Source organism: Callorhinchus milii, unplaced genomic scaffold (assembly GCF_018977255.1).
Source record: "Callorhinchus milii isolate IMCB2004 unplaced genomic scaffold, IMCB_Cmil_1.0 Scaffold12, whole genome shotgun sequence".
In the NCBI taxonomy this organism is placed as follows: domain Eukaryota; kingdom Metazoa; phylum Chordata; class Chondrichthyes; order Chimaeriformes; family Callorhinchidae; genus Callorhinchus; species Callorhinchus milii.
The window spans coordinates 4,121,471-4,182,418 of record NW_024704753.1 but is presented as its reverse complement, the minus strand read 5'-3'; the positions used below and the strand labels follow the sequence as shown (position 1 = coordinate 4,182,418).

Sequence of the window (60,948 nt, the reverse complement as noted above, 5' to 3'; positions counted from 1 at the left end):
TTCTCACTGCCCCACCATTGGCGGGGAGGCCTTCAACCACTCTGCCCCCACCCTCTGGAACTCCATCCCGCAGTCCCTCCGACCCTTCCTTGCCTCCTTCAAGACCCGTCTCAAAACCCTCCTCTTCAACCTTGCCTTCGGTCACTCTCCACCCTCTCAGAGATTGGCCAGCGCCTTGGGACGTCCTCCTGACATGAAAGATGCAATACAAATGTAATTTTGTTGTTGTTGGAACAAGTTGTGGATTTCCACAAGTGGACGGGAAGTGTCAAAGACAAGAATTTTCCTATCCAAGCAATACTTGATGGGATGATATAAGTTGTGACATTTCTGTGGCCCGAAATTCCAGCTAGCCTTGTCCATTTTGTCCTAGCATTATAGATCGCACCGAATTGTGGAAAATTCAGTCCAAATTTGGAATCCGGGTTTCCGCAGTTCTTAAAAAAGAAGCGGCTTTCACATTTAGGGTCCAGTTAACAATTCTCTGCAGTGCTCCGGGCTTTTAGATTCTAAAGACAAAATGGACGTATTGGATAAGGCTGGATGGAATTTTAGGCCATCGGTGGACACATCGAATCTGTCATAAACTGCTGCAACATTTACTTAAAGGCGCATGTTAAATGGCAAAAACTGGTCCATAATATCACACTTTAATTAGCACACTGTAATGACAAAAAACAGTTTTAAAAATACGGTGAGGGCAAATATCTAGCACACAAGTGCCAGACAATAACGTATGTTGTTGTGAGTGTGTGGGCGTCAGGTGCCAGTGCAACAAAAAGTATCTGAGCTGCTATTATATTCAGAGGCACGTTTGTCATATAAGTAGATACTTGTTGATCCATGGGACACTTTTGGGCAATTTCTTTTAGAAAACCTTTTTCCCCACACAAATATTCTGCAACCCAATTTTTTTTAAAAAAAACCCCACAAAAATATAAAAACAGAGGATCTGAAATGGTATTGGAATGCAGTGTACCGGCATTTATCCCAGAAATAATACTCCTTGCATTTGATATTGCACCTTTCATTTCGGTAGGACATCACAAATGCTTCACAGGATTTAAAGTGTAGTGACTGCATTTTGTTGGCAAATGCAGCAGCCAATTTTGCGCACAGCAATGTCCCACAAACAGCCATGAAATGAATTACCAATTTAATTTGGGAGATTGTTGGCCAGGACACTGGGAGACACTCTTTTTTCGTATATGGCCATGAGATCTTTAATGTCCACCAGGCAGACGGGACCTTGGTTTAATGTCTCATCCACAGGACATCACCTCTGATGATGCAGCACTGCCCTGGAGTGTCCTGGGTGTGTATGAGCTCAAAGTTCCCATGGAGGGACTTGAACCCACGAACTTCTGCCTCTACCACCTGAGTCAGACTGACACCTCTAGGTGTATGAAAGAGGAGAAATTGGAAGGTGCGGATAACTGAAGCGTTCTTTAATTCCCATCACTTGTGGAATTCTGGGCTGAATGTCTAGGCTCACTCAAATAGTCTGTTAAAGTTCACAAGCATTCAGAAAGAGGTTGCAAATGCTTCAGTCGTTGTGCTTATTGTGACTACTGGTTTGCAAATGGCACATTTTCAAGTCAAATGTCACATTAAAAACTCAATTTATTTCATTCTGTGTTTGTGGGTGATGTGAGTGTGTGGGAAGAAATAGTGTAAGTAATTTAACCCTCCTTAAGGATGCAACACCTCACCTCTAATCGTGGATTGGGGCAGATTCCCTATTCCCGTAGAAAGATTTAATGTTGGACATGAGGTTACATGCCTGCAACACCGCCCCTCATCTTTGTTCGAGTGCATTGCTGTGTACAAATTGGCTGCTACGACACTTTACGGTAAATCCTGTGAAGTGCTTTGAGACGTTTCAATGATGCGATAAGCAAGGATTATTATTACTATGGATATCATAAATAATTGAACACTGGGGGGGTTTACAGTATTCACCAACCAATGGTGACAAGCACATCTTCCATTTGACCGTCTAAGAAAGATACTGTTTGTATTTGTCGAACCTCATAAGAGCGCTGTGTGTTCTTTTAAACTCACCATAGTTGCACTGATGGTGTGATGGGCTATTAATGGCGGGATGGCACATGGACACTCCCTGTAAATTCAAAGGAATGTAGAAGGACAGTAGGCAGTTACAGTGTTGTATAAAATATTTGCAGTTTATGAATGGCACCGTTGAAGGCAGGATAGTAAGTAATTCCATTGTTCTTTCAATGAATAATATACCATTAAGCAAGTGTTTAACAGTCCATGCTCCATGCAAATGGCAGAAATACATAATGCACACAAGTGAATGAGATTGAGCCACATGAAGCAGATTGGAACAAATCTCAACCCAAACAAGACAATGCTCACAGATCACAAACATTACCAAATGTTCCATCGCTCGTGAGGAAGAGCTTTATAGGTCTCCTGAAAGAACAATGGCAGCAGTGCGATGGTCCATCTGTCGCTTTGTACATTTATTTGATGTAGACCGCAACATTTTCTACACTCCACGTGGTAAGAGAATATATTACCCGACAGATGTGATGCCATTTAGCTGCAGTATTCGACTCATCGTTCATATTGTCGTGACAAATGATGCAGCTCCAAACCCAAGTTTCTTCTGTGTTTAGTGCTGAAGTCGAGCCGAATGACACAGTGTTTTATGAAATGTTATTCTACAGTCAGAGACTCAGAGAATTATAAAACTCCCAAGCTCTCCAGTATTGTGCAATAAAGCTCTTCATATTTTTACTTGCAGGGATTAATATTCTTCCCCCTTTAGTCTTTCTGTTGGGATACAGTTCCAAGGCCATTGGTGGCCCTCTGGCTCCTGATCCAAGTAACCAGGTGTATAGACTCATACACAAAACACAATTAATTCTAAACTCTCCTCCCCCTATACTCACTTGCACAAAACTCTGTACCCTATCACACAAGTCCTTGCCGGGCTCCACTGACTCCCAATTACCGAACGGATCGATTTCAACATCCTCTCACTCATTTTCAAATCCCTTCATGCCCTCGCACCTCCCTATCTATCCGACCTGTTTGCCCCTAACTCCACCAGCAGCTGCCTCTGCTCGGTTGGCTCCAGCCTCCTGTTTGTCCCTTGTCCCCTCCGCTCCACCATCAGTAGCTGTGCCTTCAGTCACTACACCCTGAAACACTGGAACTCTCTCCCTCAATCCCTCCATCCCCACTTTCAAATCCCACCTAAAGACCTTCCTTTTTGATCGTGTTTACGATCACGTCCCACCTCCCTCTCCCCCTGGCTCACAACCAACACAGCCGAAACCCTCGACAATGCCTTCGGCACTTCCCGGCTGGACTAGTCCAATGCCTCCCTCGCTGGTCTCCCCAGCTCCACCATACACAGGCTAGCAGTGGTTGCCAGATACTGATTAGGAATAGGAATCTTGTCTGATTATCCCATCCCCATCTAGGGCATCGAAAGCAATAGCATCCCGGCTAGCACCTCCATGGCAAGATTAACTAGTTCAGCAAAGACTGAGAATTTGACCTGAAAATCTTCTTTGTCTGCACGGCTCAGCTGTTCTCTGAAGTCAACTCGCTGAGCTGTCAGGTGAGCCCTGTCGTCTATTTTTAAATCGCGTCAGCATAACAAATGAGTACACTGTGCCAGATACTGATGTGCACTGTACCACCGTCGACAGGGAACAGATTGGCACCAATAATAATCATCAGGCTGCTCATAGGTATTCGTTCAAGAATTCCCATCAGAATAAGCATCAATGGAAAGTGTTTGAATACTGACAGGTGTTAGGCATAAGTGGCAAAGCAGGAGGAATATAACATTTATAGCAGCAGGCTACAAACTGTAACAGGCAAAAGAACAAGGACAAACACAGTGATGTTAACAACGGCTTATCAACTGGAGTTACAGGATCAGTAAACAGGTTTGGCACTCAAGTCATCACCAGCAGAGAAATTTTGATCGATACTGTTTCTGTGAGTAAGAACAATATAAGATAATTCATACAGAAAAGGGATACCCAAAACAAGATTCGCCCACACAATATACAGTCATTTCACTTTACAATATATTCTGTGAAGCGCTTTGAGACATCTCACTGATGTGATAAGGCGCTATATGTAAGGCAAGGATTATTATTATTAAGAACATATATATAATGGAAAAGGGAAAATATAACAGCTCAATTGGTCATTTTAAATTAATATATGAGCCTATCAGTTATGTGCAAATTCAAAACTGCAGCCAAAGAACGTGGGAAAAGAGCCCAAAAATACAAACACTTTTTAGAAAGGGCTCAGTTGAATGTTTTATTGGTGGTGTTACATTTTGGAAGAGAGCACATTATACAGACTGCCAGGAAAGCAAACTACTTTGTCCACAATTCATTTTCAGCATGAAAATAGCTTTGAGTATTTTTTTAAATCCTGAAAAAATGACAGTATGTTTAAAATTTTATGAAAAAACACAGCTTTGTCGACCAAAACAGCAAAAAAAGAAAACTGCATTCAATGAATACATTGTATGTTGGCAAAATTCTACCCATTGTGTTCCGTAGAAGCCAATAATAATCTTTAACGAAAATGCCTAATGTCTGAAATCAGCACAAGATGTGGAGATGAGGACAGGTCTTAGTGATAGCAGCAATAGACAGGAATACTCTATAGCTTGTCTTGACGAGGATCATTTCATATTGCTACAGAATACAACACGTAAGGACACCACGCTAAAGGTTTCATTGTCCGTATGGTTAAAATCCTGTACTTCTTACTACAGTACCAACGAACTGCCATGCATTCATGGGTCAGACTTAGGCTTTCATGTATCTTACCGCCATCTCTGAACAATGACTCGTTCAGAGCAACGAGGAGGCTAAGCAGCACGACTGCTACAATTATAATGACAAGTGATTTCAGTTCAGAGTATGTGCTGTAGGCATTGAAAGCTTGTGCATTCAGATGTGCCTCCCTTGTTATAATGCATTTAAGCATCAGTGTGGGGGAGAGCGAGCGCACGATAACATAACGTAGGTGCAACATGGATAATTATAATTCATTCAACAAAGAGGCACTGATTAATGCATATCCCAGCCTTTGATGTACTTCTGACATGTAACAGCGCCTAGCATGCACACAGCCTCCCTATCGACTGGTAGAATGCTCCTGCATTAAATGATCACAGATTATCAGGGCACCAAATGAGCAGAAATGCTTCCGTTTGGCATAACACACAGGACTAAGTTGTATCCCTGGAGCAACATCACTGAGCAGCATTAGCACTGTGATTTTGCAACACCAAGTACTCTAGTTTAATCTCCTCATTAGCAAGAGAGCAAGGTTTTTATCCCAAGTGTCTATGCAAAGGGCGGAGGCAGGAAGTACAAGTTCTCATTAAAGCAGTTCCAGCAAAACATTAAAATGTTTACAATTTTTGGCCGGCTTCTCCAACTTTGGAAGCTCAAAACTAGTGTAACAGTGGATGCCACATTCCCAATTATGGATTGATTTAGGTGCAGACTACTTTGAAGCAATTACAACGCCTTTAAAAGATCACAAAGGCCTTTTGGCTCATTTGATCGTAAACCTTGCAGAATCTCTGCCCTCTGTCCTCCCAATATTGAGCCTCAAATGACTCAAGCATCCTGGCTTCATCCACTCCTCCTGCTAACGTACTCCAGTAGTTAATTGCTCACTGGGTGAAGAAATTTTTCCTGGGGCGTGTCCTCAAATGACCTTTCACAAACCTGAATTTGTGTCGTTCTTGTCCTGCTGGTCTGTTGCATATATTTGACTCACAAATCAGGACGACTGCTTTTTCCAGCTAAAACAAGCGGAAATGCAGATTGAGCCTGATATCTATACCAATTTAATCTGTGACATTGAATACATTGTTATTGCCTTGGTACTAATCGAATTGACATATTCATCTACATGCTTTGTGGTGGGGAGGACAGGAGAGGGGGTGGGGAGGAGGTGGGGTAGAAGCAAAGCAGATGCCTGCAATAGCCCTTTAATATCATTTTTTTTGCTTTGAGACGTTGAGAAGATGTGAAAAGCGCTATATCAAATGCAAGGATTATTATTATTATTATTATTAATATTATTATTATTATTATTATTATTATTATAAATGCAACAAATTGAAGAATGTCACTTAACTGGAAATAAAGGATTGAGTCTTTTCTGTTACGGATTCAGTTGGTATTAAATATTTGTCCGGCCAATTTTAATATCCATTGAACGTTAATACTTCCGGGGCTTCGAAGGATAGAGCTCGGTTATTTTTTCATGAAGGTTTGAATCCATATCTGGAGATTTCAATCCGCACTCTCTCCCATTTTTGCCTCCTCACACAAGTCAAACACATCAACAGTGATAGAGAACACTGCCTGCTCACATTCCTCAGCCAATGATAGTCTTAGGCAGCCATTGGAACGTATCCAAACTATCACTTTCCCCCCCTATCAGCCCCCATCCCTCTGATGATTGCAACGCCAACTCCAATGAAGTAGGTAAGACCACGGTGGGCAAGGAAAAGAAGTTGAGGGCTTTATGAATACTATTCAAGGTTACCTGAGACCATCACTTTAGACTATATTCTGTGAACAGCTTTGAGACGTCTAATAATAATAATAATAATCCTTGCATTTGATATAGCGCTTTTCACGTCGGGAGGTCGTCCCAAAGCGCTTCACAGAACACACTGTAAAGTGAATTGACTGTATATTTGTGGGCGAACGCGGCAGCTAATTGCGCACAGCAATGTCCCACAAGCAGTCGTGGATTGAAAATGACCAATTTATTATTGTTTTGGGTTTTGGAGGGATTATTATTAGGTGTGTGGAGTAAGGAAACTTGCCCAAGGTTTCGCCCTCTGCCTGGAATTGAACTCAGGTCTCTCACTTGCAAAGCGAATGCTCTAACCACTGAGCTATAGGACTCTAGAAGACGTGAAAAGCGCTATATGAAACGCAAGGATTATTATTATTATTATTATTGTGCGCAATCACCTGCTGTGTTTCGCCCACAAAATATACAATCAATTCACTTTACAACATATTCTGTGAAGTGATTTGAAACTTCTTGAAGACGTGATAAGGCACTTTATCAAATGCAAGGCTTATTATTATTGCACTAATGCATTGCAACACTGCTGTTTAGCAAAACATCTAGATTTAATAAATTGAAGTAGCATTTCATTAAAATGAATTTCTAACGAGCACAACACAAATCAGAAACAATTTGGTGAAAAGATTACCTTTTAACCGTAAAAGGTTTTCTCACACAAACACTGGTTGACTGTTCAAAAACAGCAAAAGCCAATGTCACCATCGATGCACATGAAAAGCCTTTCCTTTCTTTAGAGGTAGTCACTCTGTGTGTGAATAACAGTCAAGGCAATGTACTTTGATGGAAATGGAAAAATAAAGAGAAAATGATATATGGCTGTGTCTCCACTAAAGTTGCTACAATCGGAGTAGTGTCACTTTTGTGCAAAATAAAAACTGCTCAAGGTTACAGGTTTTTCCACTAGTACAATTTCATTTCTGCAACCCAGCAATGAAAATAGTTTCATCAAATTGGCGAGTTCTGCAAGGGTTGCAGTGCCTTAAAGAGCTCGGAAACAAAATCTCACCTCAGGCATAGATTCATATGAATTACAGTGTAAGAAGGTTTAGGAGGAGACAATTCACCCAATATCGGTACCACCTGGAGCTATTCCACCTAATGTATGAGCTAATGTGTGTGTATTTTTTTCTTATTGCTAGTTCTTTGCATTTCTGAAATGCAAATTCCACTTTAAGAAATGCACAATTCTCAAAAGGGTGATCTGGCATATACTTGAGGACTAATAGACATTCAGTTATCTTAGACATTCATCTCTTCAATATTTGACACAGGCGAGTCTTTGTATGACTGACTGCTTGATAATGGTTACATTCTGAAACTGTGACTGATGGCTGCTTTGCTCGTTCCTCGCTGTTCTGTTGAAAAACACTGTAATCAAATGCATTGATCAATCTGACATTTACTGGAAAGGACTTGGAATGCTTAAAACGCATTTTCCACGTCTGAAACAATCTGGAGGTGTACTACATTACAGCTCTCAAAAGATGATAGGTTTTGTGGCATTTGGTAGCTGCATAACATTGATACTCAGCATGAACTGTGGAAGATATTTTTAAGCACAGGATGAAAGCTCATCTCCAGAGAGCAGTTGAGGTACATTCTTGGTACACAGTCCATTGGCTCTGCTTTAAATCACAAGGAGAACCAATCTGCTTCGTTTTCAGGAGATTCCAGACTCCAACTCCAAAAGTCTGCTTTCCACTTGACGAATCCTCAAACATTGATCCCTAACAAATTAGTGTTAACTACCTGGAATGAATCTTAACCAACCATGGTTTTCTTGGCAACCACTTTCAACCCAGAAGAAGTATAGGATTTAAAGAATCATGCAAACTTGTGAAAAGTATTTTTTTCAAAAGAAGAAAAGTAATACCAAAAGGCCATTAGCTAAATTTTCCAGATCTAAGAGTAATCAGAGAAGGGGTCCATTTTTCGTCTGTTGGAATTTCAACTTGGAGTCACCATAGCTATTCATTTGTGCATCAAGTTTGATTGTCCCAGGTTATCTATGAAGAGAATTTTTTCACTCCCCAGAACTACTTGGCTTTTTATTCTGCCACAAAATTCACTAATGCCAGATTAACCACCAGTAATTGTGTCGTGTCACATCAACAAAGTAGGCACTAAGATAATAATTGTTGCATTTGATATAGCACCTATAACGCTGATAACATCTCAAAGTGACTCACTAAGTTTTCTGTAAAGTGCAGTCTATATTTATAGATGAACACAGCAACCTAACAATGCCCCGCAAATACCATGAAATGACTTGACCAATTTTTATCTGTTGGGTTGTTGGCCAGAAACACCCTTGTCTTTTCGAATAGTGACACTTTTAGATGCCCAGTAAATAAATAAATAGCTGCAAAACTTTCTCTGTCAGCCCGTGAAACTGCATGAAAAAGACTTTCACGGGCAATCCTATCATCAGAGCTCGTTTCGGTTTTTTAAAAAATTCAAATTCCCCGAGACTTCATTTATAAATGATTGATTTGCATAATTAGCTTGACCTTGCATTCTGTTCCAGATTGATTTCTCACAGATCTCCATAAACCCTGCAAAGATTTGACAGGCCACACCACCCAGCTACACCTTCCATCATACCCCTCGACCTAATCGCCATGGTGGCAAGGTGGCTCTCATCTCCTGGTCCCCGCTCGGCCTATCCCCTTACTACTCTGGAACCTTCTCCTCCTTTGAGCAGCTTATCCTTTATCACCCCTCCAACCTTTCCCTCAAAATTCTCCTTATCTATCGCCCCCCCCCACCCCAAGCTCTCCCCCACCTTCATCCCCGACATCTCCACCCTTCTATTTTCCCTTTCTCTCTGCTCCGAATGCCTCCTCATCCTAGGCAACTTCAACCTTCACTTCACCCCCTCTTGCTCTACCTCTGCTGACTTCTCCTCCCTTATCTCCTCCCTCAACCTCTCCCTCCACATCCACTCCGCTACCCACCTCCGCGGTCATCCCCTCGACCTGGTGATCTCCCCTGCCTCTCAGCTAACTTGGAGTCATCTGAACTCCTTCCCCTCTGGGCTTCCTCCGGCAATGACCTATCCTCCTTGGTCACTCTTCTCCACAGCTCCCTCTCCACTCTCGATTCCCTTGCTCTTCTCTCTTCCTGAACCATCTCCTATTCATGTAAATCACCATGGTACACCAGTCACCTCCGTTCCCTTAAAGCACAGTTGCGTGCCGCTGAAGGCACCTGGCTTACTTTGAGCTTAATGTCCATCGGCAGATCTGGCTGGACCTTATCAAATCTTACCACTCCCCCCTTGCCTCTGCTAAACTGTCGTTCTACTCCAAGACAATCTTGGCGGCCAAGGACAACCCTCAATCTCCTCTTCTCCATCATCAACCGGCTCCTCCGACCACACTCTCACGCCTCGCCCATCCTCACCTCCAATGCCAACTGCGAGGCGATGCTGGATTTCCTCGAATCCAAAGTTGATGGGATCTGCTCGGCTGCCTCTGCCCTTCCGTCTACTACCCCCTCACCATCTCCCCTCCCAACCCGGCCCCTACCCATCACTGCCTCCACACCTTCGAACCTGTCTCCCAATTCTCTCTCACCACCACTGACCCGCATGAAACCGACCACCTGCTCCCTGGACTCCATCCCTATTCCTCTCCTTACCTCCCAGCTCCACCTTCTTGCCCCTCTACTCACAGACATCATAAACCTCTCCCTGCCCTCTGGTACTGTTCCCACTAAATTAAAAATGGCCACTATCTCTCCCATCCTTAAAAACCCCTTCCTGGACCCATCTCTACTCTCAAACTACTGCCCTATCTCCAACCTCCCTTTCCTCTCCAAGGTCCTGGAACAAGTTGTTGATTCCCAGCTTCACTCTTTCCTCTCCCACCACTCCCTTCACAAACCCCTCCATCAGGTTTCTGTGCCGCCCACAGCACAGAAACAGCCCTGGTCAATGTGATAAATGACATTGTGTCCATCTCCAAACAGGGCTCCCTCTGCCTCCTCATCCTCCTTGACCTCTCTGCTGCCTTCGACACTGTCGGCCACTCTATCCTTATCCATTGCCTCTCCTCTCAGGTGCTGCACACTCCACCTTACTAAGCCAGTCTGGAACTTTGGCGTCTTGTTTGACCCTCAACTATCATTTCTTCCCCACATCTGTGCCATGACCTGCTCTGCCTTCCCCCACCTCCGCAACGTCACCCGGCTCTACCACTGTCTCACACCGCAGGCCGCCTAAACCCTCATACACACTTTCATTACATCAAGGCTTGACTATGCAAACTCTTTGCTTGTTGGCCTCCCCAACTCATCCAGAACTCTGCAGCCCATTTCCTCTCCCACACCAGGCTCCGTGACCCTAACAAGATCTTGGTCCTCACCTTCAAAGCCCTCCATGGTCTTGCTCCCCGCTTACCTCTGCAATCTCCTAACTCCCTATCATCCTGGCCGATTCCTCCACTCAGCGGGCTCCGGCCGGCTCCCCATTCACCTGCCTCGCTCACCCCACCATTGGCGGTCAGGCCTTCTGCCACTCTGCACCCACCCTCTGGAACTCCATCCCGCAGTCCCTCCGCCTCAACCCCTCCCTTGTATCCTTCAAGACCCATTTCAAGACCTCCTCTTCGACCGTGTTTTCGATCACCCTGCTTCCTGCCCTGCCCTCCACCCTCCCCGACACCGACCCCCAGCTCGGGTCCGAAACACTGACTGTCCAGCGCCTTGGAATGTCCTTCCGACTTGAAAGGTGCTACACAAATGTAATTTTGTTGTTGTTGTTATTGGCAAACGATCGTGAGTAGAGTCACAACACAAAAGAGAATTTATTTAGTATGATTTGACAAATATCCTTTACCTTTTTATGCATTCACCTTTGAAAAGATTAATATTTGCTCTTCTACACAAACTCATAATGCCGCTCTCCTCAATTGAACTGTGATTGGGGTGGAGGTGTGTGGTGGTGGTGGGAGGGGGGGGAAAGGTTAGGGGTTGCATTTGATTAAATATATCTTTCCCCCTACATCAGAAATGAAGTTGCATGTGACCGGATTAGAAGAATCTTGGATTTTATTCAACCACATTATGTTGGACAATTGGACAATTAAGAAGTGTATTACTTAATTGCTGAGACTATTCACAGAAAGAACCTGCATGGTTAAAGCCCACATATAAAGAGCTCAAATCAACATAAGATTTGTCAGTCCATTATCCAATAATGATTACGATGGACGTCTTCAATTTTGATGCCTTCGTAATTGAACGCCGGTGAACATTTGTATTGTCCATTTGAAAGGTTGATACATGCAAGATTCGGCAAGCAAGGGCAGAGGTGATGTCTGCGCTCCCCAAAGTATGGGACCTAGGGTACAAATATAATGGAGTTAAAACACTATTCACTATTCATGTTGAAATAAGTCATTTTACAAACATGCGAATAAGGAATCCTCTTTAATGTCCAAGCTGTTTTTCTATGTGTACTCATTTGTGCATTGATTAAAGAGAAACATTGGTCTTTCATTTCTAAAGATGATTGCCTGCAAATATTTTGGCAAATTACTATGATCGTATGTGAGGAAGAAAAAATACGGGAAGAATTTCCCCCTAGGTCTAGATGTAAGTAGCGTTTACAGTGTCCATAATTTGGCAAATTGTTGAATTCAATCGTTAACACTGAAGTTGTTTTTCTGTAGCTCTTAAGAGAGTTAGCAGAAAACCTGCTTCAAAATTGAGGAGCGTGTATTTAAGAATTTGCCATATTCTGGATGGTATGGTCACAAAATAGACACAGATTGAATTTGTCCTCAATAATGCATTTATCATGAAGCTATCGATACACAGCTAAAGGAGTTAACTGCAGCTTTCTGTCTTGGTAAATATGAAACCAATTTTTTTTCTGTCTACTTAAATACATTGATAACACTGATTCTTGAAAAAAACTGTGAAACTGTTTTGTGAATGTCTAAGCCCTTGGCAGAGGGTATGTTTAAGGCGTGTAATATGTGTTTTACAAGCAAGGCTAATTCACTGGAGAGCTCTACTGATGAAGGAGCAATGAAGAGTACATGTTATAACAAGCGCTAACATTATAGAGTGAAACTGTGACAATTCATCACCCAAGGGAAAAAGCTCAAATAACTACTTATTAGAGTTGACCATCCAATGCATAGTGTCTCAAAAGTAAAAGTACTTGAATAACAATAATAATTGTGAAGCGCTTTGGGACGTCCTCCCGACGTGAAAAGCGCTATATCAAATGCAAGGATTATTATTATATTATTATTATTAATCCTTGCGCCTTATATAGCGCCTTATCGTATCTTCGAGACGTCTCAAAGGGCTTCACAGAATACACTGTAAAGTGAATTGACTGTTTAATTTGAATTAGAAACTGGGCAGCCAATTGTGCACAGCAATGTCCCACAAACAGTTGTGCATTGAATATTTATTTTTTGGAGGGATTATTACCCCCGGAAAAGCGATCCGCCAATCGACTAACAACCAGGTTCCTACTTCCTGCTAGGTAAACAAAGGCATGCGGATTAGGGAAACTTGCCCAACGTTTCATCCTGTCCGGGAATCGAACCCAGATTTCCAACTCCTGAGTAGCCTGGATATCGAGTGAGTGACTAGTTATGTTGGGTTGACGACTTAGCCCAGGAGTGAATTTTCAGAGTTTCACTGTATTGAAAAGCATTGATTTGCCATTTGTTTAGTTACTGAACTTAAGCCCCAATGAATGTCTGAGCCCAAACCTTTCAGTTGCATAAATGTAACATTTTAAAACCGGCGCTCGATTTTGTTTCCCCTGTTACAAAACGAATGTTCTCCCTTATTGACCAAGAGCTTTCATTTAGATTTCTAAGGAATATGCTTCAAATTACATGGAAGAGGATGCTAAGGGCACTACTTGAAGTTAATACTAATTGATAACAGCTTGTCTTTGTTAAAATCGTTCATATTCTGCTGCTTTGAGTACTTTCTTCTGCACCATTTCTATGATGCGCACTTCAAGATACAACGCTATTCATCATTAAAGTCACAGCCTGTGGATCTGTGGTCTAAATTACCCCTGTGTGAATAACAAACCATCTGACGAAGCTTCATACGCAATTTCAACCAAGAAAACTGTACTGCAGAGTGGAATATGATTAATATTTTCAACCCGATCTGATGTGTTTTATGTCTGTCCCCAACTGGCCTGGGGATCTTTAAGGTCATCCATGGCCTTGCCTCCTCCTACTTTTCTGACCTGCTGATTCCCTACCAACCTGCCCGCTCCCTCCGTTCATCGGGCTCTGGCCTGCTCCATGTCTCCCGCCCTACCATCGGTGGCCGGGCTTTCAGCCTCTCTGCCCCCACACTCTGGAACTCCATCCCACAGTCCCTTCACCTCGCTTCCTCCCTCGCCTCCTTCAAGGCCGGTCTCAAGACCCTTCTCTTCGACCGTGCCTTTGGTCTCCCTCCCACCTATCTGCCTTCCCTCACCCCTACCCCACCCCTCCCCCATGCTCGGGCCCTGACACCTAATTTTTCAGAGCTTTGGGACATAGAGCATAGATAGCCCCTTCTCCAATATGGTATTAAGCTTATTACGCTTTAGTACCCTGCTCGGGTCCAAATCCCTGACCGTCCAGCACCTTGGGACATCCTCCCGACGTGAAAGGCGCTACACAGATGTAATTCTATATTGCATTACGTTTAAATAATTGAATTATTTTGGTGGTGTCTGTACTGGGAAGAGGGCAGGTGAGTCCAGTGCACTTGTTTCCTTTCTGCATGTCACTGGTACTTTGCGATCTATGCAGCTGCACAACCCTTTGAAGGAGAGCGATATTTTCTGCTTTTTACATAGCTTCTTTCAATCAAAATCCTTGATGACTGTCCCCCCCACTCACCACCTCTTTCATGGTAATGATAAGCAAAAAAAATACTAACTTTGCGACTCAAAGGATGGCATTTATCGCCTTCTTCACCCATCGGTGTGCACACTCGGAGGCCCCTAAGCCACAGGCTAGCAGCACAGCAGTGTCCTTGCCTGCACTCCCGATCCCTGTTGCAAGCCTGTACATGAATAAGTAAAATTGGACAACGTGAAAACACTATCAATATTCAACAATCCAAGTCTGTTGGAACAAGAAGTGACGAATTAATCATAACTAGGTTAGACAAGATCAGGTATTTCAAAAGCATCTTGTTGGACACTGCCGAGTACATCTAGTGGCCTGGATGTATTTTGAATAATAACTGGATGGAAGAATCTCAAATTATAGTCACGACCCTTACGTTGGGTAATGAAATGAATTTGAATGTGGGATCTCAGTGAGAGAGAGGAAATCAATTTGAGTGGAGGGATGGCAATTCCGTGCATTACATTGTATGTCGTGAGTATTTTTGCTCAGACAACTTGTGGTTTGTGGCCTTTGTATGCTTTGGAGTTTTTTTTCTTTGATACACTATTCAATAGTACATCTGGTGACCTTTATCCTGACTGAGTTATACGTAGATGTATATGTATGTTTTCAGCTGCTCTATCAGTTGTTTACTCCATCCAAAGGCACAGAGTTTAGGATGCTAAATGGTAATGATTTGTTAAAGTCTGTGGAAAGTTGATTGATTGATTGATTGATTGAGAATTTACCAGTGATCCTGATCCTAAATCAAGTCTAATATAAAAAATCATTTTAACACTACGACTTTATCGAGCTAATGTTTCAGCAAATTTCAGCTTCAATACTATCAGAATTGACTTGAGTCTCAGACTTTCCGAGTCACCAGTTACTTGCATTATTTGGGCTATTTTGGGACGTTATAAGTCTGGTGTGAAAATTACAAAATAAATTGTTGGAAGTGATAATGCGGGAAAAATGTAACATTTTATGTTGCAGCTAGATGATCGTTTGAATGCAGTAAAATTAGGGCAAAAGACTGCATTTGTATATTTGCACATAGGTTATAGTACTTTGAGGTTTGCTGACCTTAGGCTATTGAAATCCACACTACAGAAGTGATTCTGAGCTTTCGAGAAAGCGGGTGCATTTAAACAAGTAAGTTAGCCATTCAACAATAGCAAAGATCATCTTGAGGACATAAACAATGCATTAAATTTATCACAATTAATTCTCAACAAACAATGGCATTTCCAAAACACATGTTCCAGGCCCCTCCATATTCTTGTCGATGAACAGTTCAATTGGGCAACATTTAACTCTTATGTTCTTATGGGGTACAATATATAGTTTGGGACACCTTGGTCTTCTTTCGCCTAGCATATTCTTATGTTCTTATGTATTACATGGGTTAGGAGAAGCTAACGTAAAATATAAAGGAGAGTGTACAAGATAAAAACATAAGATCTGCTCAGAGAAGACCTTCTCCTTTTCTGACATGGAGATACTGGACAGGACTAAGTCCTTCTGATAGGTAAGACAAGTGAAATTGTCAAATCGCGACCACAGAATATTGAACTTTATTGCTTTTTGTTGTGTACCCCGGTCTTTTCCAGGCCTGTACATACCTTTACTACACAGTCAATTAACTTTACAGTATATTTTGTGAAGTGCTTTGAGACGTCTTGAAGATGTGATAAGACGCTATAAGGATTATTAGTAATATTTATTATCTTCTCAGCATCTCTATTGATTCTATTTGGCTTTTGCTTGCCCTTAAGGACCATTTGCATGTCATCTTATGTCTTCAATGCCCTCAATGTCTTCGTTAGAAATTGTCTTTTCAATACAGAAGGCAACAGGTAGAAATGAAACATATAAAATGTGACCCCCTTTTAATTCACAGTAAGTAGGTTGGTGCCTTTCAATGAAGAATGAAAGTCTTTGTAGATAGTGTGATTTAATCATGATTGACAAAGACTGACCCTCCTAGACTAACTATCTGTTAAAAAAAAGTAAGAAATCGAATTAAATGTGCTGAGAAACTGAAAGAAGTCTTTCAGTGCTGGATCAAATCACAAAGTGTCTAATTTGCGTGTTGTGCTAACCATGTGTAAACACAGGTGCAAAGAGGAAATTTAAGTGCGTTAATTATCGAATTAACAACTAATGAAACTGTTAACGGATTATTCTTGTAATTTTTTTGTTAATTGTGTAATCAAGAGAATCTGTCAGTTTTTTGTTTACACGTGTGTTTACACATTCATTTCAACATGATTGGTACAACCCACATATTGTGCTCCAATGCCCACATAGACTCCACAGGAAGCATCAGTGGTACCCAAACATTTGTGCTTGTCATCAACAAATTTAATGGTGTTCTGAATCTACTCTAAAATATTCTAATTCAAAATCGAACAACAAGTTTCATTGATAGGATTCTGTGCGGAAGAGAATAAATATTGTTTTGCATTTCATTTTTGTACCTTCTCAATTTATCTATGATTTATGGCCATTTATCCACTACAATAATGTGTAAATTAATGTTAGAAATATCTACAGATTATATTCTCTTTCCACCACAGGTACATCTGTATATTTCACGACATAATTTCACAAAGATATTATCTTTCAGGGTCAGAGTAGTTTTATGGTAGACATGTTACTGTTCATTTCTTTGCCACTGCTACCAACTGAATTATCTTTAATGAGTGTTCCTCATTTACATTTTCATTAAATTCATTGCGTGGTGAATACAACTGCCAAGAAATGCACCAAAAATCTGCTCTGTGCAGTATAGCAAATCCTTCCTGTGGGGCAGTATCATTGAATGAGTTTACAACAGAAGGTGGAGGTCTTAAAATTACAATGCTCTGGGCTAGTATAAAACTACGAGAATCTCTTCAACCTTCTCACTCTTAAACTTTACAGATACTTGGGGAATGGCGGGATAGGAAAGCATAATGATTTTTCTCATTTAGGATAGAGATAAAATCTATCAATAGCAAGACTTCTGCCCTTAATGCTGTCCTTAGGTAAAATTGAAACTACCTGTTTGTTGGTACAGAATTTCCTTACGATACAGGATGTCTCATTTGCCTGCTAGCAACTGACTTGTCAGGAGCACTTATTTCATTAGACTCCGGATACCATAATGAATCCTGAATGTCATTCCCCTTCTCTTCTTTATGGCTATAGTGTCATAAGATGACAAGAGTAATTCAGATGAAGAAGGTCTTTTGGACCAAATTGATCTCATCCTTTCAGAATACCAACCCTTCCGTCCTGACTTCACATCATCATCTCATTACATGATTCCAGGATCCTGACCTCAAACACCTTTGCTGGTAACTTATTCCAGTTGTTAAATTCCCTCTGGGTGAAGAAACAAAATCTGTGATGTCCTCCCATAATGTGGCAGAATATTTCTATGCTTAGGATCAGGAATATTGCACCATCAGACAGTGTGGTCTGAGTTGTAGCCAGTCTGTTTGCCGTCTAATCTGGTTCTCCCCAAATGTATAGCATCTATAATGAGATTAATGGAAGGTGACGGTGGCTGCAAATGCGATGACATATTGCTTCCTTCAAGGCGTGTCTCAAAACCTTCCTCTTCGACCAAGCCTCTTCCAACCTCCTACCCTCCTTGCCCCTCACCCTCCCTAATCCCCAGTTTGGGTCCAAATCCCTGATTGTCCAGCGCCTTGGGACGTCCTCTCAATGTGAAAGCCTCTATACAAATGTAATTTTGTATGTTGTATTGAATGATATTGGCCCTGATGATCCACTATGAAGAGATTGCTGAGATTTGAGACTACAAAAATAGCATGGTTTTGAACCTTGTGTTAGTTAGAACTATCTTATGCTTAGGTCTATGAAAAAGCAAATCTTTTGTGAAAGCTACCTGAATATATACTTAACAGGCAATTCTGCTCAACTCCCCTTGAGGAGCATGTTTAAATGTTTTCAATGTAGGATTCAAATTAGCATTTGGTCACTGATAATGACGAGGAGACTAATGCAGCCTTTAATTAGCTGTAATTTGGGCTTCCAACCTTAGCCATCAAGTTATGTATAATCATGAACAGAGAGAACATCTTTTTCTCATTACTGAGGTGTTGCTTTCTTTCATTGCATTTGCTATCCCTACACTTCTCAGGTGCCTAAAATCTACACAATGGCCCACTTGGCTTTCAAAGGCACGCCATTCAATGGCAATCCACCATCCTCTTCGATCTTGCCTTTGCCCACCCTCCTACCCTCGCTGCCTCCACCCTCCCTGATCCCAACACCCCCCCTCCCCCACCCCCTGCTCGGGTCCAAATCCTTGAAAAATCCTCCTGACGTGTAAGGCGCTATACAACTGTAATTTTGTATTGTATTGTAACCTTGACTGCAATAGTAAAAAGTCAGTGAAGTTTTAATTGATCGCTGGCGATGGACAGACTCTTTGTACGATTGATTTTACTTGTATTCAAACAAATTGAACAAGAATTCTGTCATGTTTTTATTTTGTATAATGCAGTCCTCAAATCAAGAATAAATTGTCTCTTGGAGGTGCACCAGAATAATGTCCAGGTTGGGTATTTTCTCAGTTATTGCCTCTAAGTCAGTTCCCTTGTACGTGGAATACATTTATTTTCTAAATAAGCATTCCTTGTTTCAGGAATTTTTCTGTATCCACTGAATAGCAATAGTGTAATAGTTACAAGTATAAGTTAAGAAAACATGCCTTACTAAATGTGAGTTCCCCAAACACCTACACATAACTTTTCTTTCCATTTAACTTGCACTGTATAATTCTTCCACGTTACTCTTTTGGGTGGGTCATTTTTTTTTGTCCAACTGCAGGAAAAATATGTACTGTAGCAGACACACATCCCGTGTTTATAATCGACAGAAATACTCCCAATCACTTTGGGATAACCTGGCGTTTCACTCTCAGCTGCTGTCAAATTTACGAAGTACTCACTGTGAAACCAGAGGCCAAGTAACAAGCACAGTATATATATATTTTTTCGCCCACAAAATATAGTTAATTCACTTTACAGTGTATTCTGTGAAGCGCTTTGAGACGTCTTAACTATATAAGGCGCCAAATGAATGGCAAGGATTATTATTATTATTGGTTTTCCATGTGATGCTGAGCGCTGTTGTGTATTGCATTCTATAATTCTGTAAAGGTGATGTACGTGGCAAGCTTAAAGCACGGCTCATGGCTGATTCTGATGCCTAAGGTGTCTACTCCAGTGAACAAAGTTGTCTAGTGTCCCTTCTATTTATTTTGGCCAAGGTGGTAGACCCACATGTTATACTCACTTGTGGCATTCCTTAATCATGTATGAGACAGTTTCCCATTCTTGAACCTTCCAATGTATTTTCCTAGAGGTCAATAGATAGGCAATTGAAATCTGTCACTCATGAATTCCATGGGCCTCCTCATCCATAGGATCTCTCCTATGTATTGAATTTCTTATTGAGGTTTTCGCCCAATTCACTAGACATTACAAACTGGGAGGGATACCTAAGAGTGACTAAATTAAGGAAATGTATCCCTCTCAGTTACGTTCAGATAATTGTACAAACGTGGTAGACCACAGTTTGAGCACTTCATGACTATGATTGGAGGTAGAGAACCAGATTAGATGAGGGCGATTCAAACATTTTAAATAAGGCTTTATAATTTTTTAGGTGGAGTTTGAAATCAGTTTTGTCGATCACTAATGAGAAAACCATCAATCAGTATGAGTTGCAGTATGAATGAACATAGTCCCAGGTTCATTGCAATTGCATTCCAATTGATTATTGGTGAATCACAGCTCATTCCATTACTGTACAAAACTCTTGTCATTATCTTTCCTTGATGTATTATTTCAACCCGCTATTTGTGAAATTACCATATAGCCTCTTGGCACAGCAGTTACAGTAAAACACATCTATTTTGCAATTCCACTTCGAACACACTTTCACCACTACTTAAAATAGAAGATCCAGGAAAGGAGATGAGAAAACAAAGGGCTGGAACTGAGCTTTACTGCTCCCTCGGAAGGTGGAAAACCTTTTTGAGCTTTCGTTTTGTGGTTTGCCTTATCATCAAAACCTTTGAGATTGATCGAATGATAGTTGTAACTCTTCCCAATGCACCAATTACTCTGGATGGCTTTGCCGTGTAGGGGTAGCCACTTAACAGGATATTGCAAGTCTCCCACCCAACGCATGATGGGGATGTAGTGAGACATCATAAACCGCAAGGGAGAAATTCCAATGGCCCATCGATGTCATTGGAACCCACAGAGTTATTGCAGCCTTGAAATTACACTGTTGTGCGGATCAGATATATATATCACTGTGAAGGAAATGTTTTGAGACGTCTCAAAGTCGTGATAAGGCGCTATATCAAATGCAAGGATTATTATTATTATATTAAAATAAGGAAGGCATGGTGGGGGAGGTTAGTGAGTTGAGGAGGATATTTCAGATGTGCAAACAGATGTGTTTGGTGAGCACTGGAGATGGTGAAAGGAGATCGAAATCTTTGCAAAGATTTTTCAGATACCTGGCAGTGACTGTCTGACTGACTGATTTGTCAATTTAAATTATAATCTTAGACGACAAGGAATTTTGAGATTTTCTGACATCACAGGTAGCAGAAGTAACCTGCTGGCATTTGACTCATACCTTTTTTTGTTTGTTCAAAATTAGCCTTGTAAATATTATATATTATATTGTGACTATTAGAATTATTTGCAGCATTATCAGTGCAAAACCTCAATTCCAAATCTACCCTGTTCTAATCTAAATACTTTTGCAATCGACTCCTATCATTACTAGGGTGAGTTAAAGACTTTTTTTCCCCCCCAAAGAAAGTCTTAATTTTGAGCTCAGGGAGCGATTAAATCGCTTAAATACGAATACACATGCACATTGCATTAAGAAAAAACATAACATTAAATGTTTGCAACCCAGCCTTTTATCTGAATTTTTGCAACTTACAAACCAAAAGCAGCCAAAAGCAGAATAGATTTACAACCGAAATTTAATCCAAGTTCCAAGGAGTTTGCTTTCTGGAGATTATTCCTTTAACGTGGGCAAAAGAGATTTCACCAGGATAGAACAAATGCAGATTGCATTCTCCCATTTAACAGATGGAAAACTTTTACCTCCTGTCTTTAAACTCGCAGTGCAGAATTACCTATATATATATTTTTTTTCCCCCCCCAGTGCAAAATTTGCAATCATTCGCAGAAAAATAAAACGAAACAAAAAAAAACACACACACACTCACTCACTCACTCACTCATTCACTCACTCACTCTTATTTCATGACTCGAATTAATTACACAGGAATGCATTTGACATCAGCAGCAGCTTTCACAACATCTCAAAGCCATGGCAAACAAGTCCATTGATAATCTAGAAATCTATAATCTATAATCAGAGAAAGGGAGGAGAGAGAGAGAGGAGAGAGAGAAGAGAGTGAGAGAGGAGAGAGAGAGAGAGAGATAAAAGTATTTAACTCACCCCAGTAATGATAGCAGTGTAAACACAGCTTAGGATAGTCAAACTGATGAGGACCAAGGAGAGGATCTTCATGATGCAGGTTTGAGAAAAGTTTTCTCTCTCTCTCTCTCTGTGTGTCTTCTCTCTCTCTCTTTGCCCCTGATGAGCTGGAGTGGAGTTGGGTTGGGTTGAGTTGGTTGGGTTGAGTTGTTGAGCTGTGGTGTGTGCTTGACTGAGTCGACTTGGGAGATGGAGAGCGACTGTATTATAGAGGAGCTGCAGTGAGCTGTCACTCAGCTGTATATGACTCATCGTCAGAAGGTACAAACTGCAACCAGCAACAAGGCTTTTTTTTCTTTCTTTTTTTGCTTCCTCGTCCTCTGGATCCTCTGCATTCCCCCCAGAACTTAAGAAAGCATCCACTCCCCCCCCCCCCCCCCCACCAACCCCCACCAACCCCCAGCATCAGGTGCCACTCAACCCCTCCAACCCCAACCCCAACAGTTGCACACAGGTCTTCAAGGGATAGATGACAAGGAACTCTTGTTGTTGTTGTTGTTGTTTTAAAGACACCTTGAAAACGATGATCATTTCAAAGCCAAATAATAATAATAATAATAATAATCATCATCATCATACTAATAATAATTTGGTCATTCAATCCACCACTTTGTTTGTGCCCCACTGCTGTGCGCAGTTGGCTGCCGCGTTTCGCCCGGGGAATAGAATAATAATAAAAATCCTTGTAGTCCATTCACTTGACGGTATCTTCTGTGAAGCATTCTGTGACGTATCGACGACGTGATAAGGTGCTACATCAAACAAAATGATTATATATATACATACATTATATATTATGAACACGGTTTAACGTCCATCTTTGCTACTGATGTTCTGGTTTGAGGGGTTAAAAAAGTTCAAGACTGAGACATTTTATTACTTGGACTAAAGTTAATGGTCTTCATTCAGGACTGTTTGTGCTGGAATTCATGTAGTGCTTCTGATACTTGCCAAAATTCAATTCAGACTGAAAGAGACACGAACATTAATAATTTCTGCAGTCGGGATATTCATAACAGGAAGGCATTTTAAGGACTTAAAAATCTGATTACTGCCTGACCTTGCCCAAGATTTCGTCCTCAACATTTGTATTCATTTATTTGCAGTCAGTTCATGGATGGAGGCAGTTAGTTCACAAAGTCTGGCTTTTTATCCATGTTTGTGCTTATTTCTGGGCTGGAAGACTTTGCTCAAAATGCAGAAACTTAAGCATTATGACACCAAGCACCTCCAGGAGAAAAATCACGGCAAATGCATTATCCAATATTCCTCAACTTGCAGCTTACGGTCTAGGCTGACACTGCAATGAGGTGCTGGGATCCTGGAAGTGGGGAAAGAGAGCTGTGTGTTCGGAGGTGCTGTGCTTCAGATAAGATGCTAACCCCAAGTCCTATCCACTCGATCAAGTAGATGTTAAAGATTCTGTGACAATATTTGAAATTGCTAAGGAGTTTCTCTCGGTGTCGTGGCCAATGATCCTCCAGTTAAAATTCCAGTGGCTTTCGGTGGGACGTTGCTGTGCTCAAATTGGCTGCTGCGTTTGTCTGCAAACACCCCATCGCTATACTTTATGGTAAAATCCTGTAAAGAGCTTGAAGATGTTTAGGTGATGTAATAAAGCGCTTTAACCAAATGCAAGGATTATTATTATTTTCATTATGCTTTATCAGATCATTTTGTGAATGCAGAAATTACATTTGTGTAGTGCCTTTCATGTCAGGAGGACATCCTAAGGTGCTGAAACATGCAAGATAAATTACACATTTATTTTTACATGTTTTATTGTCTTAGAAAGCAGAACATAAGTTTGGGTCTTCTGTAAAAGACCGGAAAAGCAATACAAAAATCAAAATTCTCACAGCTCCTGTTTAGCAAATTTACTTTTAAACATTTATTTGGACAGCAACAGACTATTACAAAAGTATTTTTGCGTTTTGCATTTCACCCACAAAACATACAGTCAATTCACTCGACAGTATATTCTGTGAAGCGCTTTGAGACGTCTTGAAGACATGATAAGGTGCTATATCAAATGCAAGGATTATTATCTCCTAAAAGATCATGGGATACAAGCAGCGTGAGCTATTAAGTCTATTTCCACATTCTGATAATTATTTAAAATTTAAACAATAGAGTTCAATGCAGTTCTTCGTTATGAGATAATAATTCTTGCCCCTTCCCAATACAGGCTCACACGTGTTCATACCCAAAGGTTACTTTACCTCAGGAAATAATAGAATCTGAAGATGCTAAGTTATGTCAATGGTCATTTTCAATTTTATTTCTTCCCTGTCAAAGCTTTGGAGTTCAACAGTGGTTTGTGGGACCATACTGTTAAAACGAGTGAGGGAACACTAATATTTTATGTCCTGGTTAAGGATACTTTTTGCTATTTACCTCTTTGCAGCACTTTTATATCAGTTCTTTCACTCTTTCAAATACTATGTTTTTGGTACTGACTTGGTATTAAAGGACAGGACAGTTTTAATGAGCTTGGCAATCTGGAAGGAAATTGCTCTGGAGATTGCTTGACAGAATGTAAGACACACACTGATGCAGAATAAGTAATCCTTGCATTTGGTAATGAGGATGATGCAAATTCATTCAATCTCTGATCCATAATAGCCTTTAACTCTCTTGTAAGGTCCCGTAATTGGTTAACGTGCTCGCCTTGCCAGCAAGAGTGCCTGGGTTCGATTCCTGGGTGGGGCAAATTCTTAGGCAAGTATCTTTACTGCACACATCTCTGTTTACCTAGCAGTAAGTAGGAACCCGAATATTAGTCGATTGACGGATCGCTTTCCGAGGGTAATAATCCATTAAGAAAAAGTTTGTCATTCAATCCAAGAATATTTGTGTGACACTGCTGTGCACAATTATCTACTGCGTTTTGCCCACAAATACATTATCAATATAATCCTGTGAAGCGCTTTGAGATGTCTCAACGATGTGATAAGGCGCTATATCGAATACAAGGATTATTATTATTATTAAAAAGTTCTTGTCCGTGCCAATGGTTTGCTGTTAATTTTTTAAAAATTATGAAAAAAACAATGACATTATTGTGCAGAATATTGTCAAACTGGCTGGTCTACTCCAAAGATTTCTCTTTTCTGCGAATTTTATGTTTAGGTCACTGTAAAAGATCCTACAGTACTTTCAGAACAGATCAGGGAGTTTTGCTGAAGTCCTGGGTAACATTCAACTTCCACTCCGCCCCATTCATATTCACCCCCAAACATAGAATAATCGGTTATTCATTTCAATGTGGGACATTGTGGCACAGATGAGCAGCAGCATTTAATAATACAACAGTCACTACACTTCAACATAAGTCTTAAAAGATAAAGCACTAGATCAAATTCCAGTCTTTTTATAAGTACGTATGTAAATCTTCATCAGAATTTATAGCCGAGCATAATAAAATGAAAGACACCTTGCATTGCCAACTGGCACTTGAAAGAATAGCCGGTGAATGTTTAAATCATTCTTTGTTAGAAATTTCAAAGTCTTGCATTGACTCTCTCGGAGTATCTGGAACATTACTAATATATCCATTGTTGGCATTTCCGTGCTATATTTCTCCTGCAGTAAAATCATTTGAAGAACACTTTTTGTTAGTAACACCAGTGAATGGTGTTTGTAGGCTTCTCAGATATGTGTCTCAAAAAAGATATTGTTTGAATCAAAGTCCCTTAATATGGACTGAAAGCGTACAAGGTTGGAGAGTCGTGAATAGAGACGGAAACAGTAACATGCATCACACCGTCCTTGACTGCTCAGCGAGGTCGAATTATTGCAAAACAGAATCGAATAAAAACAGAAGGCAAATCCTCCTCCAAAACACAAAGTTTCAGTGAATTTTTCTAGTTTGTCTTAACAGGACAGATGAATTGCCGTGAAGCCTGCGGTGAAAACCCAATCCACAGAAAATTGGAACTTGCTACAGGCATTATTTGAAAAGGGGAGGGAGTTTCTTCTGGTGTCTTGACCAACATTTGCCCAGATAAAATTGATCATTCATTTCACATATGCATATAGGACATCAATGAACTCAAATGCAAGGATTATTTTTTTAGGATTATTATAGGACCTTGTTATAGTCAGCTCCTGGAACCTGGTCACCATAACATCAACATAAATTGACTTTTCACCTTTTCCCCTTCCAGTTGTTTGTGGGAGATTGCCGTGGAAAAAATTGGCTGCTCCAAGTCTAGTCCACAAATACATAGTCGCTACGTTTACCGAAAAACTTTGTCAAAGTAGTAAAGTGCTATATAAAATGCAAGGATTTTAATTAATTTTTTTATCGTGAGCCTGCTGGTAAATATTACCATTCCTGGTTACTGGTAACAGGAAAAATGAGTCAATTGAAATGAAAAATCATACTAGTCTAACTTTAACTAGCTTGAATCCTAATCACTTCAAATCTGTGAAAAATCTTAGTTTGATAAATATCAGCCCTAATTTGTGGTACTTCTGCCTTACACTGCTTGAAAAATTAATTAAAATACTTTAATATTTAATAGAAGTACATTATCCACATACTGTATGAAAATATGTTCTATATCCGGACAAGTGGGCTTTCATTTGCCTTTGTGTAAGAGACAAAATAAAAATTACAGTTTTCCCGAGAGCTTGAAATTAGCCACTTTAACAGGTCAAATGCTAAATGTCAGTGAGGTTTTCTAACTGAGACAAATTGAACTGTTCTGAAGAAGGTAGTAATAAAGCAGTTATATGATGTAATTTGCATTGATCCAAAGTGACTTTAATGCTGAACCAACACAAATCTTGCGGTACAGTTGTTTCAAGAGTATTATACTTAATGTAGTCAAGTAATATGAGAACCTTATCACAGAAGCATAACACTGTAAATCTGTTTGGTCCTGTAGCTCAGTGATGAGAGCACTCGTCTCACAAGCAAGAAACTTGGGTTCGATTCTCGGCAGGGCGAAACGTTGGGCAAGTTTCCTTACTCCACAATCGCCTACAAAATTCGCAGTCACTACACTTTACAGTAAATCCTCTGAACCACATTGAGATGTCTTCTGCACATGAAATCTATAATCTCAAATGCGCAATCAATGCTGGAAACCTCTGTGAATCATTTTGATGCGATAAGGACCTATATCAAATGCATTCAAGTATCAAAAACACCTTCCAACACCGCAAAACAACCATTCTTTTAGCAACAAAATACTTAGTAGGTTCAATTGTGCCTTCAGTATTTTCCTTGTGCTCAAATTGCGGCAAGATGTTTGCCTAATACAAAGTTTAGATTTATAATGCAATAAAGTAATTGAATTCACAATGTTTTATCCACTGAATAATACATATCTTTTGGCCACAAAATATACAGTCAATTCACTTTACAGTATATGCTGTGAAGTATTTTGAGACATCTTGAAGAGGTGAAAAGGTGTTATATTAAATGCAAGTATTATTATTATCATCACGGAACCATAACGCTGTAAAGCTATTTGGTCCTGTAGCTAAGTGAAAGGATTATTATTATTATTATTACCTTATTGAATGCAAGTATGTTAGGCAGTTCTCCCTTAATCATCATATGAGACAAAAGCACTCCTGGATCTTTTGCTTGCCATTAGGAATAGTAATAATAATAATAATAATCTTTGCATTTGATATAGCGCTTTTCACGTCGGGAGGACATCCCAAAGCGCTTCACAGAACACACTGTAAAGTGAATTGACTGTATATTTGTGGGCGAACGGCAGCCAATTGCGCACAGCAATGTCCCACAAACAGTCGTAGATTGAAAATGACCAATTTATTATTGTTTTTTGATTTGGAGGGATTATTATTAGGCTCTGTGTGGAGTAAGGAAACTTGCCCAAGGTTTCGCCCTGACCTGCCTGGAATTGAACCCAGGTCTCTCGCTTGCAAGTCGAGTGCTCCAACCACTGAGCTACAGGACTCCACGGAACTGAAAGCTTTCATCGAGTTTTGTTCATATCTTTCATCCAATTAACAGTTCAATTAAGAACGCAAGATTTCTGAAGTCATCAGAAATGTAGAAGATGGTGAATTTCACCGTAAAAAGATGAAAGAATTCATTTCTCTATGGAGGATCAATGCACAAATGGGCAAAATGCCTCTAATGCATATCGCTTTAGCCTCAATGGAACAATTCATTGAACAGCTGTCAGATACCTTATTTACACAACAGCTGTTGATTTGATTTGATACTGAATCAGCAGCTGTTATGCATTTATTTCCTCCTGCAATCCAGAATCCAGGTTGCCAATTTAATGAGCAAGGTGACTCAACTTCTTCCATAAGTCCTGTAGCTCAGTGGTTAGAGTGCTCACCTTCAAGCGAGAGACCTGGATTCGATTCCCGGGCAAGGCAAAGTATTGGGCAAGTTTCCTTACTCCATATGCCTCTGTTTACTTAGTAGTAAGTAGGAATCTGGTTGTTAGTCGAATGGTGAATCGCACAGCACAGGTCCAAAGGGCTGAATGGTCCGTTTCTACCCTGCACTATATTTAAAAGGCCTGGAGATCCGCTAAACACCAACATTGCTTGCCAAGCTCGCCAGTGTCCTGACTGCGAGTTCCAGCAGGTCACCACCACACAAAAAAAAGTTATAATTCTTATGTAACAGCATTGAGTACCTGCTTGCCTTTTGTATCTCACAAGATGGGAGGACCTGGGACCAAGTCAAGTTCAAGGTTATGAATTTGCTTCAGATTTCTCGGGCATCAATCAAGAAATATTCAATCAAGCAAATTTATTTTCTTGGCCGACCAAAAAGGCTGTCCACCTGTTACTATTAATGGTAACAGCGAAAAGTTGCTAGTCTGCCAATCTCACCAACTGGAAGAGCTTGTACTTGATGCCATCTGGTCTTGAGAACAGACACTTCTGGAAGCTGCTTCAATGCATTTATTACTCACCTTGACTAAGCATCACTTCCTATCTTCTAATGTCCACTCTTTACCAGAACGTATATTTTCCAAATTTAAAGCTGAGAGGTGTCTGAAGTCTGTCTCAATGCAATCAATCAAAATCGCTTTATGTCCAATTGTCCTCTCCATTACAAATCACTGTGGATATATTTGTCTCCAGTTGGGCATTACTAAACATGACGCAGTACTCTGTGGTTTTAACAATCGATGGCCATGAAATGGAGTCCTGTAGCTCAGCGGTTAGAGCACTCGTCTGGCAAGCGAGAGACCTGGGTTCGATTCCCGGCAGGGCGAAACCGTGGGCAAGTTTCCTTGTTCCACAATCCTGATAATAATCCCTCAAGAAAGAAGAATAATAAGTTGGCCATTTCAATCCACGACTGCTTGTGGGACTCTGCTGTTCGCAATTGGCTGCCGTGTTTCGCCCACAAATATACGGTCAATTCACTTTACAGTATATTCTGTGAAGACTTTTGAGACGTCGAGAAGATGTGAAAAGCGCTATATCAAATGCAAGGATTATTATTATTATTAAATAAATAAATGGACCTTTATACAGGAGTTTGGGATTCCTAAGATGCTGACTTCACAAGACCATTTCTATGTCTGTAAAATGCCTCCAAGGCCAATGAAAAAGAGAAGATTACATTTGAAAAGAAGTGCTTGGGGAAACTTTGAGAGTGGAAAAAAATGCAACATTTGACGTGATAATTACAGGTGCTGTCACATTTTTTGCCCAAACCCTGCAGCAAAGTCATCGTAGAGTAAATAAGATTAATTGGGGACAACTGTTTATTAATAAGATGTTGCAGAAGTAATGGTATTTGAACAGACATGGACAAGAAAATGAAATCTCATCCCTTATTTGATCAACAAAAATAATAATAATAATTTGTAATAGAGCCTTTCGGCTGAGGAAAATATCTCAAATTGCTTCACAGAATTTTTTCTAAGTGTAATCAATATGTAATTTGTGTAGGTGAATGTGGCAGCCAAATTCTTCACAGCAATGACCCACAAACAGCCGTGAAGTGAGTGAACAATTTTACCTGGGGGATTGTTGGCCAAGACACGAGGACAAACTGCCTTCGGGAAGCTCAATTTAGCATCTCATTTAATGAATCGGCAACGTCCGGGAAATGGAAAGGAAGGTTGAAAGTTTCCTGAAGGAAAATTGTAAAGAGGAATTAATGGGAATCGCACGCAAAGGTTATAATTCTTATGTACAGCATTGAGTACTCACTTGGCTTTTTGTATCTCACAAGATGGGAAGTTCAAGGTTATGAATTTGCATCGGATTTTTCTCCCAGAAAACAATTAGATAGCAAGCATTCATAGAAGCCTGGAAATAGGCTGCTTTGCTTCAGTCAGAATCGGGAAGGGAGGAGCTCATTTGATTAAGAAAATATTTAATTTTAAATAAGAACTACAAATATATATTTTTAAAGAAAAACTGATCAAGGGAATTTTGCTTTGCTTTGCAACTAAAACACCAGCAAAAGATTCTGACGGCGGAGATGATGTTGAGAGGCTACAGGATTATAATAAACCACTTTCGGTTTGACTGCATGACTCAGACGCTTTGCTCAGTGTCTTGAGTATTGCACGCTGTTTGATGCTGATGAGCCAGAAAGAAACAACAACAACAAATTACATTTGTAAAACGCCTTTCAAGTCCGGAGGACGTCCTGAGGCGCTGGACAGTCAGGGATTTGAACCCGAGCAGGGGGGTGGGATCAGGGAGGGAGGGAAGCCAGGGAGGGTAGGGATAGGAGGGTGGGAATGTCAGGTCTTGAGACGTGTTCTGAAGGAGGCAAAGGAGGGAGCGAGACAAAGGGACCGTGGGATGGGGTTCCAAAGGGTGGAGGTAGAGAAGCTAAAGGCCCAACCGCTGAGACGCAGTAAAGTGGCAAAAATTGGACAGGCTTCGTAGAAAACATTTGTGGAGACGTGAAATATTTTAAATCAATTGCAGTATTGAAGTCAATAGAGTGCACTCTTATCACAGACGATAAGCAAATTATATTGTGTAGTAGTATTACATAGCACCTTAAATGTGAAATGCAACCCACAGCTTTGGACACTAAGACACTCTTCCAAATCCTCTTCACCTCACCTCCTCTCCTCCAACCTTCATAACCTTTGTGGAGTGCTGTAGCTCAGTGGTTAGAGCACTCACCTCACAAGCGAGAGCACCTACTTTTGATTCCTTACTCCACATGCCTCTGTTTGCCTTGCAGTAAATAGGAACCCGGTTGTGAGTCGATTGGCGGATCGCTTTTCCGGGGGCAATAATCCCTTCAAAAAAAAACAAAAAAAAAATTTGGTTATTCAATCCATGACTGTTTGTAGGGACGCTGCTGTGTGCAATTGGCTGCCGCGTTTCGTCCACAAATATACAGTCAATTCACCTTACAGTATATCTGTGAAGCTCTTTGAGACATCACAAAGCCGTGATCAGGCGCTATGTCAAATGCAAGGATTATTATTATTATAACGTCCTAAAACCATATCCTCTTGACTTTGCTTTTGATCAAGTTCCTTACTTCTCCCTTCTCTCTCCATGCTCAGTGCTTCCTATCACACTTGTTAAGCTCTTCGAGATTTTGATTCCAAATGAAAGGCACTGTATAAGTGCAGGTCGTTGTAAGGTTGTGTACAAACACTGTTCAGTAGATGTCAGAGGAAAGAAAGTCAAATTATTCAAAATCATAAAACCAAGCTGCTACTTATATTTATTCTCCAATAAAAAAATACAGTTGAAATGTAATGTTGCACTTGACTGTTGTGCAGGGAGTCTAATCTCTCAGCATCAGTATATTTTCAATGCAGCCATGATTGCACATGTCAAATCCTTGCTGTTTCATCAAAGTTCCAAGCACTAACTACATGATTTCTATGAATCTACAGTGAGTCCTGTAGCTTAGTGGTCAGAGCACTCGCCTTGTAAGCGAGTGGACCTGGGTTAGATTCCTGGCAGGGCAAAATGTTGGGTAAGTTTTGTTACTCCGTACGCCTCTGTTTACCTAAAAGGAAACATGAACCTCGTTGTTGGTCGATTGGCGAATCGTGTTTCCAGGGATAATAATTCCTTCAAAAAAAAATAATTTGGTCACTCAATCCACAACTGTTTGTGAGACGCTGCTGTGGCTGCTGCATTTCACCTACAAAAATACAGTACATTCTGTCAAGCGCTTTGAGACGTCTTGTGATAAGAAGAAGTGATAAAGCGTTATATCAAATTCTAGGATTATTATTATTATTATTACTTTTTCAACACTTAATACAAATTCTGTCTTTGTCCTTAACATTTAACAAAATGGCATATTGTGGATCATCATAATAATAATAATCCTTGCATTTGATATAGCGCTTTTCACGTCGGGAGAACGTCCCAAAGCGCTTCACAGAACACACTGTAAAGTGAATTGACTGTATATTTGTGGGCGAACGCGGCAGCCAATTGCGCACAACAGTGTCCCCACAAACAGTCGTGGATTGAAAATGACCAATTTATTATTGTTTTTGGAGGGATTATTATTAGGTCTGTGTGTGGAGTAAGGAAATTTGCCCAAGGTTTCGCCCTCTGCTGGAATTGAACTCAGGTCTCTCGCTTGCAAAGCGAGTGCTCTAACCACTGAGCTACAGGACTCCATGAGTCATAATATAACATGCAATAGCATTGTCGCTTTCCAATTTTACAGAGAATTTACAGGTATGGCTTTATGAAAAGTCATATGGCTAGATCTATCTGTTTTCTGTTATTGCTATTGAAGTTCTAGAAAACGCTTAGGATAATAGGGCTTTGTTTTGTTTCTCTACTTCCTCCCCATCACTTCAGTTTTCAATGAATTTTATTACAGGTTTATTAAAGTGTGTGCTTATGATGGCATTTCCCTCATGGAAACTACCACACAAACCCACAGTCAGTAACGGTTCCTTCTTTAATTGCACTACATGTGACAAGTGAAATTGAATGAGAGGGAGTGGGAGAGAGAAATGAATGAGAGAGTCATGAAGGAAGAGAGAGTGAGAGAAAAATACAGGATTAGAGAACAAGGCCGAAAGAAAGAAAGAAAGAAAAGAAAGGAGTAGAAAAAAATGCAAGGAAAGAAGGAAGGAAGGACACAAGGATGCTGAGAAAAGAGACAGATTAAGCCATATTTCCAGTTATATTCAATCATAGACCATCATTGCTAATGTATTTGGAAGAGTCTACTCTCCCCTTCCCTCCTTACAGTTCACACAAGTTCAGAGTGTGATGACAGTCGATGAGTCCTCCCAAAGATCCGATCTAACTACAGAAGATCGACTGTCGACCCCCAACAGAAATTGGAGCATTATAACAGACACTTGATTAAAACACTGAGTGTCAAAGCTGATTACTTTTCCCCAACCTCTCATTCCTAAACAGCACTTTGCCCTTTTTAAAACGTATACTTTGAATATTGTTATGGCACTCAGTCGCTTACATTATTGTCAGTTTTTCAAAAGCAACTTTCATGCAGATGTAGAAACAAATGCCAGCTTGCAATATTAACAACATGTGCTTGACAGCAAATAATTACGTGACGACATTTATATAAATATTTACACACATTCAAATAGTTGTTGAAAAAATTAAAAAGCTTTTAAATATTAACACATTCTGGCGACGGATTTGGAACGAACATTGACTCGATATTCCTCGATATACGAAATCAAGTTATGACTTTATTGTTTGCTAATTGCCTCTGACGGCTGTGTAGAGCGAACATACTCCAATACACACAGCAGCCAGTTCAAAAAACTGGCTACACCATATTTTGTAATTTTACTTTTGGACCTAACACTAGGTTTAATCACAAACGACATCTTATTACAAGATGCCTAAAGGCGATGGATAAAAAAACAAGCCGAGAATGCAAGAGGAGAGAAAACCTTACCATTAAACTGATTCGTCCTTTAAAGTGAGCACAGTCTAAGGCACAGAGAATTGTTCACCTTTTCATTATGGATGATTGTTTCCTTCCCTGCTTACCCTAACGGGAGAGCAACTGGCAGCAAAGCAAACTGATGTATTGTACGCAACTTGAAAGTGTCACAAAGTACAATATTTTTTACGGAGAAGACAATTATGCACAAAGCCCATTGATGACCAATTTGACTCCCTTTACTTAAGCTGGATTGAGCATGCCATAGACCCATAATTGGTAATGATTATCTTGGCTGTAGGAAGGTATATATATGTGGGGTATAGGAGGGTGGGGTGGAAGCTTATAATTCATGTGGAGTAATTTACACAGGGCACAGACTAGTTGAGCCAAATGGCCTGTTTGTTCAATGTAATTCAACGGAAAACATATTCCATTTTATGTTGAGCTATATGCATAATGACTGCAGATGTAGGAATTTGCAAGGCCTATAGGAATTCGATCCAAACTGGAACACACTTGCTCTTCTGCCTGGTAGAATTTGAACAGTTCTCTGGGGAATGTTGGACAATATATTTGTGCTGTAACCAAATGTTGATTTCCATCTGATGCCGTTTGTTTAATCGTTATAATTCTGAACCTCTTTAAAATTCCATCAAATGGCAAATATATTCTTGTCACCATCCAGCTTTTCCAAGTCACACGTATGTAGAGTGTTCTTTTCAGAATTTTTCTACCATCTATTATTTACACGAATACAGGCTCCTCAAAGGGTAACTAAAAACGGTCTGATATACCCTACAACCTTGACTGAACATCCGTTACAATGAAACATTAAACCAAGGTCCTATCTGCCCTACCCGTGGACTTTAAAGATCCCATGGCACTAATCAAAAAGAGAAGGGAGTTCCTCTTACAACAAAAACAGAGAGAGCTGGGAAAACTCAGCAGGTCAGGCAGCATCTATAGAGAAAGGAAAGTGAGTCAACCTTTCGGGTCCGTGACCTTTCGTCAGAACTGGGACACGTTGGGAGGGAGGCAATGAGTCAAACATGAATAAAACACAAAATGCTGCAGCTGCTGGAAATCTGAAACAAAAACAGAGAGAGTTGGGAAAACATGACTCACTTTCTTTTCTCCATAGATGCTGCCTGACTTGCTGAGTCTTCCCAGCTCTCTCTGTTTTTGTTTCAGATTTCCAGCAGCTGCAGTATTTTGTGTTTTGTTGAGCGAGTTTCTCTTGGTGTCCTGGCTACCACATGGCTGTTTGTGGACATTGATGTGTGCGCATTGGCTGCTGTGTTTCGCCCACAAAATACACAGGCAATCTACTTTACCACTAATCTTGTGAAGTGCTTTGAGATGTCTTGACGACATGATAAGGTGCTATGTCAAATGCCAGGATATACTGTATATTATTATTATCATGAAAAACTGTTAAGCGCTTTGAGACGGCTCACCTCATTCAAAACATGTGCTATCACAGGGCTATATGAAGCAATATTAAAGAATATTAGTACCGGGGCCAGTCGGTGTATCAGTCCAGTCAGGCTAGGTCCTTATGCAATATTCACGGAGCAATATGCAAAGCAGTCTTGAATGATAATAAGGAGTTCTGTAGCTTAGTGGTTAGAGGACTCGTCTCACAAGTGAGAGGACCTGGGTTCAATTCCCTGGCAGGACGAAACTTTGGGAGAGTTTCCTCACTCCACACACCTCTGTTTACCTAACAGGAAATAGGATCCTGGTTGTTAGTTGATTGTCGGATCAATTTACTGGGGGTAATAATCACTTCAAAAAATAAATAAGAATAATTTGGTCATTCAATCCTTGACTATTTGTGGGCCACTGCTGTGCGCAATTGGCTGTCGTGTTTCGCCCCAAAATATATACAGTCAATTCGCTTTACAGTATATTCTGTGAAGCGCTTTGAGACATCTTAAAGACGTGGTAAGGCGGTATATCAAAGGCAAGGATTATTATTATTTATTATAATAGCACAGAAGAGACACAGCCTTGAAAATGTTCTGGATATCCTGGCTTTTATACCCAAATTTAATAAAATCTCTTGGGGTTGATAAGTGAATGCCTTAGTCAGCATTAAGAGCCTCAGTGACATTGCTTATAGGGATTTTAAAAAAATCATTACTATAATCGATAAGAAAATGCACTGTTAAAATTCATGATGGTTTTTTATCTTTTTGATCATTAAAAATGTCATGACTTTTCAGCATTATCCAAGTGAATTTTTTTAAAATAGAAAACAGATGCTGTTAGGGTGCCAGACTGTACTGATAAAAGTTGCAAGTGGAAAGAAAATGACTCTAAAACACCTCTTTTAACAGTACCATGTAAAATCAATTGAAGGTTAATTTTGCTTTCATCGATAGCATTGTTCCCTACATCAAAAGAGCGAATAGAAGCACTTTCAAGTGCTTAATCAAATACTAATCACATTCACTGACCTGCATTCATCTTTCCTATGAATGCTATTATAAAAAGGAAAGTGATCCTTCCTTTTTTATAATGGCCAACTTTTCAATAAATTTCTATTAAGAAACGCTTTACCTGCTATTAGCTCCACAACTTATGGTAAAAGATCCAAATGGTATCAAATAGTGCAAGATAAAAAGGTGTAACTTTTTATTTAAAATTCTCCTGCAGAAAAATGTAATGATATTGTAGTAAAAACAATTTCCGATCGTTTTCTTAGGGTCAAACTCTTTTTCAAACGTTATCTTTAAAATTACAATATAATAATAATCATCATCCTTAGATTTTGTATTGTGCTTTATTGCATCGTTGAAACATCTCAAAGTGCTTCACAGCATCTTTTATTGTGAAGTGCAGTGACTGTATTTTATAGGTGAACTCAGAAACCAATTTGCAATATTACAAAAACAGCCATGGAAGTGATTGATCAGTTTTTTTTCCCTGGAGGATTGTTGGCCAATATATCCCTTCTCTTTCTCCCAGAAAATCGCCACCCGTTTCGACTAGTGTCATGGTATCTTTAACGTCCACCTGAACAGGCAGACGGGACCTTGACTTAACGTTTTATCCGAAGGAAGGCACTTCCGACAATGCAGCACTCCCTATGGCACCATAGTCCTCACGTGGGGCTAGAACTCACAAACCTTCTGACTCAATAACTTGCATTTATATAGAGCCCCTCAGGCAGGGAGAGCTGGACAGTGGCGGAGCTTGACAATGGGTTTGCTGAGGTGACTGTAAGCATGGTCGAAGAGGAAGGTCTTCAGACCTGAAGATGGGGAAGGATGGAACAAGGCGAAGGGATTCAGGGAGAGCATTCTAGAGTTTCAGAGACTCAGAGGTGAGAGTGCTACCAACTGAGTCAGGCTGGTATGGTCTAACAGTTGGCGAATCAGAGAAATTTCAAGACAATAGCACCTTGTTAAGTCTTTGCAAATGTTACCTCCTGTGGAAAGTTCTGTAGCTTCAAACATTAATCATATTGAAGGCCTCCTAAACAGTTCCATAACAGTTCATTACATATCACTCGGTATGACATCCACTGTTTCATGCTACTATTCAAATGCTAATTGGTTATAACACCATAAAACAATGAAAAATTAAGCATGGTATATGCATAAAACATTACATGTTCCTCACCAAGAATCACAATGAATAGAGAGAACAGAATATTTTACAGTAGCAGATGGCACCATGAAATGTTTAACCCTGCATTTTCCAGAACTTACTGTCTAGGATTTGCTGTCGATATTTACTGGACAGCTTAAGAATAAACTCTACTTGATGAAGACAAGGAACAAAGACCAGGGAAGAATCTTCATCATACATAGGCCCTAGCACACACCCAAAAAACACAGCAACAACAATAATAATACAAATAATAATCCTTGCATTTAATATAGCATCGTATCACATCTTCTAGATGTTTCAAAGCGCTTCACAGAATATCCTGTAAATTCTGTATGTTTTGTGTTGGTGAAACGAAACAAACTCGCATTTATACAGCACCCACATGTAGGATAGCATCTCGGAGTACCTTTTAGTGGTGGGGTCAGATGCCAAACAAGAGAGAAGGGGGAGGGGAAGGTGACCATAGGTGTGTTTGAAGCAGTAGATTTTAAGGTGGGATTTAAACACAGATAGAGAGGGCGATGAGGCTGAAGGATACAGGCAGGGAATTCCAGAGGTTGGGGGATGTAGTGCCTGAAAGCTCAGGAACTGACGGTAGCAACGGATGGGACAGGGAATGTGCAACAGGCCTGAGTTAGCAGAGCGGAGGGAGCAAGCAGGTGACTAACTACGAGCAGATGAGATGCGGTGGGTCATTGTACATTCCGTACACCATGTATTTAAGCACCTCCAATGCTATTATTCACCTTGGTGCCTGTTTCCCAGTTTATTAACTGCTTTGATGCACCCGAGGAACATCCAGTCGCAGAAGGCATGCTAATAGGCAATAATGAGGATATGATGGATGTAAACAATAATAATAATAATAATTATGCTTGAATTTGATATAGCGCTTTTCACGTCGGGAGGACGTCCCAAAGCACTTCACAGAATACACTGTAAAGTGAATTGACTGTATATTTGTGGGCGAACGCGGCAGCCAATTGCGCACAGCAATGTCCCACAAACAGTCGTAGATTGAAAATGACCAATTTATTATTGTTTTGGGTTTTGGAGGGATTATTATTGGGCTCTGTGTGGAGTAAGGAAACTTGCCCAAGGTTTCGCCCTCTGCCTGGAATTGAACTCAGGTCTCTCGCTTGCAAAGCGAGTGCTCTAACCACTGAGCTACAGGACTCCACACGGTAATGCAAACGGATGGAGTTGGCTGTCTGCCCTCAGCAACTTCTTACGTTCTTATAAATAATATCTCGGGATACCATATATAGTTGGGGACATGATATTCCAAGCGTTCTGGGACGCTACCCCATGTGAAGGGTGCTATTATAACTGTACGTTTTTGTTGTTGACTGCCATGATGGTGGTTGGTGAACTGGATGGCCCTTGGTCTTCTTACCCCTAGCAAGTTCTTATGTTCTTATGAGTGCCCAGCAAGTAGAAGCTTCATTCCAACACCAATCCAGGGCACCCACAGACAGCCAGATTTCTCAGTGCGTAACTCAAGTCCAGCAAACTCGCTTGAGAATAAAGTTACTTTTCTTTTGTGATGGGAAAAATTCACCAAAGCCATTAAGGCTACCTTGGGCAAGTTTCCTTACTCCACACGCCTAATAATAATCCCTCCCAAACCAAAAACAATAATAAATTGGTCATTTTCAATCTATGACTGTTTGTGGGACTTTGCTGTGCGCAATTGTCTGCCGCGTTCGCCCACAAATATACAGTCAATTCACTTTACAGTGTATTCTGTGAAGTGCATTGGGACGTCCTCCCGACGTGAAAAGTGCTATATCAAATGCAAGGATTATTATTATTATTATTATTATTATTATTATATATGGATATTGTTCCGTTTGTTATTGTCTTCCCTCATTCACAAGTTGTAAACGGTGCTCTGCAATACAGGAACTACAAACCAGTGTCTGTTCTAAGTTCAAGTAAGTTGTTAGGGAGCACGAGATAACTGAATGAACAAAATCAGTGTACAAGCAAGTGAGTAGCCTCCAGTCAGGATAACCCTCACTCACCTCTGCTGCTTGGCTTTAACCAGGAGATGATGGTAAAGGTAATTTGCAGTCATGAGAGCATCAGATAGATCGCAGTGGGACTCATCAAGAAGAAGGTCACTCTGTAGGCAGATGGTATCTGCCTACTTATGAACAACCCTACCTTTCATGTCTCTTTCATCTTGTAGAATCCCTTTGAAGGTATAAAATCTATTTCCTGGGGGTTAGTCCAGTTGGATTTATCTTGCTATCCATTGGAGCTGGGTACTTGTAAGTGGTGAGAGCAGTCTTGGTCTATTTTAATTTGTATTTTCATCTTCAAAGGACATCCTCCCAACATGAAAGGCGTTATACAAATGTAATTTTGTTGTTGTTGTTTATATTGTCGTATTAACACGATTCTATATTTTATTCTAAAATAGCTAATTGAGCCTCAATAATTAATAATCAATAATTACTATTGAGACATCTCAAAAAAGATAATTATCAGAAGTGCAGGAAAATATAGAGTTTGTTGTCAATTTAATACATTTCTGCATTGTTTATGAAATATTTAGAGGTCAAGTGAATGAGCAAATAATCCAGAGGATTTTTGACCACTTGATAATAATCCTTGCATTTGATATAGCACCTTATCACATCTTCGAGACATCTCAAAGCGCTTCACAGAATATACTGTAAAGTTAATTGACTGTATATTTTGTGGGCGAAACGTGGCAGCCAATTGCGCACAGCAGCGTCTCCACAAACAGTCGTGGACTAAGTGACCAAATTGTTATTTATCTTTGAGAGGTCATCCCCACGTGAAAGGGATTGTCCCATATGCAGGCATTATAATTATTATTATTACGTTTATCAATGTAATCTAAGTAATCACAATGTGGCTGCTACGTTTCGCCCACAACATACACAGTCACTACACTTTACAGTATATTCTGTGAAGCGCTTTGAGACGTCTTGAAGACGTGATAAGTCGCTATATCAAATGCAAGGATTATTATTATTATTATTATTATTATTCTATTAAAATTAGTGGCAACAGTAAAAAAAGGAGCGATTTAAAAAAAAATCCAAAACACAGATAATTAACATGAAACACAGTGTGCGTTTCTTCATTGTGCCAAATGCCACAGAGAGTTGGACGGAAGCCAACAGTTGGTGAAAGAAAATACTCTAACCAATCAAGACGCCAATTAAAGTAGCGAACAACAAAGGCTGTAGATTTTACGATTTGGGGTCTTGAAGTCAACTCTCAAGTCATCATTTATCCTTGAATTCTATCTATATCACACAGTCCGAGCTGATTACCTCACAAAAAGCCTCCCATGGTTTCTCCCACCTGTGGGTACCGGCTGGATTGTTTGATACCCGCTGGCATTTTTTGAGCTTTCCCTGCGGGTGTCTGTGAAAAGTTTGGTTCAAGTCCAATGCAGGCTGTGTGCAGTGTGTTTGACAATTGACGGCAAAATGTTTTCCAGCTAAGTGTATAATCACATTAAGCGTTAAAGAACTTCAGTAGCTAAGATCCTCTGGCTCATAAAAGTCAGCACTTGGGGGAATTCTCCTCAGCTGAACAGCTCCATAGACTGGTTCTGCAAATTTGGCTGTACTGGTTTTCAACCAATGTCAGAAATATACTGGAGCCACCAAAATACGTCAGCGGTCCAGTTCAGTTTACCCAACAACAGCAGCAAAATGACATTTGTTTTGCGCCTTTCACGTCGGGAGGATGTCGCAAGGCGCTGGACAGTCAGTGTTTTGGAGCCAAGCTGGGGGTCGGGATTAGGGAGGGTGGATGGCAGGGGGGGAAGCAGGGTGACCGAAGGCACGGTCGAAGAGAAGGGGTCTTGAAGGAGATAAGGGAGTGGGGGGGAACGGAATGACTGCGGGATGGAGTTCCAGAGGGTGGGGGTAGAGTGGCAGAAGGCCCACCCGCCAATGGTGGAGCGGGCGAGGTGGGAGACGCGAAGCAAGCCGGAGCCCGCTGAAGCACCGGCTTGTTTCATGTGTGGCTCCCGTCAGCGTCTCCACACCTCAGGCGCTGATAGCATCACCATCAAACGTGATGCTTTCAGCATTTACAAGAAGGGACGTTTCATAATTCTTGTCTTTTTCACTCTTCGCAATTTTTTCTTCATTCCAGCGCATGCTCTTCAGAGAGTGAGGGAGCGAGCAACAGCGTGGAACACCAAGTCAAGTTCAGACCAGACTGGGATTGTACGCAATTGTTATTTACATCCATTCTGTTATATTTATGTGGAGGATGTGAGTGCAGGATGGTGGAAGAAGCTCCAATCTCAGGCACTTCAGTCTCACCACTGAGCTACGCCAACTAAGTGGAAAGCTCCTTCTAATTTACCCCCAGTAACAGTTGCCTCTCTTCCCCTCCTCCTCCCTTGTTTCGAATCTAACCCTTTCCCGGTAAAGCGCTCCAAGACCTTATTTTGTTGAAGGACGCGATAGGAATGTAAGTTGTTGTTGCATCTTAGTACAGATACAAAGTCGGCAAAGGTAAAATTGGGGCGTGTGCATAAACAGCTCTGGAATGTTATCCCATCGCTTCATGGTCATGTTTTGTGCAGCTAGATCTGCTATAAAAACATGGCATCGATTTCAAACTGAAGGCACAGCTCATTATTTTCACATCAAGTGCCGAAGTCAGCTTCAGCAGGGAAACATAATAAATCCCTCACTGATGACATTATCATATGAATAGAACATTGAGTACGTGTCCAGATCACAGCAAATGAATCCCGTGAGTCACTGTCCAGCCATAAATGCAGCCACTTCGACTCTTCCGTGAACTCTCTCAGCCCTTTAGTTCCTTTAGGAACGCACACAAACACACACTTGTCTCATTTATCTTTGCTGCAGTCCACTCACATCTCGTCAGACTATATGTTTCATCTTAACTTTTTTTAGTTCAGCCAGGTGTCTGACACATATGGAAACCCACCCCTTTATCCAATAGGCCACTAGTAGACAGCTCAACAACAACAACAACTTTTATTGTACAAAAATAATGCTCAATCCATGACTGTTTGTGGGACACTGCTGTGCGTAATTGGCTGCTGCATTTCTCCCACAAATATACATTCAATTCACTTTACAGTACATTCTGCGAAGCGCTTTGAGAAGTGATAAATGCAAGTATTATTATTATTATTATTATTATTATTATTATTATCTGTATAGAACCCATGTTGCAGGATTGTGTCTCGGAGCTGGCTTAATAAAGCTTTTCGCAGACGGATTGGAATATTTTATGAGACCTGCACTCTTTCAGTTGCAAAATGTAATTGGTTATTTTTACGGTATGAATAATGAATTGTTCTGCACTGCAGTAATGTGAATCACACGCTGATAATTAATTGTTAGCATTGATTTTGTTCAGTGTTGATCGCAGTAGCTTATTTTTTTCTGCTGAGGTCTCATGTTTTTTCCACAACAGACGGGCGAGCCTGGCAGGCAGCCAGAGCAGAGGCACAAACTGCTGTCCCCAGTTCTACTTGGAATATAACCAAATACGTAAGACATCTCAGTGGTACAAAGGAGAGTTCTGTCAAAGCTTAAATATATATATATATATACATATATAGTTTGGGCTGCTCCAGTTAAAAAGCAAAGGTGCATCTTGCTCCCTTCACCGCTTTGTGCCCACTACTCCACTGAGCAGATACACATCTCAATCTCTCTGCTAAAACACTGGGTGAAACCTGAGTGGGATTCTCTTCAGTTGTGGGCTATCAACTGGCTAGTCCGTCACTTGTCTAAAAGGGAGTTTAGGAGGAACTTCTTTACACGGAGGGTGGCGGGAATGGGAAACTCATTGCTGGAAACGAGACTATGGATCACATCCACATCGCTGATTCTGTGGGAAGCGGTGAAGGCATTTGTTCGCTAAGCCTTGATAGAACGGTTGAAATCTTAGTCGCGGCGTCCGCACTAACGGTGCAGTAACTGGTATTCGTTGTCTCAGGAGAAGCCATTTTATCTCCTGAAATTTTTTTGGCGGCTATAAGGCAATTTTGCGGTGGAGAACAAACCTTATAATAAACCCAATCAGCCCCGCTGCTGAGATGCAAATGAGACAGACAAGTGAACGTGGGGAAAATAGACTTCAATACATTTAATTCATTCAATCAATGCATAAAGATCTTATCGATATGTTTTCATGTGTTTCGCATTTGAATGAGAGGAGGTTCCTATAATGTCGGCCGTGATGATTTTTAAAAAATATATATATAATCAGTATATAATATATATATATAGATAGTCTTGTAATACATTTCTCCATTGTGATTTTAGTAACCCTACATCACGCTGGAGTAAGCGACTTAAGACGCTTTTTAATCATATTTCGATCAAAAGCATTAAAACAAAAAGATGATTGAGATGTAGAAAGTGACAGTGGTCCAAAGTTTGAAGGATCTCCTTCACCAGCCAAGCAATTCAGAGACAAACTGCAACAGTGGGATTTTGCTAGCATTCCACATTCATACTTAAAAAAATGTACAACACAATACTAGTAATAATCCTTGCATTTAACATAGCTCCCAATCACGTCATCAAGACATCGCAAAGTGTTTCACAGGATTTGACTGCGATGTGTAGTGACTAGGTATTTGTAGGCAAACCTGGCAGCCAATTTGTGCCACCAATAGCCACGAAAAATCCTGCACGGGAACGGGAATAGAAGCCGGACAAATCATAATGAATTCAAAAATCAATTGAGCAAATTCGTTGCTTAGGGAAGCCTTTTTCAATTCATCACTCAGACAATTAGCCGACTAACTGTGTATGAGTAGGTGGTGCTCAGTGGGCACCCGTTGGACATATTTATTCAATAAACAGACACAATATCGCTAGGTGCAAGCCACACGATTTCTTTCTCTTGCTAATTGGCAATACTTCTCTCGTATAAGCATCCTATTCATTTTTTTAAAATTTGCATTCACTGCACACCCAGTTTTTCCTATGTGCCCCCACCCAATATTTCCGCTATATTCTCATTCGGAATCTTTTTGGGCAAAATTAAGTGGGCCGCACAACAACAACAACAACGACAAGATTCCATTTATAGAGCGCCTTTCACATCGGGAGGACGTCCCAAGGCGCTGTACAGTTGGGTCAGGACCCGAACAGGGGGGAAATGGTCAGGGTGAGGGGAGGGAAGGGAGGAAGCGAGGAGGGGGTAGGGAATCGAGAGGGGAGCTGAAGGCTCGGTCAAAGAGAAAGGTCTTGAGAACGGCCTTGAAGGAGGAAAGGGAGGAAGCGGCGAAGGCACTGGGGGATAGAGATCCAGAGCCGAGGGGCTGAGAGGCTGAAGGCCCGACCAACGATGGTAGGGCGGTTGGGGCGGGGGATGTGGAGCAGACCGGAGCCAGAGGAACGGAGGGTACGGGCAGGTAGGTATGGGGATAGTAGGTCAGAGAGGTAGGAGGGAGCGAGGCCGTGAATGGCCTTGTAGGTGAGGATGAGGATCTTGAATTCGATCCTCTGGGGGATGGGGAGCCAGTGGAGGCGAGCGAGGGTGGGAGTGATGTGGTCGCGGTGTCTGGTGTGGGACAGTACACGAGCTGCAGAGTTCTGAATGACCTGCAGTGTGGAGGGAGGGCCGGGAAGGCCGGCGAGGAGAGGGTTCCCATAGTCCAGCCTTGAGGGGATAAAGGCGTGGACCAGAGTTTCAGCCGCGTGAGGGGTGAGGTAGTGCCGTAGTCTGGCGATATTCCAGAGGTGATGGAAGGCGGTGCCAGTTGTGGCGCGGATATGAGGGAGAAAGGACAGCTCAGGGTCGAACAGAACACCGAGGTTCCTGATGGCTTTGAGAGGTGGAGAGTGCAGCCTTGGATGCTGATGCTGTCAGCGCCTGAGGTGCGGAGGCGTTGACGTGAGCCAATCAGGAGGGCCTCAGTTTTACGCACGTTGAGCTGAAGAAAGTTGTCTCTCGTCCAGGACTCGATGTCGGACAGACAGCTGTCGGGGGTCGTGGAGTTGAGGGTAGAGGAGGACAGGTAGAGTTGGGTGTCATCCACATACATGTGGAAGTTAACCCCATGTCTGCGGATGATGTCACCACAGGGGGAGCATATAGGGGGTGAAGAGGAGGGGACCGAGGACAGAGCCCTGAGGGACACCACACGAGACAGTGCGGGGTCCGGAGGAAAAAACATTTGTGGAAACAAAGTGCAGACGGTGGGAGAGGTACAACCTAAACCACTCAAGGACAGGGCCTTGAAGGTTGAGGTGGGAGGACAAGCGGCGGAGGAGGATAGCGTGGTCGACCGTATCGAATGCTGCCGATAGGTCGAGGAGGACGAGGAGGCAGAGGGAGCCCTGGTCACAGATGGTCAGGATAAATCAGAATCAAGTAAACGTCTATCTTTACTCAAATCCATTGCCGTTCTGTGAAAATATAGGGCCACGGACAGCATTAATTAAACGTGATGCAATTTGTAGCTCAAAAATTGGAATAATAAAAATAATCACCCTTACATTTGACATAGCGCTTTACCACATCACTGAAATATCTCAAAGGTATCTCCAAAATGTCTGATAAGTGTCCAGCTTCACTGGGTTTACTGTCAAGTGTTCATGACTGCGTATTTGTAGAGCCTGGGACAACCCCAGGCAGGGGTTCTCCACCACCAACCGGCTCCTCCGCCCTCCCCGCCACACCTCACAGATTCTTTCCTCTGACTCCCACTGCGAGAAAATGCTGGACTTCTTCGAATCCAAAATCGAGGGAATCCACTCAGCTGCCACTGCCCTCCAACTTCCACCTCCTCCCTACCCCCATCCCACACTCCGACAACTACCCATCCCTCCTTTCACACCTTTGAACCTGTCACCCCCTCCTCTGTCTTCCTCCATGAAGCTCACCACCTGCTCCTTGGACCCTATCCCCACCCCTTCTCCTTAAATCCCAGCTCCACCTCCTTGCCCCACTACTCGCCGACATCATTAACCTCTCCCTGTCATCTGGCACTGTTCCTTCCCCCCTCAAAACAGCTACTATCACCCCCACCTTGAAGAAACCTTCCCTTGACCCATCACAGCTATCCAGCTACCGGCTCATCTCAAATCTCCCTTTCCTGTCCAAGGTCCTTGAGAGAACCTTTGCCTCCCAGCTCCACTCTTTCCTCTCCTCCCACTCCCTCCATGAATCCCTCCACTCGGGTTTCCGTGCTGCTCACAGCATGGAAACTGCTCTGGTCAAGGTCACAAACGACATCCTGACCAGGGCTCCCTCTGCCTCCTTGTCCTCCTCGACCTCTACACCGCCTTTGACACCATGGACCACTCAATCCTCTTCCACCGCCTCTCCTTCCACCTCAACCTTCAAGGTTCTGTCCTTGACTGGTTCAGGTCCCACCTTTCACATTGCCTCCACTTCGTCGCAGCAAACAGCTTCTCCTCCAACCCCCGCACCGTCTCTTGTGGTGTTCCTTAGGGCTCTGTCCTCGGTCCCCTCCTCTTCACCCTCTACATGCTCCTCCTTGGTGACATCATCCGTAGACATGGGGTAAATATCCACATGTACGTGGATGACACCAACTGTATCTCTCTGCCTCCACCCTCAACTCCAGGACTACTGACGTCCTGACCGACTGCCTGTCCGACATCAAGTCCTGGACGAGTGCCAACTTTCTCCAACTCAATGTCAGCAAGACTGAGGCCCTCCTGATTGGCTCGCGCCAGCACCTCCACACCTCGGGCACTGGCAGCATCAGCCTCCATGGCTGCACACTCAACCTCACCAAGCCAGTCTGGAACCTGGGTATCTTGTTTGAACCTGAATTGTCCTTTCTCCCCCACATCCGCGCCATGACCGGCACTGCCTACCACCACCTCCACAACATTGCCAGACTCCGCCACTGCCTCACCCCTCAGGCTGCCGAAACCCTCACCCACGCATTCGTAACATCAAGGCTCGATTACAGAACTCCCTCTTCAATGGCCTTTCCAACTCTTCTGTTCACAAGCTGCAGATCATCCAAAACTCTGCAGCTCGTGTACTCTCGCGCACCATGCTCCGCGACCCCATCACTCCCACCCTCCCCCGACCGCATCACTCCCACCCTCACCCGACTCCACTGGCTCCCCATCCCCCAGAGGATCAAATTCAAGATCCTCGTCCTCACTTTCAAGGTCATCCATGGCCTTGCCCCCTCCTACCTCTCTGACCTGCTAATTCCCTACCAATCTGCCCGCTCCCTCCATTCAGCGGGCTCCGGCCTCCATGTCTCCTACCCGACCTGCCCTACCATTGGTGGCCGGGCTTTCAGCATCTCTGCCCCCCCACACTCTGGAACTCCGTCCCACAGTTCCTTTGCCTCGCTTCCTCCCTTGCCTCCTTCAAGGCCGGTCTCAAGACTCTCTTCTTGGATCGTGCCTTCGGTCTCCCTCCCACCTCTCTGCCGTCCCTCACCCCTACCCCACCCCTCCCCCATGCTCGGGTCCCAACCCCTGACTGACCAGCTCTTTGGGACGTCCTCCCGACGTGAAAGGCGCTCTATAAATGTAATTTTGTTGTTGTTGTTGTCAAGTGTTAGTGACTGCGTATTTGCAGGCAAAATGTATGCACAGCAATATCCTATCAACATTCATTAAACGAATGATCAATTTTTAATGTGCCGGATTGCTGGCCAGGACACCGTGGGAAACTTCCGCTCTCTTTTTAAATGGAGGTGGATTTCACCAGATAAAGACCCTTAATATGGCATACCGTGATTTGAGGCGATTGCAGAAGGTGTGACATTATGTGAAATCAGCACAAATATTATGGTCCATGATTGTCTCTGTGCTGACTGCAGGAACCATTTTAATTAGGTCTGTTCAATGGTGACTGTGTGGTTGCTAAGCAAATGTTTGCTGTTCAGCGTTAAAGTTTCTGAGGCTCACGAATGAAGAGAAGACGGCTGTTGAAGTCATCAGTTTCTCTTTGAGCTTGTATGTGTGTGTGTGTGTGTGAGGGGTTGGGGTTGGGGGGTGGGATCTCAGTACAAACATTGAGAGATATTCTATGAGTTGAACAAAACAGCCCAGAATATACATGTGGTCTGGAGAAACTCGCAATGGATGAACAGAGAGATATGATTGAATAGCATCAATAAGTTATCTACGGGGGTGAGAGAGCTCAAAACCTATTTGAGCATCTGGCTGCACTACTTTGGGATGATTTATTCTTCCCACACAGTGTGGCATCAAAAGATTTACGATGTGGGGCAGTAAAGCTTCAATCTTTCCCCACGTAAAAATGGGTGGAAAGCGACTTGCCTGTATCTCCCCAGAATACACACAATGTATTTCAGTGTAGCTTGATGAGATATTATCTGTGGAGTCCTGTAGCTATAGATATTATAGTGGAGTCCTGTAGCTCAGTGGTTAGAGCACTCGCTTTACAAGTGAGAGACCTGAGTTCAATTCCAGGCAGAGGGCGAAACCTTGGGCAAGTTTCCTTACTCCACACAGAGCCTAATAATAATCCCTCCAAAAAAAAACTAAAAACAATAATAAATTGGTCATTTTCAATCTACGACTGTTTGTGGGACATTGCTGTGCGCAATCGGCTGCCGCGTTCGCCCACAAATATACAGTCAATTCACTTTACAGTGTGTTCTGTGAAGCGCTTTGGGACGTCCTCCCGACGTGAAAAGCGCTATTTCAAATGCAAGGATTATTATTATTATTATTATTATTTCAACACAACATCAAATTGATGAAGATCTAATTGGGGTAATTGGTAAGGAAGATTATCAATGCTGGAAGATGTTATGGTGGAACTGTCACAAGGCAAAGGAGCACTATACTAAGTTGGAACTCCCCAAAGTAAATACTTTGGTTAACGAATCCAAAGGAGTGAATGTCTGGTCATTTTTTTTGAATGTCACATGCACGCTCCTTCACATGAGTGGTAGGATTAAATCACCTCATAAAACCATATCGGAAACCCGATACCCCTTTCCAAACATGATTTATACAAGCACCCAGGCAGGAGTTCAACAATTGATTGTCGAGGTAACTTTCCTTTCTCCAGATTAGGGCAAACCCATTGGAACAGAATCATGGTTGAAAAAATCCGAGTAAAATGATAGGGGATGGTCTTCTGGATGTGCTAACTTAAAGCCTTGAATGATATTCTTGAAAGCCTTGAAAGTGCAATGACTGTGCTTTATCAGATGACATGATAGACATTTCAAGGACGTTCTAATATGTGGTTTATAATGTATTCAGCCTTGTTGTGTTATAGCAAAACCTCCAGCGCCTTGGGACGTCCTCCCGACGTGACAGGCGCTCTATAAATGTAATTTTGTTGTCGCTGTTGTAGCAGTGTAGGTATTTTCTAATTTGTGGTAGTCATAATCATGCAAATATCATGACTTTCGCCTACAAAATATACAGTCAACTCACTTTACAGTATATTCTCTGAATTGCTTTGAGATATTTTGAAGATGTAATAAGGCTAGAGCCTTATATATCAAAATGCAAGGATTATTATTATTATTGTTTAATTACTCTTTGCTGATCAGTCAGGTGACTACTGCCCTTAATATCCCTTGAGCTGAGATCGTGCCTGGCTATCAAACCTTACCAATCCTCTCTGTCAATAGGTCTTAGGAGTGAATCAATGACTAAGGCCCAATATTTTTGGTCTTACAGTTAATGGTCTTAAGGCAAAGATCATTGGCTTACAATGTAAGATCGTGAAAATTTTAAATTCAGCCCAACTTCAATCCAGCTCAACTACAGAATCCAGTTTTCTGTAGTTCTTTTATTTAAGAATTGTATGTATAAGCTTTCAAACTATCACTGAATTTAAGAATTTTCCCAGATTTTGCTTAATTGCACATTTTAAGACAATGGTCTGTCTTAAGGCTAAAAGCATAATAAATTTCAGGCATCAGATGTGCCCAATTTAGATGCCCAAGACTTTGGAAAACACATCCCTGCAGGACTACAGGGCACATATTACAGCATTTCTTAACCCATTCGTTGTGGTAATTAAGACAAGGAAGGAGTTAAGAAATTCCGCATATATTACCCCTACGTTTCTATTCATGGAATATCACACAAATATATGAGAGTAGCAGTGCTGAATTTCACTGCTGTCTTCCTATCTGGAACCCATTCTATGCTCTATATCCTTCACCTCTAAATATGATCATTATCATTTCTTCTTCTTACTCATTTCATACTCACAAGACCTTGGAAACAAAATACAAATTGATTCTTTGAGAAACGGAATGCTGTGAATGGAAAACACTCAGGCGTTCAATCAAATTATGGGGCTGGAAATTCCGGGAGGCACTTAAATAATATTTTGGAAGGAATTTGTAGCTACAAATTCCTTCCAAAATATTATCATTCTGATTTTTAAAAAAATGCTGGATAGATATAATTTAGAAACATTCCAATTCATGTTTTACAGATACATCAGTTGTAGTAATATTTGAATGTTGGGAATGCAAAATGCAAACATTAACCATCCCTGAACTCAGTGTCAATTACGATTACATACATACATCATCTCAAGCTCCTAGTTGTATTGAAAGATCAATTCTTGCCAGGTCAATGAGAACATCAATCAGCCGACACGCAGTGAATCAGAGTGAAATCCATCTTCCAATCTGATTCTGATGACATTGAGGCAGGTTGTAAAGCTCTCAAGAAAGCTAACTTTCACCTTCTCAGAGTAAGTCTCATTATTTTCCTTATTATATTAAAGATAATCATCCTTGTATCTGATATAGCACCCCATCATGTCGTTGAGACGGCTCAAAGCGCTTCACAGGATTTACCGTAAAGTGTAGTGACACAGCAGAGCCAATTTATGCCCAGCGATGTTCTACAAACAGCCGTGAAGTGAATGGACACTTTTATTTAAGGGATGGTTGACCAGAATACTGGGAAAAAACGCTCTTCTCTTTTTGAGTAGCACCATGTGATCTTTAACATCCACCTGGACAGGCCGACGGGATCTTGGTGTAACGTCTCACCCAAAGGATGGCGCCTCTAACAATGCAACTGTCCCCCAGCACTGCATTGAATTGTCATCTTAGATCATGAGTTTGACTTTTGAAAGAGTGCTACCAACGGTGCCAGGCTGACACCCAAAGATAAGGACAATTAGCTAAGCATTGTTGCTACATTTAACAGAATGCACTTTAATGGGAAAGAATTGGAGTGGAATGGTTTTTATAATGCAGTAAAGTGGCTTTGCATTTTTAACCAGCAGTAAAGTAATGCCACAAGAATAAACTTGCCGATGGAGGAGCAACATACATCAGCCTCTCAATATTTCAGGATCTTGACTCCCACTTACTATCCTTACAGGAACGTTACATACATAAATCTCAATACTCTAATAAAACTTTGATATCCATTGCCTTTCAATTATTAATGATATTTTAATTAAGCAAACCCTGAATAATGGTTCCACTATGACTTATTTATAAAAATGGATAAGGGCTTCTGAATGCATTTTCCTACTTTCCCACCATAATTTTGTTTCCACGTGACGTGTGCAATCTAAACTGACGATGACTTTCATTGAAAACAGTGGAAATCATTCTCATGTTTAATTCAACTGAAGAACAACTTTTACACGCTTTGACCGTGTGGCCGTACGAATTTTATGCAAACTGAATCTGAGCCGGTTCTTTATGGATTTAAGGATCGACTGCGACCGAAAATAGTCGTAGCAACATAAATGGGGTTTCGGAATGCCCTTAATGTATTTGAGGAGCATAGCGTGTTAGTCTGCAGCGACTCAAGCTAACTTGTGCTGGATACATGTTGAATAGTGAGATGGAGGAACATCCTGCAATTTGGGCTTGATTACCTTTGGGGATCAGGCACTGTTATCACGGAACTCAGGGGACTGACTGAGTGGATGAGTGGAGTCCACGACGAGGTGGACTTTGTGTGGTCGAGAAAAGGAGTTGGGTGGTGGGGGTGGGGGGGGGGGTGGGGGGCGCGTGCTGAACTCTCAAAGACTCTGCCTACATGAGGTTGGCACCCGATGGTCTGAGGAGCTGGGCATTGCTATTCACCGGGGAATAGAGAGGAACAAACTGCACGCAGAGTCTACGAGGTGGAAGATGTGAGGCTTTCTGTTGTCGTTGTTCCCATTTGCGAAGATGCCGGAGCTGTGTATTTTGGAGCCAGGGCTTAGAATACTGCAACGTGTGTGTGTGTGTTTGTCTGGAAGTTGCCATGGAAACGGGATCTATTCTTCACGACAGAGCAAGTTCTCCAGGCGACTCTCAGCCTAATCCAAATCACACAAAATAAAACTGTCTCTGAAAACAATCAAGGGAAATCCGTGTGTGGGGAGTCGGTGTTGAATGCTCCTGGGTCATGTGTGGCATGAGATTTAGATTCACACTCCGGGGTCTCCAAGCCTTGACTCTTGCCAACCTGCGCCTTATACTTTCCGGAATTCGGTTAGCAGGATGCATCCCTCCAGGGAGAGAGTGTGCATACCATTCCAACAATCTATCTCTGGGATTTTCATGTGTAGGTGGGACGCACGGAAATCTCAGCTTGGTTTGGATACTCTTAAGCACAGTGACGGGTTTCCACATGTGTGTCAGACAACTGGCTGACCCTGCCACCCCACCCCCCCACCCCACCCCACCACAAAATAAAAAGATTTAGATGTGTAGAGGTTCACCTCTACACATCTAACTGGTGAAAGTGGCTAAAGAGCATCCTTACCATCTCACCGTGAAACATTCAGTTTCATGTACGTTCTCATCGTAACTTTGTCCATCCGCCCGTCTGCCAGAGTTTGGCCAGTGTCGGCCAAAATAATGGCTGTAATCGCCGTGAATGTTTGACAGGAGAAGTCGGAATGTTGGAAATGGTTTCGGGCCGGATGCGGCCCGCGGGCCACCAGTTGGACCATGGTGTATGAGGCCCGCGGAACTTTCTCAAATAGTGAATCCGGCAACCAAAAGGTTGACGCACCCTGTGTTAGATCATGGCTGATCTGTACGTCAACTCCAATTACCCTCCTTTGCCCCATATCCCTTGATACCTTTACCTGACAAAAATCTATCCACCTCAGTCTTGGAATTTGAATGGATTCAGCATCCACAGCCTTTTAGGTCAACCTGACCCAAATTCAACAGGTACTTAGATATAAACTGGCTTTTCCCAGTTTCACATGCTCATTTACTCTCAGAATAAATCCACTAACCTGTTGGACAACATCATAGATCTACTTCCTCTAGCAAGATGCTCAAATGATAAATGGGCCTTTCAATGAAACATTTAATACATTTCATGTTAATTTAATCATCTACAAATCACTATATTTCTATTTATAGCAGCAAACGCATTGTGGAAATGATGCTCATAACGCAATACAGGAAGAAATTAATGAGCATGAATATTTAATGAAATACAAAATTAATTTAAATACCAGTCTATTGCAAGAATCACCCTTGAATGGTTCAACGCGTCGTAAGTGTTGCACATTGAATAAAACAGTTAACTTGGGGAAATATATTTAAAATGTCTTTCTAAACAGGGAGCCAGACTTCTTCTGGGTGAATCATTGAAAGCGATGTAGTTGACATCACCAATGCTAAGTTGTACAGTAAGTTGAATCTACGGCAATCCCAAATTTATACAATAATGACCAAAAGCAACATGTTCTCTTGTTACGCTGATGGTCTGAACTCAGTGCTACCACGAGCAGCTGAAAGCTCATTACAAATTATTCAGGAGTTTCTCATTTGAGTTTCTCATTCAGCATTTGATACAGCACCTTATCATGTCTTCGAGACGTCTCAAAGCGCTTCACAGAGGATACTGTACAGTGAATTGACTGTATAATTTGTGGGTGAAACGCAGCAGCCAATTGAGTATAGCAATGCCCCGCAATCATTGACTGACCAACTTATTATTTTTTTTTAAGGGTTTATTTTCCCCGGAAAGCGATGCGCCAATTGACTAACAACCGGGTTCCCACTTATTTCTAGGTAGAGAGTACGTGTGGAGTAAGGAAACTTGGCTAAGGTTTCGCCCTTCGTGGGAATCGAACACAGGTCTTCTCGCTTGCGACGTGGGAACTCTAACCACTACGCTACAGGACTCTATTTAGGTGCTTTTCAAATAACCTGAACACAGTTTGGGCTTATTTGAGTTTGTTTCATACAATGAGGCCGAGCTGCCAAGAACCCAAGGCAAACTCAACAAAACCTATTTTTAAATATGTTTTCTGAGATCCATTAGGAGTTGTATTTTCTTTTATTAAAGAACTTTAAGGTTTCAACGACCAAATCATAGACAAACATAAAATCTATCTCCATTCGCAGAGATAAATTTACGGAGTTTACAGTTTCGAAACATATGTAAATGTATCAGGTAATAAATCTGAACCAGACTTAACTACCCACATAGCTATGGTTAGTGGAGCTTTGCTTTATATTAGATACCCGGGTTACACAGTGACTTAGTCCTCAGTATTGGTTGCGATTTAACTTGACAAAAGTGATAAGACTATGCTTTTCAAAGCAACACGGGTTTGTTTTTAATGAGGAGGGAATATAATCGGATTGACTCTGCCACACACCCAACACATGGCCCAATGCTCACACTCACAATAATTCTCTCACTTTGCCAGTTATATTGCTTGCTCACACCTCTGTTCAGCTTGACCCAAGACAGACTGACAAACGAGCTGTAATTTCTGTTCTTATCAATCTTGGTGCTGAAAACAAGGTGACGCTGATAGGAGTCATCATTCACCAAAAAAAACAGATTACCATCACATCTTAGAATAAGCTCTGTGAAATCCTTTCAACATGAATCTGTTAAGCTTCAGCGAGAGCACTAATCACTTCTGCTGGTGGTGGTGGGGCGGTGGAGTGGTTTGGGGGGGGAAGACAGAGTGATTGAATGCCGGTAACTGAGGTTCTGTGCCTTGCCTATCAAAGGCTGACAATTCAACCCATGTGTGTCACATCTCTCTGAGAGAACACGATGAATGGCGTGTCATCATCCATCCCCCTTGTCTGGAGGAGTCAATCAATAGAATGTCCTCCATTGATGCTACCCGCAGATACACAAGGTATCAAATCCATCTCCAGGCTGTCTGTGAGCGATTACATCTAATCCACTGCTTGTGACTCCTCTAGCTCTTCCTGTTTATAATGGACAAATGAATGGACAGCGGGTTGAGAAAAAAAAGTTTGTTGCTTTTACCTTGAGATTATTAGTAACAATAATAATAATCACCATCATTCTTGGATTTGAGGCAGCGCTTTCACATCAGGGGGACATCTCAAAGCCCTTCACAGAACTTCCTGTAGAGTGTAATAATGGCTGTGTATTTGTAGGCACAGCCATGAAGTGAATGAGCAATGTTATCTGGGGTCAAGGGAGAAACTCCTTTTAGAATATTGCTAAGGGATTGTTAACGTCCACCTGAATAAGCAGAGGGAATAACCGGGGCTCCCGCAACAATGCATTGGACACTCCTAACGTGGGGCTTGAACCCACAACCTTCTGATTCAGAGGCGGGAGTGCTACCAACTGAGCCAACTCCATTCCACCATCGGTGGCTGTGACTTCAGCCACTACGCCCTGAAACTCTGGAACTCTCTCCCTCAATCCCTCTGCCTTGCCCCCTCCCTTTGTACCTTCAAATCCCACCAGAGGCCTTTGATCGTGCTTACGGTCACCTCTCCCCCCCCTGTGCCCCTGGTTTGGTGTCAGACTCTGCCACTGTCAAGTGCTCTGGGACGCTAGCCCATGTGAAGGGCGCTATATAAATGCAAGTCGCTGTTGTTGTTGTTGTTGTAGGCAACCTGACACCTGATTGATGTTGAAGGACAAAGTGATAACACGTATAGATATTATTTAACACAAGGATAAGGAACATAGCCCACGATTTCTATATGAAAAGTGTAACTTGGATGAATCGCATCATGTTGAATTCTGCTTTCAATTAGACACGAAGTTGAGAAACAAGATTAAAGAGGAGTCAAGTTTTAACTTGAAAGAAAAACATATAAATAAAAAAACATTGAGAAAGTAAAACGGAATGAAGTGAGCATTTGAGATTCAATACATTTTTCAAACTAATACGTACAGCACTTGTGTTCATGTCATATAAACAATAAAAATACAATCATAATTCATAGGCCAGCCCTGTTATAGAGGTAGCAAGAGAGTTAAGTACAGGAATCAGGAAGGACATGTGAATTGCAGTGAGTAGTTGGCGGAGAGGCTTTGGCGAAGGGAACGAATCCTTGCTATTTGTTGGGCATTGAGCACATTTCTAAAGTGTTGGTGGGTTGACTTGAAAGAAGCTTTATTGACACCTTCACGAGCCAAATCCTCTCGACCAGTCACAGACATGTTCAGCTGATGATAATGTCAGCTGGATAACAGCACTGTTCCCCATCACTGGGCTGCTTTGTGTGATAATGTGATTCTACGGTCTGTCTGCTTGTGTTGTATTTTCTGTTGAGCAGAATAATGTCATGCTCTCATACAGACTTGGCAGTCTCCGGGTTTTGTCCCACTCTCTTCCAATGACTTCTGCTGGAATCAGTCAATCTGTACCTCACCCAATTGGCCATTCTTTTTGTATGAACCTAGAAATTTCGCCCACAAAATACACAGCCACTACAAGCGCTTTGAGACGTCTCGAAGAAGTGATAAGGTGCTGTGTCAAACCAGAAGTAGAACTTGGTAACATCACGTCCCTTTGAGGTGTGCAAAAAAAATGCATTGGTCCAATTTGGTTTTAAAACGTTGAAAATCTGTGAGGCTGGTGGAACCATCTGTGCAATGCAAGTGTATCAGCCTGTCTGCTCCCTCCACTCGGCAGACACCAGCCTGCTCCAGATCTTCTGCACTGCCCGCCCCACCATCAAGCATTCAGCATCTCTGCCCCCACGCTCTGGAATTCTATCCCGCAATCCCTCTGCCTCACCCCCGCCCTCTCTTGCCTCCAAGTCCCCTCTAGGGACCTTCCTTTTCGACAGTGCCTTCGCCCACCCTCCTATCCCCATTCCCTTCCCCAGCCCTCCACCCCTACTGACCCCAAATCCCAGCTCGGGTCCAAAAACCCTGATTGTCCTGCGCCCTGGGACATCTTTCCGACGTGAAGGGCGCTATACAAGTGCAATTCGTTGCGGTTGTTTGTATTTTAAATAATCTGGTCTGTAGCATTCTAACTACAGCATTGCTGTGTTCAATAAATTCCAGCCTCGACATCACTTATTGTTGCATTATTAATTAAAGCGTGTTCTGTGATTGAGTTCATGGGCAGCAATTAATAGAAGAAAACACGACACAAAGGAATAGATTCAATGCATCACATGTGGCTCATGATATTTTTTGGCATTTACGATCTGTTTGCTAAGAGCTGAGAAAATATTGTCACGTTTCTTCATCAGATTTATACGCTGTAAACTGCTTGCAAGGCAAATTGCGGATCGCAAAAATTGTTAATCTTATGAAACTTTAATGCAACAGAGATTCTCAATTCATTCCACTCAGAGAGCTTTTTGTTCCATGTACTTGGTAGTAATCTTTGTGGTTGCTATAATTCCTTTCACGTCTGGCAGACGTCTCAAAGTGCTTCACATAATTTACTGTAAAGTGTCGTGACTGTGTACTTTGAACCAGGCGGCCAATTTGTGCACACCAATGACCCGGAAGCAGCCGTGAAATGAATGACCGACTTTTTATTCGGGGGAGAGGTGGAGTGGGGGACAGGAATCGTCAGCCAGGACACTGGGAGAAGCTCCCTTCTGTTTTCCAATAGCACCCAAGGATCCTTAATGTCTGCCTGAGACTGATGTTGGAGCAGATGGGACTGAATCTCGGCTGCCTTGATCAATCAAGGACAAAAGAAAACCCGTATTGAAATTCTTCACGCTAATCTTTTTATTGAGTGTCTCCCTGTGGACTGCAACCACTGAATTATTATCGAGACGAAACTCCTATGAAGCTGCTGTGATATTCTGTAATGACAATGTGCATATGCCTTCCCCAGTATCGCCTCTTATCACTATTTGCAGTCTGCAGAGCGGTTTAAGTCTCAGTCCTCACACGTAATGCTGTACCCGCTTTTAAAAAAACACACACGCAGCAGAATTGCTATTTTCCTGTGTGTAAGAACACGCACAACATTCCTATGTCAGGAAGATAGCCTGAGTATGACACACCATTGACAAAACAGTCCAGGCTTTACATTGATGGTTTACACCACTTGATGGGCTACTGACTTACGACAGACACACTGCGGAATTTCGTCTATCAGATGTCAGGTGAGGTGAAAGGCAACCGAGGAACACAGGACAGAGGAGACCGGCGAGGCTTGATAGCTGGCACTTCTACGCATCTTTTTTGCAAAATTATTTTCAATCGCGTAGCTAATTGTAGCTTCGGGAGGGGGGTTGGGGGGGGTGTGGGGGAAGGTGGGCGGTGGGGGGTGGGGGTTGGGGTGGGGAGAAAAAAATTGTCACTATGACAACACACAATTCAGAACATAAAAAGACTATCAATGTAATCCAGCAGCAGATGTGGAAACAATGGCGGCAAATTCTCACAGCTACAACTCCTTGTTTTCAATTTTTTTTAAACCCCTTACGCAACGGTCCTTGTGGAACATTTTGCTGGGCGCTGGTTTCATTTGCAAAGGTTTAACATCGGGTTATCCATTATTCACGTTGGTACGAAATCATCTTCTCCAATCATCTCTTTGTAGCCCTCGCCTCTGAGTTAGAAGATCTAACAACAACAACAACAACTTGCATTTATATAGCGCTCTCCACGCCGGGCGGCGTCCCAGTGCGCTCAACAATGGCGGAGCCCGAGGCCGAGCCAGGGGGAGGGGAAAGGTGACCGTAGGCGCGGTCGAAGAGGAAGGTCTTCAGGCGCGACCTGAAGATGGGGAAGGAGGGGCCGAGGTGAAGGGGTTGAGGGAGGGAGTTCCAAAGTTTCGGGGCGTAGTGGCTGAAGGCACGGCCGTCGATGGTGGAGCGGAGGATTCAGGGGATACGGAGGAGGCCGGACCCAGTAGAGCGGAGGCAGCGGGTACTGCTGTGGGGAGAGAGAGGAGCTTAGGGAGATGGGGGGGTGGGGGAAGGAATGGAGGGATTTAAACACTAGAGTGAGGATCTTGAAGTCGATCCGCTCTGTGACAGGAGCCAGTGGAGTTTGACAAGGACTGGAGACCCATGTTAGGACTTTGAACTCACATAGTCCAGGCCAACACTCCAGTGCAGTGCCGGAGGTGCACTGCATCACTGGAGATGCTGTGCTTCATATCAGATGTTAAATCGGGGCACATGTTATGCTGAGACAGAGATATTTTTTGCACACGCACACACACACACACAGGATTCTGAGAATGTTAAGTTCCTTACAGTAAATCGAAATGAAATCAGAAACATTTAAAAGGGAACTGGTTACTTAAAAACAACTAACTTTAAAGGGCGTGAGGAAAAAGCAGGCAAATATGGGATAAGAGTAGACAGCTCCAATGGTGGAGGGAAGTTTAACACTCGACTAGCATGAGAGTCTGAAATGCTGTAAACAGTTTATGACATTATCTTCACAGAGACAAAGAGAAAAGCGATTTTTTTGTAAACCTAATTGATAATATTGCCTAATGATGTGAAAGCGAGTTCCAGAACGTGAGCTTGTAAGAGTAGAGTTCGGGTTGGTTCACTTGTAACTGGTTGCCATGACTCCCGTTTAGTGGTGAATTTTTATGAACGTGTTAAAAGGAACCAATGCACGCCAGAAATTCAGAAAGATTTGTTACGATAGCAGCTGAAGACCGAGAAGATTTCACGGCGTGATGAGTGAAAAGGCTTTGGTGGAATTGCAAAACCTGAAGCTCAAAATGTCTTATTCAGCAACAATAAGACTCATTATATCCAACCTGCAACCAAGGTATATAAAAGCACTTCAGTTCTGGAAAGAGTAACTAAAATTCCCACTGGTGTTAGCTTATTTGGCCCAAATAGGTCTTAAAATTGCACATCGCGCAAACCTATGGAAAATTCTTAAATGTGGTCTCGGTTTAGAAAAACCGGATCACTGCGGCTTTTAAAAAGAGCTTTCAAAGCAACAGCAGCAAATTATATTTGCTGTGCGCAATTGGCTTCCGCGTTTCGCCCACAAACACATGCAGCGCTACACTTTGCAGTATATTCTGTAAAACGCATTGAGATGTCTCAACGACGTGATAAGGCCCTATATCGAATGCGAGGATTATCATTGCGATTAGATTTGGATAGCGTCTTTCACGTCGGGAGGATGTTCCAAGGTGCTGGTATTAAGAATTAGGGCTGGAGTTAAGAATTTTCTACAATTTCTGCGCAAGTTTGAATTTCCAGGCGGAATGGTCTTACAGCCCATTAAA

The 60,948-nt window shown here is 41.9% G+C and overlaps 1 protein-coding gene and 2 non-coding genes across 3 annotated transcripts; 2 read left to right on the top strand and 1 right to left on the bottom strand.

The window, feature by feature from the left end:
* Positions 1 to 3,454: 3,454 nt before the first annotated feature.
* Positions 3,455 to 22,101, bottom strand: LOC103179808 (AVIToxin-VAR1-like). The gene is made up of 5 exons (XM_042339685.1): positions 22,029 to 22,101; positions 14,557 to 14,682; positions 11,845 to 11,980; positions 4,839 to 4,895; positions 3,455 to 3,612 (listed from the first exon to the last, which is right to left on the bottom strand). Exons 1-5 carry the CDS (start codon positions 22,098 to 22,100, stop codon positions 3,455 to 3,457), a joined length of 549 nt encoding a protein of 182 aa, XP_042195619.1. The 5' UTR covers position 22,101.
* Positions 22,102 to 29,224: 7,123 nt separating this feature from the next.
* Positions 29,225 to 29,296, top strand: trnaa-ggc. The gene has a single exon. It is a non-coding gene; the product is annotated as a tRNA-Ala (tRNA).
* A 2,618-nt stretch (positions 29,297 to 31,914) lies between these two features.
* Positions 31,915 to 31,987, top strand: trnat-ugu. The gene has a single exon. It is a non-coding gene; the product is annotated as a tRNA-Thr (tRNA).
* The last annotated feature ends 28,961 nt before the right edge of the window (positions 31,988 to 60,948 follow it).

Coding starts and splice junctions, on each gene's coding strand:
- LOC103179808 (XM_042339685.1), bottom strand. CDS start 22,100: ATGAAGATCCTCTCCTTGGTCCTCATCAGTTTGACTATCCTAAGCTGT. Junction 11,981..14,556: donor GCCATCCTTTGAGTCGCAAA/GTTAGTATTTTT, acceptor TTTGTACCCTAG/GTCCCATACTTTGGGGAGCG. Junction 3,613..4,838: donor GTCATTGTTCAGAGATGGCG/GTAAGATACATG, acceptor ATTTAAAAATAG/ACGACAGGGCTCACCTGACA.